This window comes from Pteropus medius, unplaced genomic scaffold (assembly GCF_902729225.1).
Source record: "Pteropus medius unplaced genomic scaffold, Ma_sr-lr_union100, whole genome shotgun sequence".
Lineage (NCBI taxonomy): Eukaryota > Metazoa > Chordata > Mammalia > Chiroptera > Pteropodidae > Pteropus > Pteropus medius.
Window position 1 is genome coordinate 1 of NW_024347128.1, and position 50,974 is coordinate 50,974.

General features: G+C 35.1%; 2 protein-coding genes and 4 pseudogenes across 2 annotated transcripts; 3 read left to right on the forward strand and 3 right to left on the reverse strand.

Moving 5' to 3' along the window:
- Nucleotides 1–11,577: 11,577 nt before the first annotated feature.
- LOC120614149 (trace amine-associated receptor 6-like) lies at nucleotides 11,578–16,441 on the reverse strand (annotated as a pseudogene).
- Nucleotides 16,442–17,581: 1,140 nt separating this feature from the next.
- Nucleotides 17,582–18,613, forward strand: LOC120614146 (trace amine-associated receptor 7a-like). The gene has a single exon (XM_039876931.1). It carries the CDS (start codon nucleotides 17,582–17,584, stop codon nucleotides 18,611–18,613), a length of 1,032 nt encoding a protein of 343 aa, XP_039732865.1.
- A 9,162-nt stretch (nucleotides 18,614–27,775) lies between these two features.
- On the forward strand, nucleotides 27,776–28,807 carry LOC120614147 (trace amine-associated receptor 7a-like; annotated as a pseudogene).
- A 3,480-nt stretch (nucleotides 28,808–32,287) lies between these two features.
- Nucleotides 32,288–37,651, reverse strand: LOC120614148 (trace amine-associated receptor 6-like; annotated as a pseudogene).
- A 5,316-nt stretch (nucleotides 37,652–42,967) lies between these two features.
- Nucleotides 42,968–43,733, reverse strand: LOC120614150 (trace amine-associated receptor 8-like; annotated as a pseudogene).
- A 2,879-nt stretch (nucleotides 43,734–46,612) lies between these two features.
- LOC120614151 (trace amine-associated receptor 7a-like) lies at nucleotides 46,613–47,644 on the forward strand. The gene has a single exon (XM_039876932.1). The coding sequence runs from the start codon at nucleotides 46,613–46,615 to the stop codon at nucleotides 47,642–47,644; it is 1,032 nt and encodes a 343-aa protein (XP_039732866.1).
- Nucleotides 47,645–50,974: the final 3,330 nt, after the last annotated feature.

Here is a 50,974-nt window from a genome sequence, read left to right on the forward strand (position 1 = left end):
CATTGATTCAATAATTGATGCCTTCCTAGGTTTCATCACACCTACATATATTTTTGAAATATTACTTTGGATTGTATACTATAACTCAGCAATGAACCCCTTGATTTATGCTTTATTTTATCCTTGGTTTCGAAAAGCCATGAAGCTAATTGTCACTGGTCAAGTCTTAAGAGAAAATTCCTCAACAATAAATTTATTGTCAGAGTAGATTCTGCTTTTAGACTGGGAGAAAATTGAAAATAGATTCTCAGTGGACTCACAATGGGGAAAACATTGATCATAAATATGCAAGATCTTCTTAGGTAAAATAAATGAATTATGCTTCAATTTTGACGCAGACACTTAAATTCAGGTTCATTGTTCTTTGGTAAATATAACATTAAAATCTGATTGTAATGGAAATACTGCAGTCTTGTAGTCAGACATGACTGGAATGCAATAGCAACTCTGACATTTAACACTGTGATCTTAGGTTGCTTTGTTCTCTCTGGTCTTCATTATATTTCTCTGGTTTATAACTCCTCTCTTGTAGTTGTCTTGAGAAAATGTAAAAGAATATATAAAACATCTAGTATATACTCATGATCTAAATCTTTCCTTTTATTACTTTATATCTTGTCTCAGCTGCTTTCCAATATTTTTCTATTAAAATGTAAATGCAACTAAGATATATATTTAGAGAAGTGGTGGACCCTTGCTCAGAGCAGATAAAGGAGTGAGCATATGCTGTCGGGTGTTCAGATTTGCACATCAAAAACTGTGATTTCAGAGTCACTGAAAATCAGTCAAGACATAGAGCTATTGACTTTAATATCAATTTAGTTATTTGGGAATAACTATAGTATCAAATTACAATGGGAAATGTAACTAGCATCATAAGAATATTCATACACTCAGTGAGCTTCTTACTGTTAAGTGTAAAATTACATTAGAGTTCAGAGGTGGTACCAGTTAACATACATTTAAGTTAGAGTTTTAAGATTGTTATTCTTATTTTGTTATGTTACTTTATTTTGAAATTAATTTATTCTTATTCAATTAAATTGCATCTTGTTTCAAAAATTATGGACAAAGACATCAAGGATACACAAAATGCAAAGCTTAAAAATGTGTTCAGAAAAAGAAAGAAAACTAAAATGAAGGAAATAAAATGAAGCCAAGACAGAGACTAGAATATGTAGTAGGACCCACAAACTTGGTTCCAAAGCACAAAGATAAACAATTATTTATGTAATCAGTAGTGGATAAACCAAGTCAGTTATTTCAGAGCATTGTTCTTGGTAGTCAAACTGGAGGGTGCTGTATGTCCCATGAACAATAAATGGCTTGATTCTATGCTCTTAGCTTTTTCACAAGAAGACATCAAGATTTTAAAAGTTTGGTTATTCTATTTGGGGCAGGAGTAAAAATATATCAAACATTTCTTGCTTGTTTCTTTAATTTCTAACCGATATAAATCAACATTATGTATTAGCACATAATTTCTAACACACAAATGCTTTGAATTGGTAAACCTTTTCTAAGAGAGTATTCTTTCTGATTATACCATTCTTGTGAGAAATTGTTGCCTTTACTTGATTTTACAGATGATTAAAGCCACCCCAGACTGCTTACTGTCACTGTACCCACAATTCTTCAGCTCCAACAGTGAATATCATCAAGTTATTTTGATACTAGAGGTTTCACTATAGTAATTTTTTCTAATCTTGTTTTGCAAGCTATGGAATAATCCTACTGCCTCATTAAAATCAAAGTATTTAAGGATTCTGATGAACATTATAAAGCTTCAGGATTCAAACCAGTACTTTTGTTTGATGCTAGTTTTATAGATTTATACTTGTCTTTCCTTTCTTTGTAGCCTTTCTAGTATATTAGACAAATCATCTGATTTTACTACTTCCTTTCCTAGATCAAAATACTAACCTGTCTAGTTTTATAAGTGTTTGAAAACTCTCGTTGTAAAAGACACAAGCTACTATCCTCATTATTCTTTTCTGTGAACTACTCTGGTTGTGTGGGGAATAGTCTACAGGCCTTTGCTTCAGTGAACATTTATTGAGTGTTTTCCGTATGCAAAACATGAGCTTCAGAACCAGAAGGATCTAACAAGAAAAACAATTTCAACCTAATCATCATTTATCTATGTTTATGGGACACTCATTCTGTGCTTGGAACTGCCTTGCCTGCACTTAATCTTCAGGACAACTCTATGAGCAAAGAAATTTTATTACTTCCCTTGTGAAATGAGGAACCTGAGGCATAAAGAGGTAAGTCACATACCCAAGGTGGCATACTTGATTAACAATAGAACCAGTATAAACACTCTGGGGGTGGGGAGCAGAGAGTAAGTGTCATAACAACAAAAGATTCCTCCCTTCACCAAAGAGATTTATCCTCTGCAAAGCGCCCCCTCTCTAACTGTAGGATATTGGTTGCTGAAATCAAGGAATAAAAAAATTTCCCATATCAAAAATGTTATGTTTTTTTCACATTCCCCTTGACACTTGGTCATTGGACTGTGATGAAGGACTCACAAAATGTTAGAACTGAAAGAAACCTTTTAAATAATCTATTCTAAGCCATGCTTTTTTAGGTGCAAGCTATGGCTTATGTTCTCTGAGGAAGGTCAGACAACCAGAGTCACATGAATTCATGTAGAGGGCTAGCCACACTCCAGTGGTGTCTATCTGTCCACGGGGCCTAGATGGGTCCATTCTCATCTTCTCCAATATCTGGTCACAGCTCAATATCTTCTTGCTGAGGATTTTGCCTCAACTCTTCTCCATTAGATCTGGCCTACCTGGTCCTTTAGACTTATGGCCATCTATTTTATATATACATACTTCTCAATTAGCTTTCAGGGGTTTTATTTGATTTCAATTATAGTGCCAATTTTAACTAGAATTACAATTCTGGTTTTAAAAAAAACAAAATCCCTCAGAACTTTAAAAGCATTTCTCTAATGGCTTCTAAGACCTAGTATTGATAAGAGGTGTGACGCTAGCATGATGTTCATTCCTTTGTCATTCCTCCCTCTGGGCCCTGTCCTAAAGCTTTTAAAGATTTTCTCTTTATACTTGTCTGATTGTCTTACCTGTATATTTTTCATTTGTCCTCTTTGCACTTGGTGGATACTTGTAATTGGAAGACATAGACCTTTCTTTAACCCAGAAGGAACTTTCTGAACAATAGCTTTTGTTTTCTTCCATTTACTCTTTGATTGTTCTTTCTGGAATTTAGAATTTCTCCCAAGCTGTATTCATGAGAATAGCTCTTACTGCTCTAATAATCTCCATTGTGTGTATTTTGGGTTGTATTTTTCTAGACTCTGTTTTTTAGTCAATATAATGCCAGATATGCTTTTGAAGTCATTTCCATGGGACTTGAGAAAGATAAATAAAACTATGTGCTCAGTTATGTTAACAGGGCTGATTTTCAGATGTAGGTACCAATTCAACCATTCCAACTGGGAAAGTGTTGAAATGCTTAAATACTAGTTGGGAAATATCTATTACCCTGAGCTTCCATGCAACCCCTTGTAACCTTATCTCTGGTTTCTCTTCTCCAAACTCCAAAGCTCCCTCATGATCAATTCAACTGAAACATCAATGCAAGGCAAAGGAGGGCCCCTGCAGGGCCTTCTCTGTCTCTCAGAAAAGCGTCCATTCTGATGGGTCATTGCCTACATTTTGCCACATTGTTTTTTTGATTTTTTTTTAGTACTTTGAAGTATCAACCCTTAAAATAACTCGGAAATCAAGTGTTCAAGTTTTGATGAGAGATTATCAACAATAAATTTATTTTGGTCATGAAACTTAAATATGGGAAACTTAAGAATGTATTCAAAACTCCTAAATATTTATTTATTATTTACTTCCTAAGAAATGAAGACATTGCTCAAAGTGTATAGTAAGATAGTTGGAAGTATGCCTCAAATTTTTCAGAATAGTATGAAGAAATGGGACTCTATTCATCTGATTTGTCCTTCCTTAGGAAAAATTGGCACTCTTGGCCTGTTGAATATGCCACTAATTTTGGAACACTTTGCACTGGTGCCTCACAAACGTAAAATGGCTTCGCTATGTTATGTACTAGTGCGTGCAGACTTGCTCTCTTGACTCTCCTGGTCCAATTTTTTAAAATACCGTGGGCAGATTGCATAGCTTTTCATGCAGTTTCTGGGATTGAAATCCCATATAAAAGTGAATTCTAACTCAGATGAAAACTTTAAAGTTATATCCTGTTTAACACTTTTATCTTTCCTATCCAGTCAAAGCTATCCAAGCCTAGGTTTTAGTGTAGGGTCACACAGTGTTGCGGTAGATAAGCCCGCTTTTACAATTCTTTTCTCTCTCTTCTTGCAATGCCATTCACCCTCCATTGTAGAACAGAAATGGAATATAGAGAATATTAATGGTGGGACAAAAAATTTCTTATGCCTGGTGGTATCATAGTCCATTTTGAGCAATGCCCTGAATGTGGCAGTCACCGAAATACAGGCTCTGTTATGAAGTACATGTGTGACACATATGGGTGACTTATGTTGGGAGAGCCTGCCCAATGCCTAGTTCTCTAATGTGGGTGAGCCACTGCAGTTGAACTCTTTCAAGTTCTCTTTAAAGTCTATGAGTAGAAAACTTACAGGCTTTTGCTTCTGGGGTCCCTTTGTTCAGGGGATCACTCCACTGATGAAGGTATTGGTGAGATGATTCAAGCGTGAGTCCCTCTTTAGATCTGCTTATTCAATAGTCTTGCAGACCTGCCCTGTGTTTATGTTGAGCAGAGGCAAGTAGAATTGGGGAGAGATGGCTGGGAGGAGAATTGGGCCAGCAGGGGAGAAGCCTATGCTGTCACTATTTGAAGTGCAAAGAGTCATTAGTTTCATGTGGGCTAATACACACATGGAAGCCAGTCAGGCTTGGCCTTTCTGGCCGGCCTTCCATTTTAGAGTGGAATGGCTATTCCATGGGTCACAAAATGTCTGTGACCCATGGAATAGCACTTGAGGAAGTTGTTGAAAAAGTCAGTACAGTGCTGATCACAAGATTAGGAACCTGGGCATGAAAGTGCCTCCTGCAGAGATGCCTGAAGAACCCAAATAAGCACTGCATGACAGAGTCATTATTCAAGGCTCACTACACAGATGATGTAGGCATGACTGCCAAGTGAAAGTTGCAAGGAGACCGGATTTGGTATCAAATGATTATACTTCTTTTCTTCTACTCTCTCCTTCTCCCAGTGGAATAGAGCAGAAAACAGAGTGAGATAAGGAATGAAAAACCAAAACAAGCTCCTCCCCTAAAACCAGGCTTTTTAAGTTTAGACCATGCTAGCACTGGACACAATTAGATATAGACTGTAGTTCTCAAATGGAGAACTAAACAGACCATAGTGAAAATCATTAACACTCAGAGTGACTGGACAGCTCTGCCTGAGAATTCATGAAGGGATGACAAAGGAAGATTTGCTCATGTGGAGAACGAGATTGGAGAAAGATTAATTTTGCATTGTTTCTCACCCCAATAAAAATATTCCATAAGTCGTTAACATACATTTCTAAAAAATACTTGTTAAACACAGTCGAATTATGTGAGAACTAAAATAAGAACCGACTCAGTTATGTAATCACTTGAAAATTTGTTTAGATTGTTAGTTAAATATATTGACTCTGTATTATCATTACTATCTGCTGTACATTTACAATTTAACACTTTGACTCTGCTTTGTGTTCTTGCCTCTAATGCTAAGAGACATGAGTACGAAACACTTCTCTCCCCTTGCTCTCATTAACAAACGTCTGAGTTTGTCCACTGGAAGGACCACAGAGATCATCAAGGCATCTTTCTGCAATGTGTGTCAGTCTATCCTAATGAGGCCTATCTCACACTCTCATACGCTGGGGAGATGATTTACTTAATAGGCTTTTATCTTAGAAATGTTTTAGAGAAGGTAGAATTCGCAAGCTAAAGATAAGTGTAGATATCACACTAAAAACCTTAGATGACTCAAGATCACAAAGGTTTGCCTCAGAAGCCATCCTTGGTGCTAGAACCACAGATACCTGAGTAACATGATTGCTGCCTAATCTTGATCTTTAACTGTTGCAAATTTATTTAATCAAGATGATCTTATGTGCAAGATAGGAAGCGACATATGTGTGCAAGAATTTTAGAGGCCTTAGGAAGATGCTCTAATTCATATCTCAGCATGACGCTAGATATTCTTTATTGACTAATCCCAATATGAAAGTAAAAAATAACTTCGATTTCTGTGATGTTTTCATAGGTAGCAAAAAAGGTAGAAAAATGCAGGACAATCCTATTCATAATATATATTTGATATTAATTTCTCTATGTGGTTAATTTCTTGAATATCTATTTCCATTGGCTCATGTCAGGTCATTATCATTCATTACTGCTTCACTGTCTCTAATATTTGGAGTTCATCAGATGCTGCTCTAGTTTGTTTTGACAGAAGTAAAATTGTTACTCACTGGCAATATATCACCTTTTCTATTAAATATTCAAGTGGGTAAGGACAGTGGTTCCTATAAATTTGGGTTTCAGAAATAATAAAATTGATTAAAATTTGGGGAATCAACAAATAATAATCACATTTTAACTTTACTAGCATAGAACATCAAAAATAGCAACAGCAACAACAACTTCATATACTTTACCAATATTTCATAAAATCATGCTTTAATATCTAAAGTAATGGAAAGCCATATTTAACAAAGAAGGACAGTCTTGTAAAGTGAATAAATCTTTTATTATGAAGCACTTGTTTCATCATTCTTATTTTTCTCCTTTTTCTGACTAGTGAAAAGTTTGCCACAGTCCAGTTTCCGAGACTGATATTTCCACACAACTGAGTTAAAATTTGAAGACAACAATGAAATGAATAAATACCGATAAATAACTTTAGAAACGTGTTTCTTTCTGTGTAGGTTCTGTGCACCTGCTAGGACCTGGCCTTCACCTGAGATCTCTGCTTCCCAGCAGGCAGAGTGACAAGGTGGGCATGCACCCCCCTGTCCTCTTCATAACGTTAGAACATTCTCTCTCTTTCTTTCATAAAACCCTCAATATTATCAGATGTGTCACTCAGGCCTCTCTTCAATACTGTTAAGCACTGACCACAGGGTCCATCTTCCATCTTTCACCTTCATTTTAATACCCATCACTCTGTTATTACCTCTACTACTACTCTCAATATCTACAATATGTAAAACATAAACATTTGCTATGAGTGCTTTAGAAATATCAGTTCCTTAAGTCATCATAATAACTCCCTGAAATAAGTAGTAGTATTATACCCCAGTCACAGCTGAGAATACTGAGTCCTTGGGAGGATAAGAAGAAGGGAAGAACCTGGATTGAACCCTAGGCAGACTGCCTCGAGTCCATGATCTTGACCATGTGCTAGGCTGCCTCACAGGTTCTAGATGTCCTGTCCTTTGAGGATATCACCTCCCACCTTACCCTAGTCTCTCATTCACATGGTCATAACCTAAGACTTGCAGTTAGCAGAGCTCCAATCTCTGATCTGAAATTTGGTCCTTCTGGAAATCAGAACTTTAAATTTTAAAAGGCACATCCATATTATATTTTGAATATACCAGTGAAGTGTGTGAAGCACTTGTAATCGACACATTGCTATCTGTGTACCAAAGTATCAATGTTCAGACAGTGGTAAGAAGTAACGCTAGAAATGACCTCATGTTGGTGTTTGTCCTAGAATTTATTAGGACACAAGCTTCCAGTGCTATAGCATTTGGAATTTCAGAATTTGGACTTATACTAAAACCTAAAATCTCTCCATTTTGTGTATTTGATCACCTTGCAGGCTTGCTTGTTCTAGAAAGCCAACTACAAGTAACTTTTAAACTCTCACTTGCTGGATGTTGTAACTCTCCTCCTCACCAAGCTTAAATGCCAACACCAGTCATTCTAATCACTCCTTAGAAATAAAGTTGATTGGAAGAAAAGATCATTCACTTGTAATTTTTTCTGTTAATGATTACTATATTCTCTCTGTCTGTCTATTTATCTATCATGTATTATCTACCCTATACTATACTATCTTACTGGTTTTTACATAGTAACTCAGTTTTAACTGTACGTTCGGTCTTTTTCCTATCTTTACTCACACAATTCTATAAGGTAGATAATATTACTCCCATATTAGAAATAAGTAATCTGAAACTGGAGGAAGTTAGTAAGTTGTCCAAGATCACAGGGCCAGGATTTATCCTCAGAGCTTTCAGAGTGGAACTCCTGTGCAATGATTCTCTAGAGACACTGCCTTTCTCTCTCTTAGAAGATGGGCTCTCCCTTCAGTTTATACCCAACATATGTACTGACACTCTTTATCACTTTTTAAGAGATAACATAAAGAGTAGAAAAAAACACAAACAGAAGATAAAAGAATGAATTGATATCTCCCATATCTCCTGATCCAGCAAACAATTAGTATTAGAGAAGAGTTGGAGGGTCTTAAAGATCTGCTGCAAATATTTATATTAAAAATACTTAAGGTTGAGATATAATTCCTAAGGTACTTTAATCACTTTAAGATGTGGTCCCTAAAATATACTAATGAAGCTAGTTTTGCTTCATCAGATATGAAAAAAATATGTCAGCAATATATACTCAAAGATATTGTGTGAAAATAAAATGAGAAGCACAGACAGACCTAACTTCAATGCTCAGATGAGAATAGAGATGTGTATTGGTAATAGTAATTTTAATGTATTTATATCATCACAAATATGGCATTTAGAAGTATATACATATATAGGAGTCATAATTATGTATCCTGTTTTATAATCTGGGCTAGAGATTTTTGGTTTTGTTGTTTTTAGTCACAAAATATATTGTGGTTGTTTATCCATGTCAATGTATACAAAACTTTTTAGCAGTTTTTAATGGCTTCATAACATTCCCTTACATAGGTAGAACATAATTTATTTAATTTATCTTATACTGATGTAAGTTTTTTCCAGTTAATATTTAAGACTGATAAAATGAATGACCTGGTCATGTTTGCTTCCTTGCCTGGCTCTTTTCTTAGGATTACTTGGTGGAAATAAAATACAGAGTCACGTGGCATGTATGATTTCAAGTTTCATGTGAATATTTGAATTCATCGCAGAAAGGAGAAACAATTATATTTTCCCTAGATCTATATGACCATGTATAACTCTCATAGGAGTGCACAATTTCCCAAACTCTAGTTAACGTCAAGTATTATTGATCCTTCTAATATCTGCCAATTTGATATATCAAACTCTATTACATTTTAAAATTATTGTACAATTGGCATTTTAATGTATTTTTCGGCCATTTGTCATATTCCTCTAAAAAATGATCTATTCGTTCATTTCGTATAATGCTTATTGGTTCCTTACTATTTTGTAAAAAGCTTGCACTTTTAAACCTATTTACCTTTTTTCATCATGTATAGTGCCAAGGATTTTTCCCGTTTGTCTTTTTTCCCCCTTATCATGATTGTTTTCTTTTGAAGTTTAAATATATAAATTGAGTGCATAAATTTCTGTTGGTTTTCTGTTATAATTATACCAATGAAAAATTACAAAATCTATATTTTCTCTTATTTTTTAACATCTGAAAGAAATCAATTTTGGTTTTCTGAAATGAATGAAGCAAGATGCTTAACAACATTGTCCTCCAAGATTATGTGACACATCAACATTCCTTATATAATTCATCTTTTTCCCATAATTTACAATACGTTGTAATTTTTAAGGTGGAAAATGTATAAACTTTGGATAGTGTTATTAGAAAAAAAATGACAGAAAATTGAAGTCCATTCTACTGATAGGTAGAACAACACATTTCATGGAATAAGAAAACAATCATTCAAGAGACAATCTCTATTGCAAAAATTGTACCATTTGCTCATGGTTATTTCCATGATCTCAAAATATGCCCCCAACATATAAAATATGAATCTTGTACTGAGTCAAAATGGCTTGTGTATATTCCTCATAGACCTATAGGAGATCCAGAAAAACCTACTCTCAGAAAGAGGCTGCTCAAAATGAAAGCAAAGTTACCAAGTCCACAAAAAGACATGGAATACAAAATTGTCACAGTAAAGACAAAATCAGGAAACCTTTGAAAATGACAGAAAGGTAAGCGTGGTAGGCAAGGTTAGAAAGATACGGGAGGCCTACAAAGATAAAATAATTAACAACTGACAGAACAGGGAAGTGTGCAGATTTGAGAAGACTAGATATTATGAGCTTCGTGTTCACCGCTCTTAGTACATACATTTGTATCAAATGCTTAGAGAAGTTCAATTCACCAAGAAAGAGAAAGCATAAATGTTATGGTGTGGAAATCGAGGTGCCATTTTTCCTCACCTATTTAATGAATCGTTACCATGCATGTATTTCATATCATAATTATTGAGAAGTTTCCATTATGTAACCATTTCAACTTCAAATCTTTCAAACCATCAATTTGAAATTGAGGCTTATTTATAGATAAACTTATGGTTGATAAACTCTCATTTATTACTTGGCACTTATAAATTTTATTGCTCTTCTAGACAAAGGGTAAAAAAATCTTAAATCAAATGATTTAGAGAAGAATTAAAAATACTGAACCAACAAAACATCTCATAAGAAGGGATTATAAAACCCAAAACCAATCAGTGAATGAATCAAATATATGTGGTGACCATGAGATCAAAAACACTAACTGTGAACCCAACGTTCTAGCTGTTTTTCTCCCTCTCTCTTAGCTACTCTGGCTTTACCATTCTCTGATAATGCAGTTTCATTCTTTTTAGTCTGTTTTCCAACTCCCCCAAAATATACTGTATCATCTTAACATAAGAGATGTGTAAATAATAGAAATTTTATCAATATTCAGTTTGATTTACAACAAGCTGACACCACCTATGGAGCAGAGAGCACTAACTAATTCCTCCATTCCATCCTCATGGGCACCTGTATGCAAGGGGCAGGAGCCATGAGATAATGAAGCAAATGCCTGACACAGACACCATACAGACATAAAGCATAATAGATTGACTGCTACCCAAAAGTTTCTCTGGGGAAAATAAGCAAAGCAAAGCGAAGGAATATCAATAACAACAAAAAACAACAGCTCCATGAAGTCAATCACAGAGAAATTTTTGACAAGTTGAGTGTGAGTAGAAGACTTTGTAAAGAAAGAAGAAAAGAAATCAAACAAAACAAAGATGTTTTTAGGTTACCAAGGAAACAGTCAGTGGAATAAAAAAGAAAATGGAAGGAGGGAAGTGTCTGCAAGGATTGGGGTATGGGGAGCTCTGCAACACTTAACAAATAGGATTTAACATTTATTAGTCAAATAAATATTTTAGGGGAAGTATGAGAGAAGTACACATACTAATATAATTGAAAAACAGTGATTTACCCTATTAAAGTTGAAGAATATGGTTTTCTTTTTAATAATAGTCGATAACTTGATTTTCAAAAACTCATTTCACTTGGACAGTGTAAAGAAATCTTCAACTATCTCAATCTAATTGCTTACATTTGTTCAAAGAACAAAATCATCGCTAATGAACTGTCCTCAAAAACTGACCACTTACAATAAATTTTATGGCTTACCTAAACCATGGGTAAAATAAAGCATAAATCAAAGGGTTCCTGGCTGAGTTATAATATAACACCAAGGGTAAATCTCATAAAGATAGGAAGGAGTTATGAAGCCAACAAAGGCATCAATAAGTGAGGTAACCATGAAATCATAAATGCTACCACTGTCACCCCCAGAGTTTTAGCTGCTTTCCTCTCTCTCTTGGCCACTCTGGATTTATAACTATCTGATGATGATTCTGTATTGCCACCTGTATTTTCAATCCTTTTAGGCTGTTGTCGAGCCACAAGAAAATATTACTGTAGAGAATGATCATAACAAGGGTAGGTATAAAGAAGGATAGAAAATCTATCAACACCCAGATTTGATTTACAATTGTCTGACAACCTCCTATGCGGTTGAGGGCACTAGCTAATTCTTGTAGCCCATCGTCATAGGCTCCAGTGTAGAACACGGCACCACTGTATGCAATAGGCAGGATCCAGGAGATGCTGATGCAAATTCCTGACACAGACACTGTAAACTTGGTAGGATAGAGCAGAGGGTCAGTAACAGCAATGTACCTGTCGATGGAGATGAAGCACAAGTGGAAGAGAGAAGAGTAATAAAAAGCCACATCACAGCACGAGTGGAAAGTACAGAAGCTCTGCCTGAAGTACGAGCAGCTCTCGACGGACCTGACCATGCTGAAGGGCATCACCCTGAAGCCCAGCAGAAAGTCAGCGCAGGCCAGCGAGGCGATGAGAAAGTTGTTTGGAGAGTGCAGCTGCTTGAAATGCAGGACTGAAATCATCACCAAGAAGTTTCCAAACACTGCCAGCACAGCCCCAAGCCAAACAGTGCATAGAGAACCAGGCAGGGTCCTGGCGAGTACGGGGTTTTCACACAGGATCCAGTCACATTTTCTTTGCACAGCTCCGCAGCTGCAGTGGGAGCGAGTTGCTGCTCATGCCGCTTCTCTTTATATTTGGAGAATTCGGTCCTTCTTGATTATCATGAGAACTATGAGATTCTAACTTCAATATTCCTGAGAGAGAAACATAAATACGCCAGGATGACTGAGGGAATTATCAGCTATTACTACTCATGTTTTCTTCCATTTGCCAGTTTTTATTATAAATCTCAAATGTTTAACAAAATATGATCCAACAAAAATTATAGGTACGAGTTTACTAGAGGTTCATTTCAACTAATGATTCTTTCCCTTCATCTGATACAAATTCCTTTAAGTCAAATATATATATATATATATATTTTTTTTACCTCCAGAATCTCTCTTTGCTGTGGGCACTGATCTAGGAAGGAATTATAAGGCTGAAGGATCACGTCGCCTCTGTTTCTGAGTTGTCTGACTAGGTTCCTGCCTAAAGCATGCAGTCCTTCCTCCTAAATAGACGCCAACAATGGACGAATCCCTAGATAGAGGTTCGGTAGTGCAAGTTGTGAAATTGAAAGATGATTTTTAACAGCCATTACCGAGAAAGTTATTCTACAAAACAGCTCTTTACATTAAAGTAGGTTAGTTGTTACATTTCTTGGACCAAAGATTTTTTTCTTTTTAGAATTGAACAGTTTCCCTGTTCTCAATATTGACAGGCCACCTTTTTGGGTTTTAGTTAGAGATACAGTAGGGTGCAAGCAGTGAGTGTCAGTACTTGGCTTGTTCTCTCCTGTTATGCATCATGTTTTTGCATCTGCAGTGGTAACCAACAAACAGATAAAGGTAACATACCTTGAGGACCACTTGAGATTGATATAGTATATTACACCAAAGCATTAAAAAACAACATGGTATTTAGAAACAGCAGCATTTTTGAGGTGCTGGTAGAAAAGAGGTCGGTTCTCCTCTCAAGACATTTTCACTGATAGAATATTTGCCAGGTGTGTCTCTGAATGTGAGAAAGGGGCAGGAAACCCTCGAACTACACATTGGTTTGTGGTTCCAGGTGATAGAACTTCCCGTTCCCAATGCTAAAAGAAGTCAAACAATGAGAAGGAAGCTGTAAAATGGGAACACATTCCTTGGTCATTTGCCATCCCTGGAATGCTGGAACATTGCAAAGCAAGGAATAGCCTTATTCAGCCTTCCTAAAGAAAGGCTAAGACTCTTACCCCTGCAGAGCTGTGACCTTAGAGATATTTGTGAACTTGCTTTTCAAATTATAAGAGTGCCATGGGTATTATTATTAATCCATTTGGCCATATGATTCTTAATCAAGAAATGAACAATATTTTAGATTTCTGCTAATATTTTTGAGAGCCTAATTTTGTAGTGTCAATGCTCATATAGACAAAGGTCTAGGCCAGCCTTTCTCAAATTCAGCTCTATGAACATTTGAGGTCAGAGAACTTCTTGCTATGAAGATCTGTCCTGTACATTGGCAGGCTTTTAGCAGGATCCCTACTACTAGATGCCAGTAGATGCCAATAAAATCTCCCCAAGTGTGAAAACCAAAAATGTGTCTAGACATCGACAAATGTCTTCTGGGCACAAATGGCTCAATAGCCTGCCCCACTGAAAACTATTATTCTAGGTAATAAAAAAGTATCATATAACAATTTTCATTTTTGGTAAAGAAATAACTTTGTATTTCCCTCCATTATTCTGAGAATTATTCATTAATGAATTTTTCTATTTAATACATATTGATAGAATGCCAGGAGTTGGATGCAAAGTAATGAAACAAAGAGATATGATCTTTAGCTTCATGAAGCTTTCATTTTCGAGATGGAAAAAAAACTTTAAAGAAATACACAGAGAAATGTTTAGATGAATACATATTGGAATGGTATTATAAAGGTGAAAGACAGTGATAGTGAAATAAACAGCCAGACGGGAAAGTGTAGACCAAAATTTTCCAATACAAAGGTTAAGACAAAAATGCTACTTTAATAGTTGTAAATTAATTACATAATATACATCAGGAAAAAATAAATGAGAATGAATAGAGCAGTAGCTAGGATTTTCAGACCTTTGTTTGCAGATGAAAACAATGCGAAGAAATATTATGCCAGCAAGAAAGAGAGACAGAGAATGAAAGACAGAGACGAAAGCCTAGCTTTTTGTGGTCTGGAAGTGGGAGTAGGGTGGGAGGCGTGGAGCTTATTCTGGACAAACCCTAATTCCAATAAATGCATTTATAAAACAAAGAGCTAGATATCTTCCTTTTTTTTTTCTTCCCAGCTCTTAGTTGGTTAAAGTAAATGTCTGGCAATTACGTGTTGGTTTCCCAAATTATTTAACCACCTTGATGTTTCTGAAACCCAAGTTTTCTAAGAATAACAGTCTTCATCATTAATAATTTTAATATCAAAGGTAGTATTTTAGGGAATGTCTCCATAGTGTAGTTGTTACCATGTCTACTTTACGCTCAGAAGGTCCTGGGTTCGCTTCCCAGGTGGAGCCATGGACCATACCCCCAGCTGCACAAGACCCCAGGTGCATGCCAGGAGCCTGGGGGAGCAGACGCCCCACCTTCAGGAATCAGTTCTTAAGAAGAAATGGCAACAACTATAAGCCAGTTGTGAAAGTCGGGGTGGAAATTAAAGAGGGGGAAAAAAATAAAGGAAAATAAAATCTTCTAAGAAAATCAGTCAATCAGTTTAGACAATAAGGCATTGACCGAAATATAGACATAGAAGTTAATGTATTAGAAAAGAGGCCAGAAATACAGACACACATATATGGTTGAATGGTTTTTGACAAAAGAACAAACATTATTTACTAGAGAAAGAACAGTCTTTTCAAGAAATGCTGCTGGAATTACTGAATATCCAAATACTACCTCTACCGATAATAAAAAAAATCTCACTCTCTCCATCACAACATATTAAAAATTAATATGAAAAGAATCATAGACTTATAAGAACTAAAATTATAAAAACTCTAGAAGAAGCACAGAAAAAAATAGTTGTGACACAAAAATTTATGTTGGTCTTCATCAAAATTTAAACTTTCGACTTTTCAAAAAATACTCAATGAAATAAAAAGTCTAATATTCATAACACATATTTCTAAAGAACAGTCAGCTCAATAATAAGAAAACTTTAAAATCCATTAAAAATGGGCGAAATGTTCCCGGACAGTTCACCAAAGTGGATACATTAAAGGACAATGATAACATAAACAGATTCTCAACATCATCATTCCTAAATTCAAAAAGAAATACTACTACACTTTATCTAAGATGGTTAAAATAAAAAGAAAGGACAGTGCCAAGTGTTGAACAGGACTTGAAGCAATTGGAACATTTAAAGATTGCTGGTGGGAGTACAAAATGGTGCAATTACTTTAGAAGACAGTTTGTAGTTTCTTGTAGAGTTAAACATACACTTCCCATGTACTCCTAGGTATTTCCCCTCCCCCCCAAAAAATAAGAAGAAGAATGTACATCTATGCAGAGAATTGTATACAATGCTCATACCAACACTTTTAATGACAGCTCTAAACTGAATACAAGTATAAAAGCCTATCAACAGGTACATGGATAAAATAATTGTGGTATATTAATACGATGGAATACACTTTAGCAATCATAAGGAATGAAATGCTAATATACCTAATAAATGCCACAGACACTGACCTGGGAGGAAGCGCCTCATCACAGAAGATTATGTAGTGTATGATGCTATTTAGATGAGATTTTTAGAGCAGGGGAATTACTCTGCAGTGATAGAATAGGTATCAGAGACTGACCAGGGCAGAAGAAGGGAAATATGGGAAGAGGTACAGTGCAAAAGGGCGCAAATAAAATTGCTGAGGTGTTAGAAGTATTTCATACCTTGATTGTGGAGGTGGTTACGAGTGTGGATGCATTTATCATGTCCGTAACCTGAATAAAAAGAAATCTAATTATGAGCGGTGAATACACCATGCAATATATATATATATATATATAGATAGATAGATAGATAGATAGATAGATAGATAGATAGATAGATATAGATAGATAGATAGATATAGATATCTATATCTATCTATCTATCTATATCTATCTATCTATCTATATCTATCTATATATAAAATGACCGGTGAATACACCATGCAATATATATATACATTATTCGTAAATTGTACACCTGAAACTGACTGGATTTCGTTAAGCAAGGTCACCATGAATAAATAGATTAATAAATAGATAAATAAGCGAATAAATAAATAAATAAATAAATAAAAAAGATCATCCTGATTTTTAGCTAAAAAAGCATGAATTTTCAAATATAAATTATACATTATATAAAAAAGATGATTATAAAAATGACCAGAAATCATTTATCAGAAAAATATTTTCTGTAAAATATTTTTAGTAAAAATAAGTAAAAATAAACAATATGGCTTTCAAATTTTAGACATAGATTTTAAAGTAAAGGACTATTTCTATATCCATTTCTATTTCACAAAAAGGTCAAATGTCATCAAGATATTAGAAGGGCATAAAATTCTTTTTAGCAAAAAATAATTATTATTTAAAGTTTCTTTCCTTCTACACATTGCACTATGGGGATTTAAGCTTAAGGGCTTTGGGTATTTGAAATTATTTAGCTACTTTCCTGAGGGGACAGAGTGTTTGGGGTGTTATTCTAGCTCTAACAAATTAGGAATAGAGAGCTAATAAAATATGGCATTCTTACATGCATCATATAACCACTCTTGGAAGACTAATACTTCTCAGATACATACCAGCTAAGGCAAAGAAAGATTTTGTTTTTTAAGTTTAAACAATCAGAATTTGGGATAATGATAAAAACTAACTACTTATTCAATTGGAGTAGATTTTATGTGATAAAAGTATGAATCAATTTCTAAACATGAAAATAAGGATTTGTACTTACAAAGAAATAGGAACAGAAAGTACTGGCAATTACTGACATATTGTAAATACCCCTTTTTAAAAGATATTTTTAAATACCTTTTTAAAAGGTATTTAAAGAAATAGCTTTCCCAGATGTCAAAACAGAGAATCATGGGCAGTGATTTGCCCCCTCCTGCAGCTGCGCAGCTCTGCTTCGAGAACCTGAATGGATCCTGTGTCAAAATTCCCTACTCGCCTGGACCCCGCCTGATTCTGTACACAGTGTTCGGCTTTGGATCTTGGCTGACTGTGTTTGGAAACCTCTTGGTGATGATTTCGATTCTTCATTTCAAGCAGCTGCACTCTCCAACCAACCTTTTGATGGCCTCCCTGGCCTGCGCTGACTTCTTGGTGGGAGTGACTGTGATGCCCTTCAGTGCAGTGAGGTCCCTGGAAGGCTGCTGGTACTTTGGGGAGAGTTACTGTAAATTTCACACTTGTTTCGATGGGTCCTTCTGCTATGCTTCCATCTTCCACTTATGTTTCATTTCTCTGGATAGATATATTGCAATCAGCGACCCTCTGCTCTATCCAACAAGAATCTCCATATCAGTTTCTGTCATGTGTATTGCCTTCTCCTGGCTCTTTTCCATTATTTATTCTTTTACTCTTATTAGCACTGGTGCAAATGAGGTTGGGCTGGAGGAACTAGTCAGTGCTCTCACCTGTGTGGGAGGCTGTCAAGGTGCAGTGAATCAAAGTTGGGTATTGGTAAATTTTCTATTATTTTTCATACCCACGCTTGTGATGATCATTGTTTACTCCAAGATTTTCCTCATTGCTAAACAACAGGCTAGGAAAATGGAAAGTATGAGCAATAAAACTGTGGGATCATCGGATAGCTACAAAGACAGAGTGGCCAGGAGGGAGAGAAAAGCAGCGAGAACACTGGGCATCGCAGTGATAGCATTTCTGGTTTCATGGTTGCCATACTTCATTGATTCAATAATTGATGCCTTCCTAGGTTTCATCACACCCACATATATTTTTGAAATATTACTTTGGATTGCTTACTATAACTCTGCAATGAACCCCCTGATTTATGCTTTATTTTATCCTTGGTTTCGAAAAGCCATGAAGCAAATCGTCACTGGTCAAGTCTTAAGAGAAAATTCCTCAACAATGAATTTATTTTCTGTATAGGTTCTGGTTTTAGACTGGGAGAAGATTTAAAATAGATTCTCAATGGACTCACAATGGGGAAAACATTGATCATAAATATGCAAGATCTTCTTAGGTAAAATAATTGAATTATGCTTCAATTTTGACCCAAACACTTAAAATCAGGTACAATGTTCTTTGGTAAATATAACATTAAAATCAGATTGTAATGGAAATAACGCAGCCTTGGAGCCTTAAACGCCTGGATTGCAATACCATCTCTGACATTTAACACTGTGATCTTAGGTTGCTTCATCCTCTGGTCCTTATTATATTACTCTGGTTAATAACTCCTCTCTTGCAGTAATCTTGAGAAATGTAAAAGAATATATAAAGGATCTGATATATACTCATCACCTAAATCCTGCCTTTTAATACTTTATAACAGTTCAACCCCTGTCTATATCTTCTCTCAGCTGCTTTGTAATATTCTTCTGTTAAAATATAAATGCAACTAAAATATATATTTAGAGAGGTGGTGGCCCTTTGCTCATAGAGGATGAAGGAGTGAGAATGTATTGTCTGGTGTTCTAATTTGCAGATCTAAATCTGTAATTTCAGAGTCAGGTAAAATCAGTCAAGGGTTAGAGCTATTAAGTGTAATATCGATTTAGTTATTTGGGAATAACTATAATATCAATTTATAATGGGAAAGGTAACCAGCATGCATTCAGTGAGCTTCTTACTGTTAAGTCTAAAATTACATTAGAGTTCAGATGTTGTACCAATTAAAATTCATTTAAGCTAGGGTATTGAGATTGTTATTTTTATTTTGTTATGTTACTTTATTTTGAAATTAATTTATTCTTTATTCACTTAAATTGCACTTCATTCAAAATTATGGACAGGAACTTCAAGGATAAACAAAAAGCATAGCTTAAAAATGTATTCAAAACAGGAAAGAAAACTAAAATGGAGGAAATAAAATGAAGCCAAGACATAGACTAGAAAATGTAGTAGGACCCACAAACTTGGTTCCAAAGCACAAAGAGAAACAACAGTTATGTAATCCATAGTGGATAAACCAAGTCAGTTATTTCAGAGAATTGTTCTTGGTAGTCAAACTGTAGGTGCTGTATGCCCCATGAACAATAAATGACTTGACTCTATTCTCTAACCTTTTTACAGAAGACATCAAGATTTTAAAAGTCCGGTTATCATATTTTGGGCAAGAGTAAATATATATCAAACATTTCTTGCTTGTTTCTTTAATTTCTAACTGATATAAATCAACATTATCTATTAGCACATAATTTCTATCACACAAATGCTTCGAATTGGTAAACCTTTTCTAAGAGTGTATTCTTTCTGATTATATCATTCCTTTGAGAAATTCTTGTCTTTACTTGATTTTACAGATGATTAAGCCCCTGGCTGGGGAGGGAGTGGGGGGAGGCAGAGAGTAAGTGTCACAACCACGAAAGATTCCTTCCTTCACAAAAGAGATTTGTCCTCTGGAAAGAGCCCCATCTCTAACTGCAGGACATTGGTAGCTGAATTCAAGAGACAAAAAAATTTCCCAAATCAAAAATGTTATGTTTTTTTTTACATTCTCCTTGCCACTTGGTCATTGGACTGTGATGAAGAACTCACAAAATATTAAAACTGAAAGGTACCTTTTAAATAATCTATTCTCAGCCATGCTTTTTTAGGTGCAAGCTATGGCTTAAGTACCCTGAGCAAAGTCAGACAACCAGAGTCTCATGAATTCATGTACAGGGATAGCTACACTCCAGTGGTGTCCATCTGTCCACAGGGCCTAGATTGGTCCATCCTCATCTCTTCCAATATCTGTTCACAACGCAATCTCTCCTTTCTGAGGATTTTGCCTCAACTATTCTCCATTAGATCTGGCCTATCTGGTCCTATAGATTTATGGTCATCTATTTTGTATATACAAATCTCTCAGATAGCTTTCAGGGGTTTTATAGGATTTCAATTATAGTGACAATTTTAACTAGAATTACAATTCTGGTTTAAAAAAAAAATCCCTCAGAATTTTAAAAGCATTTCTCCAATGGCTTTTAAGACCTAGTACTGATAAGAAGTGTGAGGCTAGCATGATGTTCATTCCTTTGTCTTAAATTAACTTCCTCTCTCTGGCCCCTGTCCTAAAGCTTTTTAAGATTTTCTCTTTATACTTGTCTGAATGTGTTCCCTGTATGTTTTTTATTTTACCTTTTTGCACTTGGTGGATACTTTTAATTGGAAGCCTTAGACCTTTCCTTAAGCCAGAAGGAACTTTCTGAACAATTGCTTTTGTTTTCTTCCTTTTACTCTTTGATTGCTCTTTCTGGGATTTAGAATTTCTCTCAAGCTCTATTCATGAGAATAGCTCTTACTGTTCTAGTAACCTCCACTGAGTGTATTTTGCGTTCTATTTTACTCCACTCTGTTTTTTTTAGTCAATTTAATCCCATGTCACTTTTTTTTTTTCAGATATGCTTTTGAAGTCATTTCAATGGGACTTCAGATAAGATAAATAAAACTATGTGCTCAGTTATGTTAACTGGGCTGATCTTCAGACATAGATACCAATTCAACCATTCCTACTGGGAAAGTGTTGAAATGATTAAATACTAGTTGGGAAATATCTATTACCCTGAACTCTCTGCAACACCTTGTGTCCTTACCTTTTGCTTCTCTTCTCCAAACTCCAAAGATTCCACATGATCAATTCAACTGAAACATGAATGCAAGACGAAGGAGGTAACCTGCAGGGCCTGCTCTATCTCTCAAAAAAGTGTCCATCCTGATTGGTCGTTGCCCACATTTTGCCACAATTGTTTTTGTTTTTTGTTTTTTTTTAATGCTTTGAAATATCAACCCTTAAAATAACTCGGAAATTAAGTGTTCATTTTTTGATGAGAAATTATCAACAAATTTATTTTTGGTCATGAAAGCTTAAATAGGAGAAACTTAAGAATGTATTCAAAACTACTAAATTATTATTTATTGTTTATTTTCTAATACACACAGGAAGCCAGTCAGGCTTGGCCTTTCTGGCTGGCCTTCCATTTTAGAGTACACAAAATGTCTGTGACACATCGCATAGGATTTGAGGAAGATGTTGAAAATGTCAGTACAGGGCTGATCACAAGATTAGGAACCTGGGCATGAAAGTGCCTCCTGCAGTGATGCCTGAAGAACCCATATAAGTGCTGCATGACAGGGTCATTATAGGAAGGCTCATTACACAGATGATGTAGGCATGACAGCCAAGTGAAGGTTGCAAGGAGATCAGATTTGGTATCAAATGATTATACTTCTTTTCTTCTACTCTCTCCTTCTCCCAATGGAATAGAGCAGAAAGCAGAGTGAGAGAAGGAATGAAATACCAAAACATGCTATTTCCCTAAAACCAGGCTTTTTAAGCTTAGTCCACGCTACCCCTGGGTACAATTAGATGTAGACTGTAGTTCTCAAATGGAGAACTAAACAGACCATAGTGAAAATCTTTAACACTCAGAGTGACTAGACAGCTCTGAGGTTTGCCTGAGATCTCATGAAGGGATGACAAAGGAAGATTTGCTCATGTGGAGACAGATTTGGGAAAGATTTATTTTATGTTGTTTCTCACCCCAATAAAAATATTCCATAAATAGTTAACATACATTTCTAAGAAATATTTGTTAAACACAATCGAATTATGTGAGAACTAAAGCAAGAACCGGCTCAGTTATGCAATCACTTGAAAATTTACTTTGACTGTTAGTTAAATATATTGACTGTGTATTATCATTACTATCCGCTGTGCATTTACAGTTTAACACTTTGACTCTGCTTTGTGTTCAGGTGCCTCTTGCCTCTCATGTTAAGAGACAAGAGTACAAAACTCTTCTCTCCCCTTGCTCTCATTAACAAACGTCTGAGTTCATCCACTGGAAGGACCATAGAAATCATTAAGGCATCTTTCTGCAATGTCCGTCAGTCTGTCCTAACGAGCCCTATCTCACACTCCCATACACTTCAGAGATGATTTACTTAAAAGGCTGACACTCTTTTTCACTTTTAAAGAGATAACATAAAGAGTAGAAATAAATACAAACGGAAGGTGAAAGAATGACTTGATACCTCCCATAGCTCCTGATATAGCAAATAATTAATAGTAGAGAAGAAAAGTTGGAGGATCTTAAAGATCTGCAGCAAATATTTATATTAAAAATAGTTAATGTTAAGATGTAATTCCTAAGATACTTCAATCACTTTCAGATGTAGTCCCTAAAATATGCCAATGAAGCTATAGGTTTGCTTCAGTAGATAAGAAAAAATATCTCAGATATATACACTCAAAGATATTCTGTAAAAATAAAATGAGACACACGGACAGACCTAACTTCAATGCTCAGATGAAAATAGATATGTGTATTGGTAATAGCAATTTCAATGTATTTATATCATCACGAATATTAAAACGATAGAAATAAACTACAAAGTAAATTCTCTCATACATATACACTGTCCATTACACATAAAGTTATATTTTTAAAGGCATATTGAAGTATATATATAGGGGTCATAATTACATATACTATTTTACAATCTGGGCTAGAGATTTTTGGTTTTGTTGTTTTTAGTCACAAAATATATTGTGGTTGTTTTTCCATATCAATGTACACAAACTTTTTGGCAGTTTTTAATGGCTTCATAACATTCCCTTACATCGGCAGAACGTAATTTCTTTAATTTATGCTATATTGATGTAGGTTTTTTCCAGTTAATAATTAAGGCTTATACAATGAATGTTTTGGTCATGTTTGCTTCCTTGCCTGGCTCTTTTCTTAGGATTACTTGATGGAAATAGAAGTATAAAGTCACGTGACATGTATGATTTAATTTTTTATACAAATATTTTAATCCATCCAGGAAAGGAGAAAGTAAAATATATTTTCCCTAGATCTATATGAGCATGTTCAACTCTCAGGGCAGTGCTCAGTTTCCCAGACACTAGTTAACATCGAGTATTGTTGATCTTCCTAATATCTGCCAATTTGACATATCAAACTCTATTACATTTTAAAATTATTGTACAAATGGTATTTTAATGTATTTTTTTGGTCATTTGCAATTTTCCTCTGAAAAATGGCCTATTCGTTCATTTCAAGTAATGTTCATTGCTTTCTTACTATTTTGTAAAAAGCTTACACTTTTAAATCTATTAACTCTTTTTCATCATGTATGCTACCAATGTCTAGGAAGCCAGCCAACCAAGTCAAACCAGGTTCCTGAATGGGGGAGCGGGGACTGAGAAAAAAGAGAAGACAAATAGGGTGCAGGAGGGAGAACAGATCTCACAACTGTCTCTCCGAGTTTATTTCTTAGGCTCCTTTTTATACATATTCTGTTCCTTTGTGTGTCCCAAGATAACATAGTTAAAGTAACATTTTGAAGATCAAGGTACAATGGAAACTTCCTTCATACTTCTTGTTTCTAATCTTAATCTTCCTCCTGGAATTCCTCAGAACCAGCTTTTTCCCTTTTACATGCAAGCAGGCCTCCTGAGATAATCCATGCACTCCTTTGAATTTGGGAGCTTCACTTAACCCTTTAGCTCCCTACACCAATGATTTTTCCCAAGTTTGTCTTTGTTTTCCCCTTAACATGACCGTTTTCTTTTGAAGTTTAAATATTTAAATTGAGTGCATAATTTTCTTTGAGTTTTCTATTATAATTATAGCAATGAAAAATTACAAAAGCTATATTTTCTCTAATTTTCTAACATCTGAAAGAAATTCGTTCTGGTTTTCTGAAATGAATGAAGCAAGATGCTTAATGACATAATGTCCCAAGATTATATGACACATCAACATTTCTTGAAAAATCCATCTTTTTCCCATAACTTACAATACATTGTAACTTTTATTGTGGACAATGTATAAACTTTGGATAGTGTTACTAGAAACAAAAAAGACAGAAAATTGAAATCCATCATGCTCATAAGTAGAACAACACACCTCATGGAATAAGAAAACAATCATTCAAGGGACAATCTCTATTACAAAAATTGTACCATTTGCTGATGGTTCTTTCCATGATCACAAAATACGCCTCATGAAGCTTTCAATTTTGAGGTGGAAAAAAAACTTTAAAGAAGTACTCAGAGAAATGGTTATATGAATACATATTGGAATAGTATTATAAAGATGAAAGACAGTAGTTCGTGATAGTGAAATAAGCAGCCAGACGGGAAAGTGTAGCCCAAAATTTTCCAATAAAAAGGTTAGACAAAAATGCTACTTTAATAGTTGTAAATTAATGACATAATATACATCAGAAAAAAATAAATGAGAATGAATAGAGCAGTAGCTACGATTTTTAGATCATTGTCAGCAGATGAAAACGATGCGAAGAAATATTATGCTAGCAAGAAAGAGAGACAGAGAAAGAAAGACAGAGATGAAAGCCTAGCTTCTTGTGGTCTGGAAGTGGGAGTAGGGTGGGAGGTGTGGAGCTTATTCCAAGAAGAATCTGGACAAACCTTAATCCCAATAAATGCATTTATAAAACAAAGAGCTAGATATCTTCCTTTTTTTTTTCTTCCCAGCTCTCAGTTGGTTAAAGTAAATGTCTGGCAATTGCCTGTTGGTTTCCCAAATTATTTAACCACCTTGATGTTTCTGAAACCCAAGTTTTCTAAGAATTACAGTCTTCATCATTAATAATTTTAATATCAAAGGTGGTATTTTAGAGGGTGTCTCCATAGTGTAGTTGTTACCATGTCTGCTTTACGCTCAGAAGGTCCTGGGTTTGCATCCCAGGTGGAGCCATGGACCATACCCCCAGCTGCGTGAGACGCCAGGTGCATGCCAGGAGCCTGTCAGAGCAGACACCCATCTTCAGAGATTCAGTTCTTAAGAGGAAATGGCAACAACCAAAGGTCAGTTGTGAAAGTCAGGGTTGAAATTAAAGAGGGGGGAAAAATAAAAGCAAATAAAATCTTCTAAGAAAATCAAACAATCAGTTTAGACAATAATGCATTGACCGAAATATAGATAGAGAAGTTAATGATTAGAATAGAGTCCAGAAATAGAGACACACATATATGGTTGAATGGTTTTTGACAAAAGAACAAACATCATTTACTAGAGAAAGAACAGTCTTTTCAAAAAATGCTGCTGGAATTACTGAATATCCAAGTAACTTCTACCAATAATAAAAAATCTCACTCTCTCCATTGCAACATATTAAAAATTAATATGAAAAGAATCCTAGACCTACAAGAACTAAAATTATAAAAACTCTAGAAGAAGCAGGAAAAAAATAGTTGTGACACAAGAAATTTATAAGTTGGTCTTCATCAGAATTTAAACTTTCGACTTTTCAAAAAATACTCAATGAAATAAAGAGTCCAATATTCATAACACATATTTCTAAAGAACAGTCAACTCGATAATAAGAAAACTTTAAAATTCATTAAAAATGGGCAAAATGTTCATGGGCAGTTCACCAAAGTGGATACATTAAAGACCAGAGATAACATAAACAGACTCTCAACATCATTATTCCTAAATTAAAAACAAAATCCTACTACACATTATCTAAGATGGTTAAAATAAAAAGAAAAGACAGTGCCAAGTGTTGAACAGGACTTGAAGCAATTGGAACATATATAGATTGCTGGTGGGAGTACAAAATGGTGCAATTACTTTAGAAGACAGTTTGTAGTTTCTTGTATAGTTAACCATACACTTCCCATATGATCCAGCAATTCTATTCCTAGGTATTTCCAAAAATAATAATAATAAGAAGAAGAACATATGTCTATGTAAAGAATTGTATACAATGCTCATACCAACACTTTTAATAATAGCCCTAAACTGAACATAAGTCCAAAATCCTATTAACAGGTATATGGATAAAATAATTGTGGTATATTAATATGATGGAATACACTTTAGCAATTGTAAGGAATGAACTACTAATATACCTAATAAATGCCACGAACACTGACCTGGGAGGAAGCGCCTCATCACAGAAGATTATGTAGTGTATGATGCTATTTAGATGAGATTTTTAGACCAGGGAAATTACTCTGCAGTGATAGAATGGGTATCAGAGATCGCCCAGGATAGAAGAAGGGAAATATGGGAAGAGGTACAGTGCAAAAGGGCGCAAATAAAATTGCTGAGGTGTTAGAAGTATTCCATACCTTGATTGTGGACGTGTGTGGATGCATTTATCATGTCTGTAACCTGAATAAAAAGAAATCTAACTATGAGCAGTGAATACACAATGCAATATATATATATATGCATTATTCCTAAATTGTACACCTGAAACTGACTGGATTTCGTTAAGCAACGTCACTATGAATGAATAGATAAATAAAGGAATGAATAAATTAAAAAATATATAAAAAGATCATCCTCATATTTACCTAAAAAAAGTGTGAAATTTTCAAATATAAATTATACATTATATAAAAAAGCTGATTGTAAAAATGACCAGAAATCATTTATCAGAAACATCTTTTCAGTAAAATCTTTTTAGTAAAAAGAAGTAAAAATAAAAAATATGGCTTTCGAATTTTAGAAATATATTTTAAAGTGAAGGACTATTTCTATTTCCATTTCAATTTCACAAAAAGGTGAAATGTCATCAAGATATTAGAAGGGCATATAATGCTTTTTAGCAAAAACATTATTGTTATTTAAAGTTTCTTTCCTTCTGCACATTGCACTATGGGGATTTAAGCTTAAGGGCTTTGGGTATTTGAAATTATTAAGCTACTTTCCTGAGGGGACAGAGTGTTTGGGGTGTAATTCTAGCTCTAATAAATTAGGAAAAGAAAGCTAATAAAATATGGCATTCTTACATGCATCATATAACCACTCTTGGAAGACTACTACTTCTCAGATAGGTACCAGCTAATGCAAAGAAAGATTTTTTTTTAAGTTTAAACAAACAGAATTTAGATAATGATAAGAACTAACTACTTATTCAGTTGGAATAGATTTTATGAGATAAAGGTATGAATCAGTTTCTAAACATGAAAATAAGGATTTGTACTTACAAAGCAATAGGGTCAGAATGTAATGGCAATTACAGAAATATTGTAAATACCTCGTTTTTAAGGATATTTTTAAATACCTTTTTATAAGGTATTTAAAGATAATAGCTTTCCCAGGTGTCAAAACGGAGAACATGGGCAGTGATTTGCCCCCTCCTGCAGCTGCGCAGCTCTGCTTCGAGAACCTGAATGGATCCTGTGTCAAAATTTCCTACTCGCTTGGACCCCGCCTGATTCTGTACACAGTGTTCGGCTTTGGATCTTGGCTGGCTGTATAGGGAAACTTCTTGGTGATGATTTCAATTCTTCATTTCAAGCAGCTGCACTCTCCACCCAACCTTTTGATGGCCTCCCTGGCCTGCGCTGACTTCTTGGTGGGAGTGACTGTGATGCCCTTCAGTACAGTGAGGTCCGTGGAAGGCTGCTGGTACTTTGGGGAGAGTTACTGTAAATTTCACACTTGTTTCGATGGGTCCTTCTGCTATGCTTCCATCTTCCACTTATGTTTCATTTCTCTGGATAGATATATTGCAATCAGCGACCCTCTGCTCTATCCAACAAGAATCACCATATCTGTTTCTGTCATGTGTATTGCCTTCTCCTGGCTCTTTTCCATTATTTATTCTTTTACTCTTATTAGCACTGGTGCAAATGAGGTTGGGCTGGAGGAACTAGTCAGTGCTCTCACCTGTGTGGGAGGCTGTCAAGGTGCAGTGAATCAAAGTTGGGTATTGGTAAATTTTCTATTATTTTTCATACCCACGCTTGTGATGATCATTGTTTACTCCAAGATTTTCCTCATTGCTAAACAACAGGCTAGGAAAATGGAAAGTATGAGCAATAAAACTGTGGGATCATCAGATAGCTACAAAGACAGAGTGGCCAGGAGGGAGAGAAAAGCAGCAAGAACACTGGGCATCGCAGTGATCGCGTTTCTGGTTTCATGGTTGCCATACTTCATTGATTCAATAATTGATGCCTTCCTAGGTTTCATCACACCCACATATATTTTAGAAATATTAGCTTGGATTGCCTACTATAACTCAGCAATGAACTCCTTGATTTATGCTTTATTTTATCCTTGGTTTCGAAAAGCCATGAAACTAATCATCACTGGTCAAGTCTTAAGAGAAAATTCCTCAACAATAAATTTATTTTCTCAGTAGGTTCTGACTGGGAGAAGATTGAAAATAGATTCTCAATGGACTCACAATGGGGAAAACATTGATCATAAATATGCAAGATCTTCTTAGGTAAAATAATTGAAATATGCTTCAATTTTGACCCAAACACTTAAAATCAGGTACAATGTTTTTTGGTAAATATAACATTAAAATCTCATTGTAATGGAAATAACGCAGCCTTGGAGCCAGAAATGCCTGGATTGTAATACCAACTCTGACATTTAACACTGTGATCTTAGGTTGCTTCATTCTCTGGTCCTCATTATATTACCCTGGTTAATAACTCCTGTCTTGTAGTAGTCTTGAGAAAACGTAAAAGAATATATAAAGGATCTGGTATATACTCATCATCTAAATCTTGCCTTTTATTACTTTAAACAGTTCAACCTCTGTCTATATCTTCTCTCAGCTGCTTTGCAATATTTTTCTATTAAAGTGTAAATGCAATTAAGATATATATTTAGAAGTTGGTGGCCCCTTGCTCAGAGAAGCGTGAGCATGTACTGTCTGGTGTTCAGATTTGCAGATCTAAATCTGTGATTTCAGAGTCAGGTAAAATCAGTCACGAGATAGAGCTATTAACTGTAATAACAATTTAGTTATTTGGCAATAACTATAAAATCAATTTACATGGGAAAGGTAACTAGCATCATAAAGTACAGTCATACACTCAGTGAGCTTCTTACTGTTAAGCCTAATGTTACATTAGTGTTCAGAAATTGTACCAGTTAATATACATTTAAGCCAGGATTCAGATAGTTATTATTTTGTTATGTTACTTTAATTTTAAATAAATATATTCTTTATTCACTTAATATGCACCTTGTTTCAAAAATTATGTACAGGGAATTCAAGGATACACAGAAAGCATAGCGTAAAAATGTGTTCAAAAAAAGAAAGAAAACTAAAATGGAGGGAATAAAATGAAGTCAAGACAGAGGCTAGAAAATGTAGTAGGACCCACAAACTGGGTTCCAAAGCACGAAGAGAAACAATTAGTTATCTAATCCATAGTGGATAAACTGAGTCAGTTATTTCTGAGAGTTGTTCTTGGTAGTCAAACTGGAGGGTGCTGTATGTTCCATGAAGTCTAAATGACTTGATTCTATTCTCTTAGCTTTTTCACAAGAAGACATCAAGATTTTAAAAGTCCGGTTATCATATTTTGGGGCAGGAGTAAAAATATAGCAAACATTTCTTGCTTGTTTCTTTAATTTCTAACTGATATAAATCAACATTATGTATTAGCACATAATTTCTATCACACAAATGCTTTGAATTGGTAAACCTTTTCTAAGAGTGTATTCTTTCTGATTATACCATTCTCGTGAGAAATTCTTGTCTTGATTTTACAGATGAGTAAAGCCCCCTAAACATGACTGTATTCTTTTGAATTTTAAATATTTAAATTGTGTGCACTAATTTCTTTGGGTTTTCTATTATAATTATACCATTGAAAAATTACAGAAGCTAGATTTTCTCTAATTTTATAACATCTGAAAGAAATCAGTTTTGGTTTTCTGAAATGAATGAAGCATGATGCTTAACAACATAGTGTCTCAAGATTATATGACACATCAACATTTCTTGAAAAATCCATCTTTTTCCCATAACTTACAATACATTGTAATTTTTATTGTGGACAATGTATAAACTTTGAATAGTGTTGCTAGAAAGAAAAAAAGACAGAAAATTGAAGTCCGTCATACTCATAGGTAGAACAACACCCTTCACGGAATAAGAAAACAATCATTCGAGGGACAATCTCTATTGCAAAAATTGTACCATTTGCTCATGGTTCTTTCCATGATCACAAAATACGCCCCCAACATATAAAATATGAATCTTGTCCTGAGTCATAATGGCTTATGTATGTGTCTCAGAGACCTCTAGGAGCTCCAGAAACAGCGACGCTCAGAAATAAGCTTCTCAAAATGAAAGCAAAGTTACCAAGTCCACAAAAAGACATGGAATACAAAATTGTCACAGGGAACGCAAAATCAGGAAACCTTTGATAATGACAGAAAGGTAAGCTTGGTAGGCAAGGTTAGGAAGATACGGGAGGCCTGCAAAGATAAAATAATTAACAACTGACAGAGCAGGGAAGTGCACAGATTTGAGGAGACTAGAAATTATGAGCTTTGTGTTCACCATTCTTAGTACATACATTTCTAGCAAATGCTAAGAGAAGTTCAATGCATCAAGAAAGAGAAAGCTTAAAGGTTATGCTGTGGAAATTTAGGTACCATTTTTCCTCAAATTTAAAGAATCATTATCATGCACTGTTTTTCATATCATAACTATTGAGAAGTTTCCATTATGTAACCATATCAATTTCAAATATTTCAAAACATAAATTTGAAATTTAGGCTTATTTACAAATTAAGTTATGTTTGATAAACTCTCATTTATTACATGGCAATTATAAGTTTTATTGCTCTTCTACACAAAGGGTAAAAAAAATCATCAATCAAATGATTTAGAGAACAATTAGAGTTACTGAACCAGCAAAATATCTCATATACATAAGAAGGGATTATAAAACCCAAAAACCAATCAGTGAATGAATCAAATACATGTGGTAACCATGAGATCAAACACTAACTGTGTACCCAACATTCTAGCTGCTTTTCTCTCTCTCTTAGCTACCCTGGTCTTACAATTCCCTGATTATGTAGCTACTTTCTACTGTAGATTCAAACTTTTTACTCTGTTTTCCAGAGTAAATATATTGAATACATTGAATCATTTTAACATGAGAGATGTGAAAATAATAGAGATTTTATCAATATCCAGTTTGATTTACAACAAGCTGAAACCACCTATGGAGTAGAGAGCACTTACTAATTCCTCCATTCCATCCTCATGGGCACCTGTATGCAAGGGGTAGGATCCATGAGATAGTGAAGCAAATTCCTAACACGGACACCTATGGAAATTAAGCATAATAGATTGACTGCCATCCAAAAAGTTTCCCTGGGGAAAATAAGCAAATCAAAGCAAAGGAACATCAATAACAACAAAAAGCCACAGCCCCATGAAGTCAATCACAGAGAAATTTTTGACAAGTTGAGAGTGAGTAGAAGACTTTGTAAGGAAAGAGGAAAAGAAATCAAGGAAAACAAAGATATTTTTAGGTTAGCAAGGAAACAGTCAGTGGAATAAAAAGAAAATGGAGGGAGGGAAGTGTCTGCAGGGATTGGGGTATGGGGAGCTCTGCAACACTTAACAAATAGGATTTAACATTTATTAGTCAAATAAATATTGTGGGGGAAGTATGAGAGAAGTACACATAGTAATATCATTGAAAAACATTGATTTACCCTATTAAATTTGAAGAATATGTTTTTCTTCTTAATAATAGTCGATAACTTGATTTTCAAAATCTCATTTCATTTGGACAGTGTAAAGATATCTTCAACTATCTCAATCTAATTGCTTACAGTTGTTCAAAGAAAAAAATCATTGCTGATGAACTGTCCTCGAAAACTGACCACTTACAATAACTTTTATGGCTTTCCGAAACCATGGGTAAAATAAAGCATAAATCAAAGGGTTCCTGGCTGAGTTATAATAAGCACACCAACAGCAAATCTCATAAAGATAGGCAAGAGTTATGAAGCCAAAAAAGGCATCAATAAGTGAGTCAATACTATAAGGTACCCATGAAATCATAAATGCTACCACTGTCACCCCTAGAGTTTTAGCTGATTTCCTCTCTCTCTTGGCCACTCTGGATTTATAACTATCTGATGATGATTCTGTATTGCCACCTGTATTTTCAATCCTTTTAGGCTGTTGTCGAGCCACAAGAAAATATTACTGTAGAGAATGATCGTAACGAGAGTAGGTATAAAGAAGGATAGAAAATCTATCAACACTCAGTTTAGATTTGCAACTGTCTGACAACCTCCTATGCAGTTGAGGGCACTAGCTAATTCTTCTAGCCCATCATCATAGGCACCAGTGTAGAACACGGCACCACTGTATGCAAAGGTCAGGATCCAGGAGATGCTGATGCAAATTCCAGACAAAGACACCATGGACTTGGTAGGATAGAGCAGAAAGTTAGTAACAGCATGTACCTGTCGATGGAGATGAAGCACAAGTAGAAGAGAGAAGAGTAATAAAAAGCCACATCACAGCAGAGTGGAAAGTACAGAAGCTCGGCCCGAAGTACCAGCAGCTCTCCATGGACCTGACCATGCCGAAGGGCATCACCGTGACGCCCACCAGAAAGTCAGCGCAGGCCAGGGAGGAGATGAGAAAGTTGGTTGGAGAGTGCAGCTGCTTGAAATGCAGGACTGAAATCTTCACCAAGAAGTTTCCAAACAGGGCCAACACAGCCCCAAAGCCAAACCGTACACAGAGAACCAGGCGGGGTCCGGGAGAGTATGGCGTTTTCAAACAGGATCCGGTCACATTTTCGTAGCACAGCTCTGCAGCTGCAACTGGGGCCGAGTTGCTTCTCTTGACGCTTCTCTTTACATTGGGAGAATTCGGTCCTTGATTATCACGAGAACTAGGAGATTCTAACTTCAATATTCCTAGGGGAGAAAACATAAATACACCAGGATGACTGAGGAAATTATCAGCTATTAGTACTCATGTTTTCTTCAATTTACCAGTTTTTATTATAAATCTCAAATGTTTAACAAAATATGATCCAACAAAAATTATAGTTACGAGTGTACTGGAGGTTCATTTCAACTACTAATTGTTTCCCTTCAACTGATACAAATTCCTTTTAGTCAAAAATATATGTTTTTATTTTTTACCTCCAAAATCGCTCTTTGCCGCGGGCACTGATCTAGGAAGGAATTATAAGGCTGAAGGATCACGTCTCCTCTGTTTCTGAGTTGTCTGCCTAGGTTCCTGCCTAAAGCATGCAGTCCTTCCTCCTAAGTAGACGCCAACAATGGACAAATTTCTAGATAGAGGTGCGGTAGTGCAATGTGTGAAATGGAAAGATGATTTTTAACAGCCATTACCAAGAAAGTTATTCTACAAAACAGCTCTTTACGTTAAAGTAGGTTAGTTGTTATATTTCTTGGACCAAAGATTTTTTTCTTTTTAGACTTAGCAGTTCCTCTGTTCTCATATTCACAGGACACTTTATTGCGTTTTGGTTAGAGATACAGTAGGGTGCAAGCAGTGAGTGTTAGTACTTGGCTTGTTCTCTCCTGTTATGCATCACGTTTTCGCATCTGCAGTGATTACCAACAAACAGAAAATGGTAACATACATTGAAGACCACTTGAGATTGATGGAATATATCACACCAAAGCATTAAAAAAGAACGTGGTGCTTATACACACAAGCAGGTTTGAGGTGCTGGTAGAAAAGAGGTCGGTTCTCCTCTCAAGACATTTTCACTGATAGAATATTTGCCAGGTGTGTCCTTGAATGTGAGAAAGGGGCAGGAAACCCTCAAACTACACATTGGTTTGTGGTTCCAGGTGATAGAACTTCCTGATCTCAATGCTAAAAGAAGTCAAACAATGAGAAGGAAGCTGTAAAATGGGAACACATTCCTTGATCATTTGCCATCCCTGGAATGCTGGAACATTGCAAAGTAAGGAAAAGCCTTGTTCAGCCTTCCTAAGGAAGGGCTCAGACTCTTCCCACTGCAGAGCTGTGACCTTAGAGATATTTGTGAACTTGCTTTTCAAGGTATAAGAGTGCTGTGGGTATTATTATAAATCCATCTGGCCATATGATTCCTAATCAAGAAATTTCACACTGTGAAACGAACAGTCTTTTAGATTCCTGCTAATATTTTTGAGAGCCTAATTTTGTAGTGTCAGTGCTCATATAGACAAAGGTCCAGACCAGCCTTTTTCAAATTCAGTACTATGAACATTTGAGTTCAGAGAACTTCTTGTTATGAAGATCTGTCCTGTATATCGGCAGGCTTTTAGCAGGATCCCTACTACTAGATGCCAGTAGATGCCAATAAAATCTCCCCAAATGTGAAAACCAAAAATGTGTCTAGACATCGACAAATGTCCTCTGGGCACAAATGGCTCAATAGCCTGCCCCACTGAGAACTATTATTCTAGGCAATAAAAATGTGTCATACAACACTTTTCACTTTTGGTAAAGAAATAACTTTATATCTCCCTCCATTATTCTGAGAATTACTCATTAATGAATTTTTCTATTTAATATATATTGATTGAATGCCAGGAGTTGGATGCAAAGTAAGGAAACAAAGAGTGATCCTTAGCCTCATGAAGCTTTCAATCTTCAGGAGGAGAAAAAACTTTAAACAAGTTCACAGTGAAATGGTTATATGAATACATATTGGAATAGTATTATAAAGGTGAAAGACAGTAGTTCATGATAGTGAAATAAGCATCCAGACAGGAAAGTGTAGACAAAACTTTTTCAATAAAAAGTTTAAGATGAAAATGCTACTTTAATAGTCATAAATTAATGACATAATATACTCCAGGAAAAAATAAATGAGAATGAATGGAACAATAGCTAGGGATTTCAGACTTTTGTCAGCAGATGGAAGCAGTGCAAATAAATATTATGTCGGCAAGAAAGAGAGATAGAGAGTGAAAGACAGAGATGAAAGCCTAGCTTCTCGTGGTCTGGAAGTGGGAGTAGGGTGGGAGGCGTGGAGCTTATTCCAAGAAGAATCCAGACAAATCCTAATCTCAATAAATTCGTTTATAAAACAAAGAGCTAGATATCTTCCTTTTTTTTTTCCCAGCTCTTAGTTTTTTAATGTAAATATTTGGCAATTACCTGTTGATTTCCCAAATTATTTAACCAGCTTTATATTTCTGAAACCCAAGTTTTCTAAGAACCACAGTCCAGACTCGTTAATAATTTTAATAGCAAAGGTGGTATTTTAGCAGGCAAGACTTTTGCCCTTGAAAACAAACCAGGGCAGCATGTGGTCAATTCAAAGCATTTAAGATAGTGCAGTCTGTTCTAATGGAAGCAGATGTCCAAAAAATGAACTATATAGAAAAGCAATATCAATGTCTATTTTGATAAGAAAAAGATCGTCTTGTGTTTTTCTACTTTCTTTCTTTTTACTTTTTCTTTTCTTTTTCTTTTTTTTGCTAAACCTTCAAAACTTATTAGAAGACACTGCATTATTTTATACTGTTTGTTTGAGTTTATTTTATGAAGAAAAACTTGCCATGAACTAGAATGGGACATAAGTTGGAGGCTCTTCCTAAGGCCTCTAAAATTCTTGCACACATATGATGTTTTGTATCTTACTCATAAACCCATCTTGAATAAATGCATTTGCATTAGATAAAGATCAAGATTAGGCAGCAATCGTGTTTCCCCAGGGGTTATTCTAACACCAAGGGCAGGATTTGGAGGCAAACTTTGGTTGTCTTGCATCATCTAAGTTTTCACACCCAAATCAACAGTTGATCCTCAGCTTTCATGTTTTGAACTTTTCTAGGACATTTCTAAAATAAAAGTCCACTAAATAAACCATTTCCCAAATGACTGAGAGTGTGAGACAGTCCTCATTATGACAGAGGTAGGAGAAAGATGTGTTAATGATCTCTATGGTCCTCCCAGTACCCTAACTCAGAAGTCTCTTAACAAGAGCAAGGGGAGAGAAGTGTTGTGTACTCTCATCTCTTTTGATTAGAAGCTCAAGGAAACCAAATACAAAGCGAGGGCAAAGTGCTAAACAAGAAATAAGCAGCAGTTGGTAGTGATAACATACAATCAATGTATGAATATGTATCTAATAACAGTTTCCTCCTTTCTACAAGTTAGTGTATAATTGAGTCAATTATCAATTTGATTCTTACATAATTCATTTGAGTTTAACAATTATTCTTAGATATATGTTAACCACTTATGGAATGCCTTGTGTAGTGTGAGAAATGATATTTTATCATTTCTGCGATCACAGCCTACAAATGAACTCTAACAAATCATTTTCGTCATGCCTTCATGAGATCTCAGGCAGACCTCATAGATGTCCAATCACTCTGAGTGTTAAAAGATTTTCATGATGGTCTACTCCGTTTGAAAACTACAATCTATTTCTAATTGAGTATCCCTATCCTCCCCGTGCCCAGTGCTAAGAGGGATCTAAACTTAAAAAGCCTGGTTTTAGAGAAGTGGCATGTTTGATTTTTCATTCCTTATCCAGTCCACCTTTTCTTCTCTATTCCACTGGGAGAAAAGAGAGACTAGAAGAAAAGGAGTATAATCATTTGATTCCAAATTTGGTCTCCTGCAGCCTTTACTCACTACATCACCTGTGTAGTGAGCCTTCCAATAGTGTCACTCTCATGCAGTGCTTGTCTGGGTTTTTCTGTCTTCTCTGCAGGAGGCATTCAATTCCCTGGTTTCTGTGATCTTTGTGATCAGCACTGTATTGATTTTTCCAACATCTTCCTCAAGTCCTGTGTGATGTGTCACAGACACATCATGTACCCTAAAATGAATGTCCTGCCAGAAAGCCCAGCATGACGGGCTCCACATGACTGTTAGCCCACATGAAACTCATACATCTTTGCACCTGAAACAGTGGCAGTATAGGCTTCTTTCCCTGCAGGCGCATCTATTCTCCACCGTCTCTCCAATTCTATGTGCCTCTGTTCAAAATCAACCCAGGGCAGGTCAGCGAGAAGACTATTAAATAAGCAGATCTAAAGAGGGACTCAAGCTTGAATCATCTTGCCAATACCTTTATTAATACAGTGGTCCCCTAGAAAAAAGTCTGTACTCATACACAGACTCCAAAGAGGTCGACTGCAGTAGCTCACCCACAGTGGAGAACGAGGCAGTGGGCAGGCCCTCCCAGAGTGAGTCACACATGTGCCTCATCGTAGAGCCTACATTTGGGTACCTGCCACATACAGAGAATTGTCTATCAGGCCTATGACCCAACCAGGCACGAGAAAACTCTTGCCCCATTATTAATATTCTCCTTATTCCATACCTGCTCTACCACATGTGGATGAGGTAACAAGCAAAAAAAGAGAATCAAAGGAAGAATATAAAAGCAGGCTTATATTCCTCCCAACCCTAGGTCCCCAAGGCCTAGGCCAGGACAGCACTGATTGAGGTAGGAAAGATAAAAGTGCTAAACTGAATGTGATTTTACACTTGTAATCTGAATTAGGAAGAACTTATTATGGCTTTATAAATGTTGAGAACTGAATGGAAAGCAATATGATCTGCCCAAAGTGTCATTCAAAGATGGGGAAGCAAGTGTCAATAGAGCAAATTTGCCTGCACTAAAAGATAACATGGGAAAGTCACTTCGATGCAATAAGTTCAGACTGTCCCAAATCTAGTGACATATTCAGTGAATCAGGCTTTCTAATCAGACGATATGGAAGGATGAATTTAATGACTAGAGTCCTATTTCTTCATGCTTTTCCTGAATAATTTGAAGAATACTTCCCACCGTCCTCCTATACATTTTAAGAGATCGCCTTCGTTTCTTAAAAAATGCATAATTAAACAGATATTTAGTAATTTTAACATATTCTTAAATTACCTTTATTTAAGTTTTCATGTTCAAAAATAAATTTATTGCTGAGGAAATGCTCTTCAAAATCTGACCACTTGATTTCCGAGTGAATAGTCTGGGCTGATATTTCAAAACACTAAAAAACCATATGGCAAGATGGAGGTAATGACCAGTGAGAATGAATGCTATTCTGAGAAGCAGAGCAGGCCCTGGAGATGCCCTCTTTTGCTTTCTACTGCATTTTCAGTTGCTGGAGAAGGCCCAGCTCATTGCAATGTGCTCTGTTTCTCTATATAATTTTGTCCTGTCAATTTCAAGCTGTCTTGGTTGCTCTCCAAAGCTTCAAATAGTTGTCCTTTGTGCTGAATTGAGTTTTATAATTGCTCTCAGTGAGAGGGATGGTTTGATACAAGCTCTTTCATCATGGCCCACATCAGATTTCCCTCCTGCATAGCACACCTTTTATCAATTTGTTAGAGTTTATTTTGTGATTTTGTCATATTTTTGTCATCATTTCTTTTATAATTCTTTCTAATTTTCATTTTGATTTCTTCCTTATTCCAAAGCCTTCTGTATTGAACCGTCTTTTCTACAGCCTCGGATTCTCTGTCTCACACTTTGACTGCTTATTCTGACTAAGCCACCACTAAAGCCACAAACCCATTAGTGCCATGTAATTCTGGTCTCTGAGGCTGATTTGCAGAGACTCTAGCATCTCCCACAACTTTCAGACTCAGCAATATGGTAATTTACCTCCTCAAAGGTGATTGAAGTGGCAGGTGAAGATAATCAGGAATTTTAAGGAATAAACTTTCTGTAAAATGAATTTTGACCTGTGGGGACAGTAGCCAGTGTCAGCCAGCATAAAGGTAATGTTTTTATATGACTTATTAGTAGACTTCTGTTGAACCAATGCTTGAGTTCTTGGTAGCTCGAGAAGTAGATACCAAGATTGTACAGATCTAGAACATCCAGTTTTTAAAGTGGTTCATACCTCTCTACTGAAGTCTTCAAATTTGATTATTATTTTCTTGTATATGATCAGCACAGTTATATTTAAGACTGCTAATGATATTCCACTCAATTATTTTAAAGCATCATATAGATTTTCTGTTTTTTAAAAACTTGTCTGTTATTTCCATTGGGTTTCAGTATGTTGTTATCTCCTTTTGAGAATTTTTTTTTTCAGTTTGAGACATTTTATATGAAAAACTGATGTAATAATTTGATAATGGATATATTATTATCTTCCTTCAGAGAAAATTGACCTTTGCTTCTGGCATTTGGCTAAGAGAATTAGCGATCTTGGATTATCCTAATCTGTTATAATAATTAAGAAAATTCAATGTCAAGATTTACCCCAATGTTTAGGGAATAGTGGTTTTCATGGTTTTAACATAAATAATGATGCAGGTATGTGCCCCTGGCTAGTCTTTCTTGTTAGGATCTAAAAATCTAATAGTTTCCAACTAACCCTATGAGGATATCAATAGATCTGCTTGGTTTCTCATCCTTTTGAATGTTTCTTTTGGAACTGCCTGATATCTGTTTGAATTCCCTTTTTTTTCTGAATCCTGGATAATTCTTGACTGTTTAAATCTCTCTTATATTTTAAAGATTTTAACAACATTTTTTCCAGATTTTCTAGTTGTCCTCAGCAGGAGAATTGCTCTGCATAAACTATCTGCCATTACCGGAAGCAGATGTCCCACATGTGGAATTTTTAATAATCATAATAGGAGAATTTTCTTAGGTGATACATGTAGTCAAAACCAAGGTCACAGAGTACATTTACATCTTAAGTAAACTAAATAATCAAGAGAAATATACGTCTATAATTTCTGTTTCTATGTATCATTGGTATTTCTCACTAGTTCTCAATAGCACCAAGGCAGACTTAGACAAATTTGTTTTTAGTCATATCGGCTGCAAATAATCACTTAATTTCCTATTTTTGATTTTCTATATCTAGTTATTTCTCTTGTATAATTGCATTCATTAGTACTTCTGAAACAGTATTTATGCAATGAGATAATATTGAACAATCTTGTCCTTACCTAGACCCTAAAGAGAATGCTTCTACCTCTAGTTATGTGCAAAATTTTCATGATAAATACATTTTTCTGTCATATTAATGAAGGAAACAATGAGCCATCAGAACTTAGAGAAGCAGAACATAGGCATAATCCAGGAATCTTTATTCTAATGCTTAGTAGTAACATGATCTGATGTGTTAGTTTGTATTCTCATGAGTGATGATATTATGAATTCAGCCTAACCTAGTGATATGTTTTTTTGAAATCATTCTTGCAACTTTAATTCAGTCATCTATGGCCAAAGAGGTATCATCTTGTACTAACAAAGGCATTATTTGCTTGTATTTTTAGAGAGTTACGATCAGCATATCTGTGGTAGTCACACTTAGGAAAGATGATCATGATATATATGGAAGAATCTAACCTCTTACTGTCTCTCTCCTCTGTGCAGTTCTACATATGCACTACTTGTTCAAAAGAAGTTCCATATTTAGAATTTTATTGGAGCTTTTTGTGTCATTCATAACAATATAATATTTTTCCAGGCCATAGGATAAATTTCAAAAATCTTTAATTTTTCTTTCAACTTTTGTTATATTCATTACGTATAGGTTAATTTAGTAACAGTGCAATACTGTGAGACATTTTTAGACTGGGACTTTTACCTAAATCTTTCACTTAATTTTATCTATGTTTGTACTCTATACTCTAAAATCGGGAATATCATATCATTTCTTAAATTTGTTACAGCTAATCTGATCTATTAAGAATAGTAAGTGATAAAATAAAACTTTATTTATAGACTGTTAGGCTACTAATCTACCTATTGTTTTCTAATCTATGAAACTCAAGTCTCCATTTATGGATATTACTTCTCTTGAAGAAAAAAGTGTACACGTTCCTGTCTGCTTCCACAAGTCCAAACATGCTGGTAGCACCATCAAAAGTTCTTTTACCCTTAAATTGTCTCCTTTTGAAATTTTATTCTTCTCAGGCCATGGGAGACATGCGTGATTGAAGACAATGTTATAGAAATGACCAACACCAGGTACCGGCCTTATGATGGCCAAAAAGTCTTCTGTTCACAGAACTTAGCATCTCTGACACTTTTTCCTTCCTCAATAATATAATTTAAAATGTATTGTCCACGTTATCTACAAAATTACTTTCCTTGAGAAAAATACTATATAAAATACATTTTTTATCTTTAGCAATTCTTGACACAGGCACTTTCCTATAATGAATACTCAATATCTATTTGAAAGCAATAAAAAGTCGTAGTGAAAACAAATTAGAAAAAAAATACGTCAATCATTTTAACTGGGCTACTCTACAGATAAACTGAAAAACAAAAAGAAAAATGTTTAAAAACATTATTCCACAATAATTTAGTTTCATTACATGAAATACTCCAGATATGTAGTCCAAAATAACTTTTGTTGAATTAATAGTGTAAAATATTTCAGGGGAAAAATGTAAAATTAGAACACACATTGTTTATACTCTTTTTAATAGAAGTATTTTGCAGTATTAGCATAGAATTTTTGACTCCACAACATTCTTGGGAAGTGAAATACACACAATTTTCAAGTGAGAAAATTCAGTGTAGAAATAACCACTGCTAATGATAATTGATGATTTTTCACTTGCAAAACTTCTGGCAATGTCTGTAATCAACACCTGATCCCAAGTCTGAATTATTAGTCCCACAATGTTACAAGTGAACATTCCAAGATTCTGCCCAGCCATTGAGCAGGAGAGGCGTGCCTGTTGCACCAAAGCTCATGGAAGGTACAGACGTTGAAAGAACAGGGAGAAATAGTCACAGAGGAGCAGCAAACAAACAGACCCTTGGATAGTGTCATCAATCCTGGACTATGTCTGTTATGGGCTGAATCATATCCCACAAAATGCATATGTCAAAGTCCTAACCTCCCAGTACTTCAGAAAGTAACCATACCCAGAGATAAGGTCTTTTAAAAGGTAAATGAGTTAAAATGAGTTTTAGGGTGAGCCCTAATTTAATAGGACTAGTATTCTTCTCAAGAGATGAAATAGGGTCACAGACACACACGGAGGGAAGACCAAGTAAGGATGCAGAGGGAAGACAAAGGGGCGCGCCTCAGAACAAATTGATCTTCTTGACACCTTCATCTTAGAGTTCTAGTGTCTGGAATTGTGAGAAAATAAATTTCTCTTTTTTAAGCCACTCCATTTGTGCTCCTCAGTTATGATGACCCTAACAAAGTGGAATAGTGTGGCAAAGAAAAGGAAGAAAGACTTTGTGAAGATAAATGAGATTTTAGGATCACAGAGAAGATGATGAGAGATTTCACAACTAAAATGAAATTAAGAATTTAATAAAATTAGAAGAAACCAGAACCTGTGGTAAGGATGCGTATGGAGCATGAAGAACATTGACGTATGTAAAGCCACTTTATCATTTCTTATTTAGTGCAGTAAATACTTCTACAATAATTTACTAGAGATACCTTATGACTTTGTTCCTGAATAATCTGACAACGATTTCCCCAATATTGAAAGGTTTTATGTGTTTCCTATATTTTATTTCATCATAAATTTAAAATTTTGAAAAGATACTTAAATTTCTTAACTTAGTGCTTACATTTATTCTGAAAATAAACTAATGGTTGATGAGCTACCTTTTAGAAGTTTCCCACTTAAAATGACTTTTATAGCTTTCCTAATTCAAGGTTAAAATAAAGCATAAGTCAAAGTGTTCATGGCTGAGTTATAATAGGCACACCAACAGCAAATCTCATAAATATAAGTAGGGGTTATGAAGCCCTTAAAAGCATCAATAAATGTATCAATTGTATAAGATAACCACGAAATCATAAATGTTACCACTGTCACCCCCAGGGTTTTAGCTGCTTTTCTCTCTCTCTTGGCCACTCTGGCTTTGTAACTCTCTGAGGATGATTTTGCTTGACTACCAATATTTTTATTTTTATAGCTTGTTGTTTAGCTACAAGAAAAATCTTACTATAAAGAATGATCATAACAAGGGCAGGTGTGAAAATAACAGAAAATCTTCCAAAACCCAGTCTTGATTTACAACAATTTGACAACCACCTATACAGTTGAGAGCACTTACTAATTCTTCCATCCCATCGTTACTGATGCCTGTGTAGAACACGGCACCACTATATACAATGAGCAGGATCCAGGAGATGCTGATACAAATTCCTGACACAGACACCGTGAACTTCATAGCATAGGGCAGAGGGTCAGTAACAGCAATGTACCTGTCGATGGAACATAAGTGGAAGAGAGAAGAGTAACAAAATGCTGCATCACAGCAACTGTGAAGGGTACAAAATCTGGCTCCGAAAGACCAGCAGCTCTCCACGGTGGGAGGAATGGAGCTCATTAAAGAAGAATCTGGACAAACCCTAATCCCAATAATCCATTTATAAAACAAAGAGCTAGATATCTTTCAAACTTTTTTTTTTACCAGCTCTTACTTGGTTAAGTAAATGTTTGACAATTACCTGTTGGTTTCCCCAATTATTTAACCAGGTTGATATTTCAGAAACCCAAGTTTTCTAAGAACCACAGTCCTTATTAATAATTTCTTAGAACCACAGTCCTCATTAATAATTTTAATATCAAAGGGGTTATTTTAGGGAGTGGCTCCACAGTGCAGTTGTTATCATGCCTGCTTTACACTCAGAAGGTCAATGGTTGGCTCCCCAGGTGGAGCCACGGACCATACCCCGGGGTGCGCCAGACCAAAAGTACATATCAGGAGTGTGTGAGAGTAGACGCTCCACCGTCAGTGATTCAGTTCTTAAGGGGAAATGGCAACAACCATAGGTCAGGTGTGCAAGTCTGCGAGGGGTGTGGGAATTAAACAGGGGAAAAAATAAAAGAAAATAAAATCTTCTAAGAAATTCAATCAATCAATCAATCAATAAAAATCAAAGAATACACAACCTGGGTTTAATACTTACTTTGGAGTTTTGGGTAAGACAATAAGGCTTTGATCTAAACATAGATATAGAAATTAAAGATTAGAATAGTATCCAGAAATCGAGAAACATATAAATGGTTGCATGGTTTTTGACAAAAGAACAAACATCATTTACTAGAGAAAGAACAGTCTTTTCAAGAAATGCTGCTGGAATTACTAAATACCCAAATACTACTTCTACCAATAATAAAAAATTTCAGTCTCTCCATCACAATATATTAAAAACTAATATGAAAAGGATCATAGACCTATAAGAACTAAAATTATAAAAACTCTAGAAGTACAGAAAAAGATAGTTGAGATACAACAAATTTATAAGTTGGTCTTCATCAAAATTAAACCTTCTGCTTTACAAAAAATACTCTAAAAAAAATGAAAAGTCCAATATTCATACACATATTTTTAAAGAATAGTCAACTCAATGAGAAAACTTTAAAATTCATTAAAAATGGGCAAAATATTCATGGACAGTTCACCAAAGTGGATACAATAAAGATCAATGATAACATAAACAGATTCTCAACGTCATCATTCCGAAATTCAAAACGAAATACTACTACACATTATCTAAGATGGTTAAAATAAAAAGAAAGGACAGTGCCAAGTGTGGAACAGGACTTGAAGCAATTGGAACATTTATAGATCGCTGGTGGGAGTACAAAATGGTGCAATTACTTTAGAAGACATTTTGTAGTTTCTTGTAGAGTTAAACATACACTTCCCATATGATCCAGCAATTCTACTCCTAGGTATTTGTCAATAAAAAGTAAGAACATATGTCTATGCAAAGAACTGTATACGATGCTCATACCAACACTTTTAATAACAGCCTTAAATTGAACACAAGTTCAAAAGTCTATCAACAGGTACATGGATAAAATATGGTGGTATATTAATATGCTGGAATATACTTCAGCAATAATAAGCAATGAACTGCTAATATACCTAATAAATGCCACGCACACTTAGCTGAGAGGAAGTAATTTGTCACAGAAGAGTATGTAGTGTATGACACTATTTAGATGAGATTTTTAGACCAAGGGAATTACTCTCTAGTGATAAAATGGGTATCAGTGATCGCCCAGAGGAGAAGAAGGGAAATATGGGAAGAGGTTGACTGCAAAAGGGCTCAAATAAAATTACTGAGGTGTTAGAAATATTCCATACATTGATTGTAGAGGTGGTTATGAGTGTGGATACATTTATCATGCCTGTAACCTGAATAAAACGAAATCTAATTATGAGCAGTGAACACACAATGCAATAAGTATATATATACGTGTGTGTGTGTGTGTTGTGTGTATATATATATATATATACTTAAATATATATATACATATATATGTATATATATACACACATACATGTATATATACTTATATATATATATACACATGTATATACATACATATGCCTTATTGCTAAATAGTACACCTGAAACTTACTGGATTTCTTTAAGCAAGGTCACCATGAATAAATAGAAAAATAAATAGATAAATTAATGAATAAAGAAAAAGATCAACCTGATTTTTATCTAAAAAAGTGTGAAATTTTCGAATATAATTTATACGTTATATAAAAAAGTTGATTGTAAAGATCACCAGAAATCAGAAAAATCTTTTCTGTAAACACTTTTTAGTAAAAATAAATAAAAATAAACCATATGGCTTTCAAATTTGAGACAAAAGATTTTAAAATAAAGGACTATTTCTATTTCCATTTCTATTTCACAAAAAAAAGTGAAATGTCATCAAGATATTGGAGAGCATAAACTTATTTTTAGCAAAAATATAATTATTATTTAAAGTTTTTTTCCTTCTGCACATTGCACTATGGGGATTTAAGCTTAAGGGCTTTGGGTATTTGAAATTATTTACCTACTTTCCTGAAGGGACAGAGTGTTTGGGGTATAATTCTACCTCTGACAAATTAGGAAAAGAAAGCTAATAAAATATGGCATTCTTACTTGCATCATATAACCACTCTTGGAAGACTGATACTTCTCACATACTTACCAGCTAATGCAAAGAAATATCTTTTTCTTTTTAAGTTTAAACAAACAGAATGTTGGCTAATGATAAAAACTAACTACTTATTCATTTGGAAGTAGATTTTATGAGATAAAGATATGAATCAGTTTCTAAACATGAAAATAAGGATTTGTACTTACAAAGAAATAGGGATGGAATGTACTGGCAATTTCTGACATATTGTAAATACTCATCTTTTAAAGGTATTTAAAGATAATAGCTTTCCCAGGTGTCAAAACGGAGAACATGGGCAGTGATTTGTCCCCTCCTGCAACTGCGCAGCTCTGCTTCGAGAACCTGAATGGATCCTGTGTCAAAATTTCCTACTCGCCTGGACCTCGCCTGATTCTGTACACAGTGTTCGGCTTTGGATCTTGGCTGGCTGTATTTGGAAACCTCTTGGTGATGATTTCCATTCTTCATTTCAAGCAGTTGCACTCTCCAACCAACCTTTTGATGGTCTCACTGGCCTGTGCTGACTTCTTGGTGGGAGTGACCGTCATGCCCTTCAGTGCAGTGAGGTCCGTGGAAAGCTGCTGGTACTTTGGGGAGAGTTACTGTAAATTTCACTCTTGTTTCGATGGGTCATTCTGCTATGCTTCCATCTTCCACTTATGTTTCATTTCTCTGGATAGATATATTGCAGTCAGCGACCCTCTGCTCTATCCAACCAGATTCACCATATCTGTTTCTGGCATATGTATTGCCTTCTCCTGGCTCCTTTCTATTATTTATTCTTTTACCCTTCTTAGCACAGGTGCAAATGAAGTTGGGCTGGAGGAACGAGTCAGTGCTCTCACCTGTGTGGGAGGCTGTCAAATTGCAGTGAATCAAAGTTGGGTATTGGTTAATTTTCTATTATTTTTCATACCCTCGCTTGTGATGATCATTGTTTACTTCAAGATTTTCCTCATTGCTAAACAACAGGCTAGAAAACTGGAAAGTATGAGCAATAACACTGTGGGATCATCAGATAGCTACAAAGACAGAGTGGCCAGGAGGGAGAGAAAAGCAGCAAGAACACTGGGCATCGCAGTGATAGCATTTCTGGTTTCATGGTTGCCATACGTCATTGATTCAATAGTTGATGCCTTCCTAGGTTTCATCACACCCACATATATTTTTGAAATATTAGCTTGGATTGCATACTATAACTCAGCAATGAACCCCTTGATTTATGCTTTATTTTATCCTTGGTTTCGAAAAGCCATGAAGCTAATCGTCACTGGTCAAGTCTTAAGAGAAAATTCCTCAACAATAAATTTATTTTCAGAGTAGGTTCTGGTTTTAAACTGGAAGGAGATCGAAAATATATTCTCAATGGACTCGCAATGGGGAAAAAAATGATCATAAATGTGCAAGATCTTCTTAGGTAAAATAATTGAATTATGCTTCAATTTTGACCCAACCACTTAAAATCAGGTACAATGTTCTTTGGTAAATATAACATTAAAATCTGATTATAATGGAAATAACGCAGCCTTGGAGCCAGAAACGAATGGATTGTAATACCAACTCTGACATTTAACACTATGATCTTAGGTTGCTTTTTTATCTGGTCCTCATTATATTACCCTGGTTAATAACTCCTCTCTTGCAGTAGTCTTGAGAAAATGTAAAAAAACATATAAAGGATCTAGTATATACTCATTACCTAAATCCTGCCTTTTATTACTTTATAACCATTAAACCCCTGTCTATATCTTCTCTCAGCTGCTTTGTAATATTTTTCTGTTATAATATAAATGCAACTAAGATATACATTTAGAGAGGTGGTGGCCCTTTGCTCAGAGAGGATGAAAGAGTGAGATACAGATTTGCAGATACAAAACTGTGATTTCAGAGTCAGGTAAAATCGATCAATGGATAGAGCTATTAACTGTAATATCAATTATTTTGGGGAGAATAGCTATCATATCAATTTATAATGTGAAAGGTAACTAGCATACGTTCAGTGAACTTCTTACTGTTAACTGTAAAATTACATTAGAGTTCAGAAATTGTTCACATATCTTTAAGCCAGAGTTTTAAGATTGTTATTCTTATTTTGATATGTTACTTTATTTTGAAATTAATTTATTCTTTATTCAATTAAATTTCACCTTGTTTCTAAAATTATGGACAGGGACTTTGTGGATACAGAAAAAACATAGCTTAAAAATATATTCAAAAAAAGAAAGAAAACAAAAATGAAGAAAATAAAATGAAGCCAAGACAGAGGCTAGAAAAACTAGTAGGACCCACAAACGTGGTTCCAAAGCCCAAAGAGAAACAGTTACTTATGTAATCCATAGTGGATAAACCAAGTCAGTATTTCAGAGAATTGTTCTTGGTAGTCAAACTGAAGGGTGCTGTATGTCCTATAAACAATAAATGACTTGATTCTATTCTCTTAGCCTTTTACAAGAAGACATAAAGATTTTAAAAGTCCGGTTATCCTATTTGGGGCAGGATTAAATATACATCAAACATTTCTTGCTTGTTTCTTTAATTTCTAACTGATATAAATTAACTTCATGTATTAGCACATAATTTCTATCACACAAATGCTTTGAATTGGTAAACCTATTCTAAGAGTGTATTCTTTCTGATTATACCATTCTTGTGAGAAATTCTTGTCTTTACTAGATTTTACAGATGATTAAAGACAACCCTGACTGCTTACTGTCACTGTACCCACAAGTCTTTAGTTTCAACAGTGAATATCATCAACTTCTTTTGATACTAGAGGTTTCACTATAGTAACATTTTCTAATCCTGTTTTGCAAGTTACAGAATATCCTACTGCCTCATTTTAAAGATAAAGAAGCTAAATCAAAGTATTTAAGAATTCTGATGAATATTATAAAGCTTCAGGATTCAAACCAGTACTTTTTGTTTGACGCTACATTTATATATTTATACTTGTCTTTCCTTTCTTAGTCACCTTTCTATTATATTAGACAAATCATCTGATTTTACTACTTCCTTTCCTAGATCAAAATACTAACCTGTCTAGTTTTATAAGTGTTTGAAAACTCTCGTTGTAAAAGACACAAGCTACTATCCTCATTATTCTTTCCTGTGAACTACTCTGGTTGTGTGGGGACTAGTCTACAGGCCTTTGCTTCAGTGAACATTTATTGAGTGTTTTCCGTATGCAAAACATGAGCTTCAGAACCAGAAGGATCTAACAAGAAAAACAATTTCAACCTAATCATCATTTATCTATGTTTATGGGACACTCATTCTGTGCTTGGAACTGCCTTGCCTGCACTTAATCTTCACAACAACCCTATGAGCAAAGGAATGTTATTACTTCCCTTTTAAAATGAGGAACCTGAGGCATAAAGAGGTAAGTCACATGCCCAAGTTGGCATACTTGTTCAACAATAGAACCAGTATGAACACCCAAGGACCAGAGAGAAATTATCATAACCACAAAAGATTCCTCCCTTCACAAAAGAGAATTGTCCTCTGGAAATAGCCCCCTCTCTAACTATAGGAAATTGATAGCTGAATTCAAGAGACAAAAAAATTTCCCAAATAAAAATGTTATTTTTTTTCACAATCCCCTTGACACTTGGTCATTGGAGTGTGATGAAGGATGCACAAAATATTAGAATTGAAAGAAACCTTTTAAATAATCTATTCTAAGCCATGCTTTTGTAGGGGCAAGCTTAGGCTTAAGTACCGTGAGCATGGTCAGACAACCAGTCTCATGATTTCATGTACAGGGCTAGCCACACTCCAGTGGTGTCCATCTGTCCACGGGGCACGGATGGGTCCATCCTCATCTCCTCCAATATCTGGTCGCAGTGCAATTTCTCCTTTCTGAGGATTTTTCTTCAACTCTTCTCCATTAGATGTAGCCTGCTGGGTCCTATAGATTTATGGCCATCTATTTTACATATACATATTTCTCAATTAGCTTTCAGAGCTTTTATTGGATTTCCATTATAGTGATAATTTAAGTAGAATTACAATTCTAGTTTTTAAAAGAATCCCTCGGAACTTTAAAAACATTTCTCCAATGTCTTCTAAGACCTAGTACTGATAAGAAGTGTGATGCTAGCAGGATGTTCATTCCTTTGTCTTAAAATAACTTTTGCCCTCTGGCCCCTGTCCTAAGAGCACTTTAAGATTTTCTCTTTATACTTGTCTGAATGTGTTCCCTGTATGTTTTTCATTTGTCCTCTTTGCACTTTGTGGACACTTTTAATTGGAATCCTTAGACCTTTCTTTAATCCAGAAGTAACTTTCCGAACAATTGCTTTTGTTTTCTTCCTTTTACTCTCTGATTGCTCTTTCTGGGATTCAGAATTTCTCTCAAGCTCTATTCATGAGAATAGCTCTTACTGCTCTAATAACCTCAGATTGTGTGTATTTGGTGTTGTATTTTTCTCCACTGTATTTTTTAGTCAATTTAATCCCATGTGACTTTTTTTTTTTTCAGATATGCTTTTGAAGTCATTTCAATGGGACTTCAGATAAGATAAATAAAACTATGTGCTCAGGTATGTTAACAGGGCTGATCTTCAGATGTAGGTACCAATTCAACCATTCCAACAGGGAAAGTGTTGAAATGCTTAAATAGTAGTTGGGATATATTTATTACTCTGAGCTCCC

Bases quoted from the DNA above. Each gene is read 5' to 3' on its own strand.
- LOC120614151 (XM_039876932.1), top strand. From the start codon at position 46,613: ATGGGCAGTGATTTGTCCCCTCCTGCAACTGCGCAGCTCTGCTTCGAG.
- LOC120614146 (XM_039876931.1), top strand. From the start codon at position 17,582: ATGGGCAGTGATTTGCCCCCTCCTGCAGCTGCGCAGCTCTGCTTCGAG.